Genomic DNA, 71364 nt, shown 5'->3' on the forward strand with positions numbered 1-71364 from the left:
TGTTCTTCACCTGCTTGCCATGTCGAGTGATTATAATCCCCTACTTCTTTACACCTCCCCTGCAGTCAAAAAAAGGTCAGAGAAAGTTCAAGTTCGAGAACTAGTGGACCACGCTAGAATCCTTTGTGCCATATTGTAAAGAAGCTTGGTCCTCTTCCTGCAACCCTGGCAGGTCTTTGGCACATCCAAGTTCATAAAGAAAATCAAGCACTGGTCCAAATCCCATGCTGGCAACCTCTGAGCCAGCATTAATACCTTGGAGAAGGAAATCTTGGATCTGCAATCTCAAACTAGCACTGAATCAAATTGGATTAGGGAGGCAGCTCTTAGATGTCAACATGAAAGGCTTCTCCTACAAGAAGAGATATACTGGCACCAAAGAAGTAGGGTTAAGTGGCTTTAGTGGGGAGATAAGAACACCAAGTTCTTCCACGCCACGGCTACGGCTATGAAGAGAAGAAATGGTATTTACCAGCTCAAAGTTTAAGAGGACGTCTAGACGCAAGACTCAAACTGCATTAGAGAGGCTTTTCATGAGCACTTTAAGCTTCTATTCACATCCTCAAACCCTCCCTCCATCCTGGACTGTGAGCAACTCAAACAAGTTTCCTTTCTGGTGATCCATTCCGAAACTGTCAGTGAGCTAATGAAGATTCCTTCGGATGAGGAGATTGGATCTATAATTAGGAGCCTTAATCCGGATCGTGCCCCTGGACCGGACTCGTGCTTCTACCACCTTCTCTGGCCAGACTTTAAGTCTATCGTTTGCGCTGAGGTTAGGGTTTTCTTCGCCACGGAGCAGCTGGATAAGGCTCTGAATAGATCCAATATAGTCCTTATTCTAAAGAAAAACTCTCCCTCAAATGTTTCGGACTATCGGCTGATAAGCGTCTGCAACACGAGCTACAAAATTATCTCTAAGCTCCTAGCTAGCAAAATCAAGCCAATATTGAACAAGCTCATCAACCAAGCCCAGAATGCTTTCATCCCCGGCAGGCAAATCTTGGACAATCAGATTCTTTCCCAGGAGATGATCAACCATCTAAAAACCTCCAAATCCAAACAGGGCGAATTCATGATCAAAGCATATCTTTCAAAAGCATTCGATCGCATGGAATGGTGCTTCCTTAGGGATTGCTTAAGAATATATGGTTTCCCAGATGATTTTTCAGATCAAGTGCTCACTTGCACAGCTACTACCTCTCTCACGATGGACATCAATGGACAGTCCGAAGGCTCCTTCCATCCCTCAAGAGGACTGCGTCAAGGATGCCCTCTAAGCCCATATCTTTTCATCTTAGGCTCCAACGTTCTCTCACTAATCTTGGAAGTTGAGCAAAGAACCAAAAGTCTAAAGGGGATCAGATTGGCCAGAAGAGCTCTGACCCTTACCCACCTTATGTTTGCAGATGACCTCCTACTATTCAGGGCGGCAACGAAACCAGAAGCTAAGAACCAAGCAATCAACTTTGAGAAATCAACAATCCACCATTATCAAAGATCTAAATAACCTGATGTGAGACTTCTGGTGGGGCTTCAACGATGGTAGAAGGCATCTCTACCTTAAGGCATGGGACCAATTATGCAAGCTGGCGCCAAATGGTGGTTTGGGGGTATGATGGCTACAGGATGCGAATAGAGATTTAATAACTAAGATTATTTAGAGACTGTTAAAGAACCCCAACAGTATTTGGGTTGTAGTTCTTAAAGCAAGATACTTCCCCAATAGTTCTGTATGGGTTGCTAGAGTGAAAGGAAATGCCACTTGGGTCTGAAATTCCATTATCAGAGTCAAGAACCTTGTTAGAAGCAACTTCTGCTAGCTCGTCGGGAAAGGAGACACCATTTATTTAGAGACTGTTAAAGAACCTCAACAGTATTTGGGTTGCAGTTCTTAAAGCAAGATACATCCCCAACAGTTCCGTATGGGCTGCTAGAGGGAAAGGAAATACCACTTGGGTCTGAAATTCCATTATTAGAGTCAGGAACCTTGTTAGAAGCAACTTCTACTATTTCGTCGGGAAAGGAGACACCATTTCAATTCTTGAGGACCCCTGAATACCGGGAATGGACCTGAGTGGTATGAGCTTGCTTGGTGGATTGGCTCGTGTTGAGGATCTCATGCATGGGCAGCCATGAAACGTCCAACTCATCCAAACCCTCTTTCCCTATATTATAGCTAATCGAATACTAAGAATGCATCTATGTAGCCTACCATCTCCACTGGAGGACAAGCTGGTTTGGTTAAGGGATGCTACTAGAGGTTTCAGCACAAAATCTGCATATAAGGTCCTCTCAAGTGGCTAAGGCATCACCTCCTCTTCTGACGGGGATCTCAAGTCCCTATGGAAGGCCATCTAGAAAGGCAACTCTATCCCTCGAGTGAAAACCTTCATGTGGCGAAGTGTCAACAAGTGTATTCTAGTGAACTATATCTTGCACAGAAGAATACCTATGCTAGAAAGTCTCTGCCTGATCTACAAGGAAGAGGAAGAAACTATGGAGCACTTACTGCTAAGGTGTAGGCATGCTAGGACAATTTAGTTTGCGAGTAGGCTAGGGCTCACGTTGTATGGGATTACTTCTTGTCTAGATGCATGGCTGCTATTAGTGAAGAAGAACCTATCCTCGGAATAATTGGGTTCTCTATCATGTGGATCATGTGGAAAGCCCGCAACAACTGGGTTTTCAAAAGAAAAGAGATTGCACCACTTGAAATTCTGGCGAACGCACAAAGAATATCATGTCATGAGCTTAAGCTTACTTCTACGGTGCAAGCCAACTCAGGCAAGGATTGCGAGCTGGATCTAGATGGGACGAATAGCAAGGAATGGGATGTTTCCTGCTGGGTGGATGCCTCATGGCAGGGAAGTCATGTAGGAGGTGCAGGAATCTTCATCAACGAGTATCCGAGCACCTTTATTCTAGGTAGAGCTGTGCCCTTGCAACAGTGCGAGAGCGCCTTGGTGGGTGAAGCACTTGCCCTCCTTGAAGGTTTGAAAGAGCTAAAATGCAGATACACAACAAGATGATGCTATATCTACAGTGATTCTCAGACTCTAGTCAGTACGATGAATTGAGGCAATTGCGCGCGTGGGCAGTGGAGCCCATTATTCATGATTGCAAGAATGTTCTCGCTAACCTCGACTTTGTTAAGATTTGTTTCACGAGTCGTTGCAACAACTCAATGGCCCACTCACTAGCTAGGCTTGCTGTAACTTTGGGTACAAACTACAAATGGACTGACCCAGCACTTATCCCTGAATGTTCCCATGACTATCAATGAAATTTGAGTCTATGAGCTCTTTTATAAATAAATAAAAACATATTTTAGCACGTCTAACATATTCAAAAATATTAATTTACTAATACAACCCACCTAATAAAAGAACTATGATGGTCAGTACTTGCTCCTGTAATATATTCAATTATCATATTATGTTTGTAATTTTTAACCCGTTTAACATACGAGTTGTATTTCTATCAGCTCGACTCGGTCCAAACTCGGACACGAGCCGGGCTGATCAGGCACAATCGAGCCACAAAATGGATAGATCTCAGCCCTTCATCGAACGCACAAATCTAATCGCAATTTGGACGGTGATAATTTCTATGCCTCGGAATATTCCTCATCACTCATTCCTGTGTACATTTTTAGGGCTTTCTTATAGCATCAACTATATATAGACTCTCTCTCCGAACGGCACCTCCTCTTTCCTCTGAGTTTTAGGGTTTTAAGCACCATTCTAATCTAATCCTCCTCCGATCCCGTTCCATCTTCTTCGGATCCAATGGCGGTCTCCTTCTCTGATCTCCACACTGAATCCGGTCTCAAAACCCTCGACGAATTCCTCTCTGGAAAGTCCTTCATCTCCGGGTAAATTCTCAAATCTTTTGTTTGATCAATCTCTTGACTTGAAATGTGATTTTTCTTCTTTTGATTGGGTTACGAGCTGCAAAGCTTATAACTTTCAGATCCATGAGCTCGTTAAAAAGTTCTGTTCAATTAAGTTTTGGAGATTTATGATGTGTTATTAGGATTCAATATTATAATTCAATCAAATTTGTATCCTTTCTGGATTGTTACGATGTTGATGGTCTGTTTAACAGAAAAGACCTGATCTTTCTCATTGGTTTTTTTATTTATTTTCAGAGATCTGATAAGCAAGGATGACGTCAAAGTCTTCGGTGCAGTTTCCTCGAAGCCTGCAGCAGGGTTTCCGAATGCATCCTCTTGGTATGAGAGCGTGTCTGCAGCTCTTGCTCCAAGGTTTGTGGATTGATGTAGTTGGTTTTCTACTAATGTTAAACTTAGCTGGCTTTAAAGCTTTGGACTGCAGCTCACTGCTTCAGTGTATTTCGACGATTTCTCTAGTTTATGCTGAATTTGGATGCTTTTTAGATCCTAAATCATATGGTATTGGTTCTTTGCATAAAATTTAGTTATCTCGACTCTGAAGACTCAAGACATGGTTAATTTGCACAATATTCCATTGGTAAATATCTGTTTCCTAAGTTTGGGTTACCCTCTTGAGAGTTACCATGTGTTTTAGTTTTTTCGTGTTTCCTGCTTATTGAGTATTGACTTGTTATTTCTTTCACTTTATCTTCTTTTTAATTCTGTTATTACTATACAACCTATTTCTATCTGTCCGCTTGATGAAAGAAATCTTTTAAATGTTACAGCTAATGTATTTGGCACTGTCACTCAGGTTCACTCTTCTCTTTCATATCAATGTTTTGTTATCTTGCTCACTTTTTTTGTTTTGCATACTAGAAGAATGTGATCAATTTAGCAATAACTATTATTTTTATTGAAAAAATGTAATCCAAGATAAGATCTATAAACTTTCATAACTCCTAAGTTAAACATTTCTGTGATCAAAATTAAAAGAATAGGTATCTCAAAGACTTATGGCATACGATAAATCACACTCTTTAAGTCTTTATGATTCAGTAGTTTTCAAGTTCAATGATCAGAAATATGAACCAGCGAGATATTGTTGAGAAAGTCTTGACATATGATGAAATTTAAGATCTTGATAATGGTATATGGTACCAGTAGAAAGAAATGTTTTACTATTTAATTTCTAGTTGGAATGCATCATAATGTGTGGAAAACCAGTAGCTTCTTTCATTTAAAATTTTAGCTGATGTTAACTACATCTTCGATAGGTACCTAACCTTTGTATTTGCATGAAACTTCTCATTGGTAATAAATTGTGGTCTCCTTTTATAGTTAATTTATAGGCTGATTTGATCTAAAATGCGAGAATGTTAGTCGCTCATTTCGCTAGTGATTTCAACATCCATATAGGTGTGTTGTCTTGTTTTCTTATAGTTAATTGTATTTATTTTCAGATTTCCTGGTAAAGCTCTTGGAGTCAAAATCGGAAGCCAAGCTGCAGCTGCAGCTCCTGCACCTGTTACAGAGGCTGCAAAGGTGATTTGTTTTATTCTTTATTTTTATTTATTTATTTATTATTTTTGTCAGTTTGCATTTTGGTGATGGTGAACATGGTGCATTGATCAAATACTGTTTCTTTATCCTTACTGTGATTATATGAGATTGTAGTATGTAATCTTACCATATATTGAATGCCCTTAAAAATTGTGGAGATTGTTTATCTTAGAATTTCTTGGTCTTAAGAGGGGAGAGACCTTTGATTCAGATATCTGAATTGACGTTAGTCTAGAATGCTTCATTTTTATTAGGATGTTTGCAACAAAAAATTCCTACATAGTCCAAGGTGATCATCAAAATGATAAGTTTACCATATATAGGAACCTTTATGATAGATTACATAGCAATGTACCTATTTCACATAAGAGGAAAAGTCAGTATTGAACGTTTCCCTCCATGTATACATCAGGGTACCTACCTACTTAGTGAAGCTTTTTTTTTAACCCTTCTAAATGCCCCGTTAACAACTGTGTGAGGAGGACTCCATATGATATTTTCTCAATCATACTCTTCCATTGTAATGAAAATAATTAATCATATATAAATGCAGATGGCTATTATTATTCATCTTCTCATGATACTTTAATATTTTATCAATGATTCTTTGGAAGATTTCCTTTTATTTTGGACATTAAAGCAATTCAAATAGGAATTGAGAATGGCTGCATATGCTCCCACCTTCATATGCACTATCAAAATTCCTTGACTGCCCACATCTATTTTGCCTGGATTTAAACACTGTTATTTATATATATTTATATATATATATATATAATGCATCTATATATATACACATACATATAAGCACTTATATACATAAACATATAGTTCAAATAAGTTAATGAACTTGAAATTTTGGGGCATTTAACATATTCCCTGTTTTTCATTCTTTAACTTACCAGTCATATTTCTTAATTTTCCTCCAGGAGGCTGCAGATGATGATGATGATTTGGATCTCTTTGGTGATGAGACAGAAGAGGAAAAGAAGGCAGCAGAGGTGCGAGAGGCAGCTGTTAAAGCTTCTTCAAAGAAGAAAGAAAGTAAGTTTTCATGTAATCAAAAGTTTTTAGTTTCACTCCTTCCAATGATATTGTTTCCTACTTCTAGAAATCAACTCCATATACTTTCAAGGCTAATATAAGTTTTATTCTTAGGTGGAAAGTCATCTGTCCTTCTGGACGTCAAGCCTTGGGATGATGAAACTGACATGAAAAAGTTGGAGGAGGCTGTTCGTAGTATCGAGATGCCAGGCCTTTTATGGGGAGCATGTGCGGAAACTATATCTTATGCCCTGTATAATTTATGTTCCTTTTTTCTCACAATTTGTTAACCGCTCATTCCATTTTGTATTTGCTCTGTTTCTCTTTGCAGCAAAGCTTGTGGCTGTGGGTTATGGTATTAAGAAGCTGCAGATCATGATGACCATTGTAGATGACCTTGTTTCAGTTGACGACCTTATTGAGGAGCGCCTCACTGTTGAGCCTTGTAATGAGTACATTCAGAGTTGTGACATCGTGGCCTTCAACAAAATCTAAGGATCAGAAGGTTAACTTGGTATCTAGAAGCATTTCGGTGGGTCACGGTTTCGGGGAATCCTAATAGTATCTTTTGGTTTTTTTTAACCCAACCTAGGCATATGCTTCAAGAATAACAAGATTGAGCTTCTTGTCCCAAGGGACTTTATTAAGTATATTTTGTGTTGAGTACTAAGAACTTGTAGTGTTTGTTTAACCAGATTCTAAGTGATTATTTTCCTGTGTTTGGAAACCATGAAGGGATTTTTTTTTTAATGCAACTATTGTTCATTATCCAAAATTCACTCTTTTGGCTATATGGAAAAGTATAGTTAATCTGATACCCGTCGCAGATATTTCATGGAGAGTTTGATGATTTTGTACTTTTCTTTTTCCCCCATAGCTGGTGATAAAGAAGGATGTGTTATTCTAAGCCTTTGGGAAACAATTAGCAACATTTTTCTAATTGAATTCCAGCGTGCCAAAGCACTCCTTAGTTATAATCTCTAATGAAATTTCATGGATGTAACGATTTGGCTATATGCCTGTATACTCTAATAGGAATTTTATCAGAGAATTTATTTTCATTAATAATCTGTTGCTTTGACAGTGATTTCATACTGATACTGTTTGAAAATTGCTATAACGGGAAAGAAGTCCATGTTGGTGATCTAGAGCTACGTTTGAAATCTACAAAATTCTTTGTAGATCAATTTTGTAATAACTTCAACTTAATGGTAAATCCTCTACAATTAAGATTGTCTGGGGTAACCAAATTGAGATTTTTTATCAATTTCATTTCAAAATCAAATCCAATCCTCGATCAAACTTGCTTTCCCAAGCTTCAAAAGGCTAAGACTTGACAAATTTAATTACGTTGGAAAAAATTATCACATAATAAATTTAATTACGTTGGAAAAAATTATCACATAATATGCATTTATTATCTATCGCTACATCTGCTAAAAAATAAGGCAACTTTGCTTCCTGATTCCTTTTCAATTACATATACCAGAATCTAATTCCAGAAGCATGCATCATTTGGAAAGCAACGAGGTCCTAACATTTGATAGAATATGCCACTCCATTTCGGCAATTCAAACAATTATACCCGTACAGCATAAATCGAGCTATTACAGTAAAGGTATCGTTGGATCATTTAAGATGGTTTAAAAGCTACCAATGTCGCGTAGCATCACAAAAGCAACATCAGCAGCTAACGATGACATGATGCAAAACAGCAAAGAAGACAACCTTACAGGCCTCAGTAGCACAGTAAGACCTTAAACAGCCAAAAATATTAAAATTCTCAACAAGTGGCATTAATTCAAAAATCTCAAACAGCATAATTATGAGCGAGATCAGTGATACAACATCACAGGTGGAACATAAAAGGTAGAAGAAATATATGAATTCATCTTTCACATAAAACATGAGAAAACTGATCAACAGAGAAAGACGAGCTCCAATTTCCAGAAATCAAAGAAAATTAATTTGTCAGCTCCATGATGGCAGTGACAATGTCACCTTCTGCAGCTTTAAGTGCCTTGACAGCCTTAGACCTGGAAACCCCAGCTTGAGTCATCACCAGTTCTATGTCCTTTGGCTCAACGCCTGTTTCATCAACCTCTTCATCATCCTGAGCCGCAGCAGACGTCTCAGGCTTTGAGATCACGTGGCTTGGATCAGGAGCCTTAAACTGCTCTGCAGCCTGCGTCTGCAGCTGAGAGCTAAGATCCTCAATCTTTGCCTCTCCAAAAATGACATAGGTGTCTGAATTTGGACTCTTAAAGACATCTGGTTTTGAAATGACAAACAATACCTGGAAGACAACAAAAACTAGTTATACAGGATTTCCATTGAACAAATTGGGTAATAAGGAAATAAAGAGCTCACGTTCTTGCTCTTCTTCACAGTAACACGACTGACACCAGTGATAGGTTTCATGCCAAGCTTCAGCATGGCCTTACGGCTCTTTTTCTCACTTCTACTTTGCTTTGATCTTCCACTAGCATCACCACCTTGTCCTGCAAATGTAGATTATTTGATTACTGAAACATTTGCGACTCCAAAATTTTATGATAAGAATGCACACGGCATATTATTGGCCTACGAGTCTTTATGAAAAGAAAGAGAAATCAAGTAGCAATATAGAAGAACATTATAGAAGCAGATTAATCTTGGCAAAAGGCAAAACTGCAGAAGGAGGTTTAACAATGAAAAGTGCAGCAATTAATCACAAAGCTGATTGAAGTAACATAGTTTCTCAAGCTGCACATATTGAAGATACAAGTGCACAAATAGAAAAAATGCACAGTGGTTTGTGTAGTGGTGGTAAGTGGGGTTGGTAGAGAAGTAAATTTGTCCTTTTCACTACACCCAATTGAGCAGCTCAGCTGGATATGTTTAAGACTTGTAAGAAAAAGCGCAGGATCCCTTTTGAGTGGCTAGGGAACATGCTGACTTACCCTCAACATCATCTTCTTCTTTCTCATCATCGTCGTCCTCATCGTCATCATCCTCCTCATCTTCAACAATAGGATCGTCAGGCTGCCAATATTTGAAACACAAGGTAAGTCAGCTGCTAATAGTTGCAAACTTGCAATACAAAGCTACAATTTCTCAAGTACAATATTATCCAAATATCAACACAAAAAGACAACTAGAAGATACAATTTTAAAGCTTAAGTTGACCAAATAAAAATTTAATGCAAGGAATATCCTTGTTAGTAGTACCAGTGTGCCACTATCATGCCTCTATTAAGTCAAACATAGAGGCTCACGAAGTTATGGCATAGGCGGGCTTTCGTGTTACTCCTTAATGTGATTCTAACTTCTAAGTCGTTAAGTAAAATAAAAGATCGCTGCAGATTATAAAGAAAGAAGCATAACTATTGTTTTATTGCAGAAAAAAGTGAAAACATCATTTTAGAACATTAAGGCATCAGTCGCTTTAGGAATAAAGACAATTCTAGAATTGGTAATCTTATTTATTATTCCCAAAATAAGGTATTTATTCTAGGAATAACTATTTATATGTATACTAGTATTCTAGAATAAAGATGTAATAATTAATTTTAATGTGATATAAAGTGAAGTAAAATATAGGAAAAAGATATTTTGTCTTTTATGAAATTACAATAAATACCCTATGATTTGATATAAAGTAGATTGATGAGATAAATATCAAAGGTAAATTAGTAATAGTTTATGTGGCATAGAATGTAATTTGATTAATAATATTTGTATTATAAAATAGACTTATTATGATATTTAGCTACTATTCTGGAATAAGATATTATATTCCAGAATAAGAAAAAAATTATTCTTGAAATGATTGGGGGGCTAAGAGAACTTAGAAAACTTTTGTGAGCTACATGATTAAAATACAAGCAAACAAATATTTGGTAAATGTTACTTGCTTAGAGATGACTAATTTTTCATTTTATCATCACTCACATGTTATGAAAAATGTCAAATCAAGAAGCAATAACTCAAAGATGAGCAAGTAGCTCATACTATTGAACATTACTCATATCACATTTGAACATCATATTAACTCCCAGATCGATAAAAGCCCAATGGAAGCTAGCATATACAATGATTTGTACCATGTAAATGCATATCTGCATTTTTAATTAGAATAACTGATTGGTCAAGTTATCCAAACCATTTCAATTCTAAGATGTACTTCCAATAAAAAGTTCCCTTCTAAAATGCATCCCACTAGCTAATTCTTGACCAAGTAAACTAAGATAAAAGCACACGTGCAGTCTTGCACACAAGACAAAAGAAAAAATAACCTTGCCATGCATTTGTTTATATATTTATATTATTATCATTTAAGAATTGGTTATATAAAATGCATGCAAGACCGGCTGCTTTTACTCAAACATTGACAATGTTCGTATCTACTTGGTACATATTCTTATGTCCCTATGATTAAAAAGAAGGAAACTAGAAAAACAAGGAGAACTAGTGGAAAAGGGAATATATGATGAAGAAACGATTAAAAGATAGTGAATGTAGATTAAGGGGCTAGTATTAAAATAGACGAGACATCTCAACTTTACAGATTGAGGATTTTTAACTCTCTATGCCACTTCTAAGAAATCTGGCAAATGAGATTAAATCACAGAGAATCTAAGAGATAATTCCATTAACCAACAGAATATTTATCATCAATTTACAAGGGATTCAAATCCTTAACTTGATAGTAATCAGCATTTGCAGTAATTTGATATGTTTATGGAGATGAATGCAGTCAGATATTTCAATTATTAAACAAAAAGGTAAGGCATGCCCAAGATAACGACTTCTCGGGATAAATAGACAAAACTGCCTGGTGCCTAGATTAATCTAATTCAATTTATGTAATGAATGTCCCTAACATTGACTTAACACCTTCCTCCTAGTTAAAGCCAATAAGAATCACCAAATTGTACAGAATTGAGATTTTACAATAAGTTCTGCTCGTATAAATGACTGCTGATCAAACATTGACTTCTGACAAACAGATATTCTTTTCTCATCATCTTATATGTGCCAATCAGGAGAGAGAACAAAACTATGAGAAAACAAGCAGCAATTTTGGCATGTGCTTTATTTTTCAGCTACCCATGCTAAATTTGATCCACCGTACATAAGCAAGCATGAAATCCACAGCTAATCTACAAATCACAAACACTGAGAAATAGAAAAATCAAACAAGTATTTCGCCAAAAAAATAGGTGAAAAAACCTAAAGCAACAGACCACATAATATTGGGTATTGACCTTGAGAAAAGGAGGAGATGTTTCCAAATAAGAAACTCTAGAGCAAAAACAAGAAGGCCCAATAACATTACTTCCAAATTTCCAACTGTCTAGTATAAGATCAATGCGAAGGAAACTCAGTAATCAGAGGCAAAGAGAGAACAGCAACTTTATCATTTATATTCTAAGAATTCCCCTCACATCTAGGCACAAGACATGTTTAATAGATACAAAACGTCGATGTTGAACTAAATTGTGGAGGTTTTATTTTAGTTGACCGAGAGGTTTGGTGGGATTCAATGGTGTAGTAACATGTGGGAATTCACCATCATCTTTAAAAGCTTAAGTTTTTATCAATGACAATTGTGCCTAAACTTGATTCTAAAACAAAGTAACCAAGTTTGCCTTTTTAACTTACTTGGCATCTAGCAATCTTCTCCACAGGAACTAATTTAGTACAACTACTAGTTCCCTATAAAGTGGACTTTTCTTTTGAGAGAGAAATAAATGTGGAGTTACCAATTCATTTTTTTTCCTCATTCCCAGAAGGAAAATATTAGGTATTCAGTGCCTGGGTTTTCATTTGCATAACAGAAGGAAACTAGAGTACCCTCTTGTGCTCACTCATGCTTTAAGGTGCCATCAATCCCTCATTCAAGCACATACCACTAACTATTACAAAAAAAGAGGTCCTTTAATTTGTCCATTTCTTATAAATGTAGTACCACCTGTTCTCCCAATTCAGAAATACCAGTCTTGCAAATTAAGAACGAAAGGATTAACTAGATAAAATATCATTTTTTCTTGAAATGTAGGCACGACCCTCACAGACTTTACTTCAAGATGATAACTTTCATAAGCATACGTACTTATGGCTAAAAACTAATTCAGATGAATTCTCGAATTGTAACAGCAACCGAAGAAAAAATTGAAAGAAGCAACACAGAAAAAGGTAAATTTTCTCATGAACACTAGGAAAAGAATGTTTCTTCAAGCAATTAAAACTACAAATTTTATATACTAATAGTATCGAGGGAAAGAAACAAAAGGAATAGGATCCAGAGAGCTCACGTCGATCTTTTGCTGCTCGAGATGCGCCGCGAGGAGCTCCTCCTGGGTCTGGGCCGTCATGGTGATGGATCCAAAGGAGATGCGTCGGTAGGCAGGAGGAGGAAAAAAGAAAACCCTAGAGAAACCCCGAAAGCACGAATGATGAGGAGAGAGAAGGGTTTATACGTCAATTTCTCTTTCTAGTCCGAAGTTACGAAAATGCCACTTGTTCTCTTATGCTTGTATGAGTCTCGACATGATTATCGGGCTGGTCGGGTCGGATTTGGGCCGGATTCGGACTGAGCTTTTCAGGCCAACCGGACTTAAGTATTTGTTCACGGCCTGACCCACCAATCACTCGGGTCGGGCCAGGCCGGGCTGGGTTCGAGCCGAGCTTTTCAGGCCAACCGAGCTTAAGTATTTATTCACGGCCCGACCCACCAATCACTCGGGTCGGGCCGGGTTTGAGCCGGGCTAGAAATCTAGCCTGTTACTGCCCGTCGACCCGTGAGAGATTGGGCTGGCCCGACCCACCAATCACTCAGCCCAACCCATATTTTAGCTATTTTTAGAATTTTTTTTACTATTAGCTTCTTCTTTTTTTAATTATTTCTATACCTCCATTTAAAAAATAATTAAAATAAATCAAAAAAATTTTAAGGTGTGCTTAAAATAATGCAAAACGGTACAATACCAAAAAATTTTACTATAGCAAAAGTAAAAATATTATAGCAAAATGGGCAAAGTACTGTAGCAGAACAGCCGGGCTACTTTAGCATAACAGATGGCTACTGTAGCAAAACGGGTGGGCCTAGTTGCGGGCCAAACGGACGGGCTTTCGGGCTGGGGTGGGCGGGCAAAAGGCTAGCCCGTGCCACCCATGGGTAGTTCGGGCTCGGTCTATCTTCCTAGAGGACATCGCCTCAACAATCCTCAATATCAAAGTAAATCCAGCAGCAACGTCTTACCCAAATAAGCTTATTTGAACGTACACCCTAATAGGAGTATTCTCAGCAAAATCCTTCTATAAGGTCCGCTGTGATGCAGACTTGGCGAGCTCATCAAACCAAAGTACCATGAAGAGATTGTGGAAGATCATCTGGCGCAAGAACAACTCAATACCACGCATTAGAACTTTCATTTAGCGTTGTGTGGCGGATGCCCTTCCAATACTATTAGTGCTGAATAAACACATCTCTACCATCTCCACAACCTGCACTACTTGCAAATCAGAGAACGAGACTATAGAGCACCTTTTGGTAGGGTGAAATATGGCTAGAGTTGTTTGGTTTGCCTCGAGTTTGAGTTGCAAGTTTGACAACTGCCCCTCGAGGTTGGACCTGTGGATCATGGAGCTAAGCGACTCCTTCTCAACCGAGCAGCTATCATTGGCTTTCTCAATTATGTGGGCCATCCGGAAAGCTAGAAATAGCTAGGTATTTAGGCAAGTGAAGTCTTGCTCTACTAAGATTCTAGAGGAAGCAAATATGAATGCAAACCAAAGCTCTGGCTACATCAGCCAACTGCTATTCCCAATACTAGGAAGGGAGGATGACGAGGTGGTTAACCCTCAATGGGGAGTACATCTTGTTGGGTAGATACCTCTTGAAGGGAAGTTGCCCCTGGGGGCATTGGTATTGCAATATGCGAATTGTCGAATACCTTTCGCTTGGGCAAATCTATATTCTTGAAACACTGTGCCGACGCAAAAATGGGGGAAGCAATTGCACTCTTGGAAGGTTTGAAAGAGATCCACAACATGAGAGTGACTTTTCAGTGCTGGCTTTTTAGTGACTCTCAAACGGTGGTTTAAAGCAGTCAATGCTATAGGCGATTTGGATATTAGCTGGGAGATCCTAAATGTGGTCAAAGAATGCAGATGATGAATACACAAGCTACAGGATATCAAGATACTCTTCACGAGTAGATGCAATAACACTCTTGCTCACTCTCTTGCCAGCCTAGCTGAGAAAAGAGATCCTCGTAAGATCTAGACCCACTCCCCTAAGGGTGAGGTTTGTACGTTTGGTATTTAAGGAATATATTAGTCCATGGACTTTCATTAAAAAAAAAAGTTTAGTGATCTTCTATTGCGAAATGTGAATTTTTTGAACCAATTGAATCAGCTTCCTCCAATTCCTTCATGATTCTTTGTTTCAACTTGCAAATAGTCCCACAGATTTTTTTTTTTAATTCTCTTATTGATTTGTTAGTTTTCTACCCAGATAGTTCACATTCTAGCATCTTTCATTTACATTGGAGAGATTTTAGAAGGATCTGCTATTATTTAGATAGAGTGAAGAGATTGAAATTGACATATTTGCTCATATTAAAAATTAAAATAGAAAATTTTAAAGTTTTAGATTCATCTATTCCCTCCCTCGTAGTAAAAAGACTGTCTTTCTGTATATCCTTAGTTCTTTCTCTATTAATTGATGATTTGAGAGGATGTACTTTTTCGAATAGCTTTATATTTTTTTTGTCTACCAATTAATTCCTTTGAATGATGTGAAAATGAATAATAGATGGTTATTTTACTCTTATAAAATTGAGGGATAAGTATTAAATTATTTGTTTTAAAAGAAAACAAAGGCGATTGCCTTGTTTGTTTCAGATTGATGTTTTCAATTACTTGTCCATCACGAGTTTAATAATTATGGATGATGAGATTTATATTTGAATTGGGGTTGGGGAGAGATACGAGGAGAATTCGAAGGTTTAATAATAATGGATGATGAAATTTATATTAGAGTTAGAATTTGAGAGGACAAAAGAAAATTGAGTAATAAGAGAGCAAGAGTTTGAAGAAGAGGGAGTTTGAAGAAGAGGGCATTTTGGTCAATAAAAAGGTCAGATGACAAACATATGGTAAATTTCTATTTGAAACTTTAATAGTAAATCGATGTAAATACCTATTTGATAATTCAAATTGTAATTAACCAAAGAAATGATAATTAAAAAGAGTATTTGATCAAAAATAGGTTTTGTTAGAAACTTAATATTCTAATTACATTTTTAAACATCTCAATTACTACTTTATCAGTATAAACAAAATGGAATTTTTTTTTGAAAGAAAGTCCGTAGGCTGATCATTTCATTCATTTCAATCAATCGATTACAACTTGATACAAATAATGAAAAGGGGAATAGGACAAAAACTCTAAGAACAAGCACTGTTACATTACAGACCGAACAACAGTTAACACAAGTATCAAAATATATACTCAAGCACTATATAAACATAGGAGATAGAGCAATGCTTTAGAAGCAAGCCTCTCATTGCCCAATCGACAGCACTATAGGTAGAACAGCATGAGCCTTGAGAAGCTAAGCACCCAATTAAGGAGCAAGCTTAGATAGGGATACAGGCACGCTAGTGACATAGTTTAGTGAATTTAACAAAACACTCGAAGACCTCATTTAAGTAGACCTATGAATCCAAATACAGAGCAAAGATTTGCCTATTACATCCACATAGATATTTGATTCTAAAAAAAAAGTTGGCCTAAAATAGGACAAGGCAGGACAGATCCTAAAGCCAATGGAGTTAAAAGCTAGGCAAGATGAGTCGAGGCGAGGTGTGGCGACGAAGGCCGAGGCGAGAGGTGACAACAGAGATAGCGAGTAGCGAGCGGGCTAAGACCGAAACCGACGACTGGTGCAAGCAAGTAGAGAATGAGACCAAGGAGATCCACAACCCTAGTCTCATACACCTTGGTGACATAGAAGCCGAGGAGAGGATCGGGTGAGTACCATGGTACTTAGCCCAGATAGCGACGACAGTCAACAACAGTGTGGATGAGGGAAAAAAATATGAGATGGGTAGTAACAGAGGAGAAAAGGGGACAAAAGAGAAAAAGAAAGAGGAAAGAGGACATATTGGAAGAAAGAAACGGAGGAGAGAAACAACATCCTCTAAGGGGAGAGAAAACCCCTCTCCCCTCCACCTAGCCAGCTAGAGTGGAGAGGAGGCGGGGAAAACTGCTGGGCCAGCAAGGAACATTAAGAGTTCAAAATGCAATTTACATGAGATGTAAAGCACAATTTTAACCCAAGAATAAAAAATTAGTAATTTTGTAATTACATAAAGTAGAGAGAGAGATACAATATTATAATCTGTAAACTAGTAGAGAAATACTATAATTAAATAAATTAGAGAAATATATCCTATTAGAATCTAATTTAATCAAGAAAGGTATTGCAATCTTCTCATCCTCGTCAGCCATTATTATTCTTATTAAGAAAGAAAATTTGTGTATGTAATTATCAAGTAAAATGCTAAGTGCTTTATATTCGACTGGCTTTCTTTTTAGGTAATGAGGTGGCAAGTGAGGTGTTTCGATGAAGTCTATTTGGGCATTATTTTTTAGAGTGGCTTATTCAAATGTTTAAGTTTTCAATAAAAAAATTGTCATTTATTTTGGTGGAGTCCAATAACTATTTTCTAAATGCTTGTCTTATAATAATTTTTTTTTTAATTTGAATGGAAAACTAACTTTTTTTATTAAGGTTTTTTTTTAATTTTAGAGCTTTACACATAATTGCTTCTGAAAAGTTTCAAAATATCATACTTGCCACTACATTGTTTAAAATATCATCATTGCTAGTCAAATTGTTTAACTATTTTAGAATTACCACTATGATTAGTTTTTAGTAAACTATTCCTCATAATTTATTATTAAAGTTAATAAACACATACAAATAAATAAAATACCTTTCTTTTTGGAAGTTTAGAGCGCAAAAGTTTATCAACAATTTTTATCATGCATAATTTTCTTTGTATTATAATATTGGATAAATTATTGGATAACTTTAAATTATTTTAAATAATTTATTTAAAATAATCTATGCAATAGAAACTAGTCTTTTAGAATTTTATTTTAATTTTAATCATAACTAGTTAGATTTAGTCGGCGTTAGTCAATCAAAATAACATTAGCATGTTAAATTAGAATTATAAGGGAAAAAGAGGGGGTTGGGTTATAAAATCCTCAAACACGATGTGTGAATCATAAAATATATAAAATATAAAGTGTAATTTATAAAAATTCATTTTTCCAAGGAGCACAATGATTTATGTGACAATTATGATATTTTAAAAGAATGCAATATCAATTATGATATTTTGAAAGCTTTCAAGGGTAATTACGTAAAATATGTTAATTTTAACTAAGAATACTATATGGTGCTAAGGTGGATGTAACCTAAATCAGATTCCTTCTGCCTCTAACCTTACTTCCAACTAATACCACTGCTCTTTAACTCAACTTTCATGAACTTAGTCTTATCCAATCAACCTACCTACCATTACTCCTTCCACCTTCTTCAAATCTCATTGGTTTTCTTCTTCTCTCTTGCTTTCTTTTGATGCAATTATTCTGATTGAGTTAAGAAACTTTGCTCATTGCTCACCAAATCTTTTAACTATTATAGGCTTCCTTGTCTCTTCAAGGAAAGACTTTTGACTTCCACCCTCACTTCCCACTCATCCTTGTTTATGGTTATTAAAAGAGGAGTTATCACATGCAATGCCTTTCTTATTGCCTTTTATTTGGGGAGTTATATTAATTGTTTGACCAAATTAAGAGTTTGAAGGCATGAATGCAAATTAATATTTGCCATCAATAATGCCTTTCCTCTTCTTTTTTTTTAAATTTTTTTTTAAATGGTATAAAGAGCAAACTGTATAATGGGACCATGAGGAATAAAACAATATTCTTGTCGAGTGGCATTGATTGGTGATCATAAAACCTCTCACTTAGGGCCAATTAATACAAATTGTAATTATTCTTGCCAAGTCTCTGTAGATATTTCTAGAAATGTCAACTGTGATAGTTTGACCTTTATATGTTCAGACTGGGATCCATCAATGATGTGTATCTGATGATCTATCTAATTGCATCTGCTCCAATTATATAGCTTAAGACTGATAGAGAAATGGTGTTTAATTCTTTTATATACTTTGACAATAATATCTGAACTCATATAAGTATTTATCTTTCTCATTTTTTTATGACCAAATTAATTTATATTTAATACAATAACTGTACAGGGCTTGAGCTCAGCTCTAAGTTTAGCTCGTTAATACTCAATCAAGCTCGATTAACTATTTTAAGCTTGATTTGTAAAATAGGCTCAAAATTAATTTCATAAGTAAGCTCAATCGAGTTCGACTCAATAAGACTCGAAGATTATAATATAATATTTAATATTTATGACTAGTATGACCCATAATATTACTAGGCTCCATTTAGGTTTGAATTAATTCAAATATGAAATTATTTATTGAATGACTCATTTAGGTCTTGAGATCAAAATTGGGCTCAAAATTAAATTTAATTCAAAGTTGATCCTCAATTATACCCCTATTTATAAATAGCAGACTAATTTATCTCCTTGTGCCGTTGGGAAATTTGTAAATAAGACCTAAATTTTATCAAATTGGTGATTCAACAACCATGCCCTACCACAATTTGCTCTAATTCAACTCCCCAAACATTTTTAGACAATCTCAAGAAAGCATCCAGATTGCCGTTACTTTCTCTAACAGTCCATAACTATTTAACTAATTACTATGCCAAAAGTGCATTACAAGTCAGTAGTAAATTAGTAATCAGTAACCAAGGGCTCCTTTTCCAATTATCAGAAAAGATAGAGGGCCCGATGCGAAAAATGTAGGGTGCTGTTAGTAAATTTCTCCCCTTTTGTTTTGCAGCTACGAGGCCGCGAGTGTGCGGATAAACACACCCTGCAGTTTTCACAATCCACACCTCCGCATGCTGAATCTTACTGAAATGTGGCGTGTCTCAGCGGAACCAAATGGCGTGTACTTAACATGTGCAGACCCCTCCGAGTCGTCGCCACTCCTGCGAACCGACACGGATTCTTAGCTGTCCCGTGCGGGACAGGTGTTCCGTCACGTCGGCGTACCGATCTCCAGCCATCCATTGTTCCTCCACTCAAAGCTGACTGCTGGATTTCGTCCACGTGTACTCCGAGGCGATTCCCTTTCGACCACGAGATGGATAGCGACCTCATGTCACGAGATCTCGCAGCGTGTACTCCTTCCTTCTAACTTACGCCGCCGTGGCGTTTGCCCCCGCCCCCTATCCTACGCACCCACTCTAATAAAAGAAGATTAAAATTTTGAATTGCCGAAAAAGTTCAAACGGATAAACCACCATTTTGTCTTAAGATCCCCCGTAAAAATTATTAGTTATTATATTTTTTTACAATTTAACCCCTATAATAATAAAGAAAAATGGAGTAAAAAGGAAGTCATAGTACCACCACCGCTCTCTATCCTCTGTTGTTTAACTCTCACTTTCTCTCACCTTCCTTCCCCTCTCTCTCTTCTTCTTGGCTTCTTCCAATCTCCTCTCTTCTCTTCCGCAGAAACCCTAATCTTAGCCCTAGTTCTCGATCCCGTTACTATCTTTGATCTGGATCTCGGCACACGGCAATGGCGGCATTTGGGGAGGAAGGTGGGGATGGGGACTGACGAGATCTGCGGCAATGGGCAAGGTCGATGAGGAGCAGCAGGCGGGGTCCGGCACGCCGGAGTCGGCGGATATAGCCGGAGGTAATGCCGACGGAGGTAGATGCTCAAGATGTGGGAGGATCGTGCGGCTGCGGTGCGTTGCGGCGCTCATCCTCGGCGCTGCCGTGCTTCTCTCAGCCGTGTTCTGGTTGCCACCGTTCGTCGGACGGCGAAGGGATGCGGATCCCGGACATGTGCATGGAGGTGAGGATGGGGGAATGCTGGGGATTATATTGGTTTCTTGGTTGGATTTGGGGCGCTTTTAGGATCTGGTGTTTCTAGATCTGATCTTTCTTGATGTTCTGGTAGATAGTATTAATGATTCTATATTTTTTAATGTGTTTGTTTGTAGGTTATTTTATCTGTGGTATTATGGACTTGCATTTGCTGATCTTAAGACAGGATTTGGGAGAAATTCGTGTTAATTTAATGTTATTTTATAATAATTAAGAGCTTATCTTGGTCATTTACCTGCTTTCTTCATATTTCTATAGATTCGTTTTCTAGAGAGTAGGCGAGTCATTGCATAATACCAGTAAAACTAAGCCATTATCAGAGTTTATTGAATTCTGAGTGACATATGGTTTTTACCTGATTTGGAGGAATTCTAAGTCTGAGGATATTGATAGGCATCTGACTGCCTTTGTTTTCTAGAGAGTAGGTGGGTCATTGCATAATACCAGTAAAACTAAGCCATTATCAGAGTTTATTGAATTATGAGTGACATATGGTTTTTACCTGATTTGGAGGAATTCTAAGTCTGAGGATATTGATAGGCATCTGACTGCCTTTGCTTATATAATTTCAGTGCAAATTGAGACCGGTGGAAAAAAAATGTTTGACTTGGGATCACTCTTTGATCTAATAGGGAAGTCAGATAAATTTTGTGATTTTGAGATCTGTTGAACTTGTTTATCTATATCGTTTGACATTGCGGTAGTAGGGTGATCACCTTAGTTGACAGTTGTCCCATCTAATGTTCTTTCAATCGTTGGAGCTGGAAAATCTACTTATCCAATTTCCGGTTGAGGTAATAAGCTGATATTCTTTGATGTGCATTAGTTAGAGTTCTAGTTGCTGCCAATAAATGTTTTTTAAATATTCATTTGTTGAAGTTGGCAAACCTAAATTTTTTTGGTTAAAGTTGAATGTTTGTCATAGGTATCTCAAATTTATAGGATATTTTTTGTGATTGTAACTGCTTGAAAAGAGGAATTTAAATACTGGCAACTGAGCTCTCAAAATCTGCCAAGTTAAATAGAGTTTCTCAAGGTTTATATGGGCTCTGACAATGCCTTAATCTTGGTCAATTCCTAGCTTTCTCAAGGTTAGAAATACCTATCGGAATCTGGTGCATGAACATGCTTTGGTGCTATTGCCTGATGCATAAGGTCAAAGCAAACAAAAGCAAGAAGAACTTAAAAGAGGACAATAAAGATGTAATAAGAAACCTAAAATCAATAATAAAAAACTGGGCAGTAAGAATTTGCATTTAATTTGGACATTTCAATCCACTAGGCTTTGGGCAACAAATTTTAAAAGGGCATCCAGTGCATAGAGCCCTGGTAATGCAAGGATGTTCTTTCAGCCAGATAAATTGAAAGCTAGCTTTCATAATTCTTCAATCTAAAACAATTTGTTGAGATGAAAGGGGCTGCTTGGGCCACCTTTTGAGAAAACATTTTGCGGTTCAATTTTTGAAGTGACTAAATGCTTTCACATATATGGATTTTCCAGAAGAAATTGCTCTTTTGTTAATATAAGCATAATGAGACCAAGATGACATGATCAGTAACCATGATCTGTGTATTTGGGAGCTCTTTCCTTTATGGAAAATGGTAAAGCTTCTTATAAAGCATAAATGTCAACCATATGCAACACATGCAGGCTGAGTCATCTAGATATGGGGATAGAAGCACCTTAAATGATAGATTTATCTCTCTACTCATGCATGCTTGAGTTGTCAATGCAATATGCCCTTGTTGTATGATATGCATTGTTATATGAGGTACTCAGGATTTGCCAAAGATTCCAGTATCAAATTTTGATGCTTGGAATCTAGGCATATGGATAACACAGTTGCATGTGAGCATAAATTGCACTAAAAGTTCATATTATTCATGACAAGCTTACTTGCCTTTTTACTATGTTTTATTTGTGCTGTGAGTATGTTTAATAATGGCAGTATATCATTACTCAACTGTATTTTTGAAAGTTGCAAGTATGAGGCAATGTCTATAGTAAAGACTAGTAGACATCCTAAGAAAGCACACCCTTCTGCAAGATGTCTTATATCCTTTTGAAAGTAAAGAATGACTATGAATGGTAGGAGGTAAGTAATGACAAAGGTGAATGATTGAAGACTGGTGTGCAAATTTGCTAGATGAGAGGGGAAAGAAAATTTAAATAGTTCTATCAAGTGAAGAACAATAGTTTATGGTGAAGGTTTCGAAAGTTTGAGAGTTAGTTGGAGGATAAGCAAATAAGATGTCATATGTAAGAATGCCACATTGACAAATGTTAGACGGAGGATAGAGTACTTGATCTGTCGTATGAAAATGTAAAAGGTTAAATTAAGAGCCTGAGATATGTATACTAGCTGGGAGATACTAGCAAAGTTCAATCTGAATACGTAAAGCTTGCCAAAAGGGGTATTGGTTGCAGAAGTTTATCTGAGATAGCTGCCAAATTGCTCATATAAGAGCTACTGTTGGTGTAGAAGGCATGAAGCTGTATGCCTGAAGCCTGTGGTCAAGAGCCTAGCATACCAACACATAGGTCTTGGGTGTGTGCCGAAAAATTGTCATGTTCTTTGTGGCCTGTACTGTGGTGAAAGTTGCCCTAGTTGTCAAACCAATAGCCTACAAGGCTCACCTTCAATAAAAAATAAAAAATAAAAAAAATGAAGGAAAAATGAAAAAAATAATCAAAAGAAGCTGAAGAATTTTGCTTGCTTTCTTACAGTTAAATACACTAAATAGAACAGTATGGTACACCTTATTGTATAACAACTCCTTGGTTCTTTTATAATGTGCATCTGGTCAATGTAATATTTTAAGTCCAGATAAGAAGTCTAGTTGTTGAAATACTTAATCTGACACGATATGCTTGGTCAACTAAAATTTATTGGATTGAAGTATTGCACTTCTTTTGGTGGTTCGTATCTCATGATGCTGATTGCATTCTTTAATAAATCATTAATACTCAAATAGTTATGCATAGAATTTGATAGGACAAGTTGTCAGAATTGTTGATTTTTGTTCGAACTATCTCCAACTAGAGTAGACATGTTTTGTTAATACTTTTGTACATGATTTTATAATTATCTTTTTGGCTGGCTAGACTTTAATGTTTACCTTACTGGTGATATAAGGTACTGAGAGTACACCAGATTTAGCTAATAAATGACTTAATTGATTTTACTGTAGATTCTAACCGGTGAACTCATTTTGCAGCTGATATAGTAGCAAGTTTCAGATTGCAGAGGTCGCTTTTTGAGCTCAAGAAAAACATGTCACAACTTGAATATGATATTTTCGAAGAAATTGGTGTTCCTAATTCTTCAGTATGTATTCTGTTCTACTACTTTTTCTACCTCTATCCATTGTGCTTTCATGTCCTTACTAATGCCTATTACATGATAGGTGGTTATAAGTTCTCTGGAACCAATATCTGGATCGAACTGGACAAATGTGGTTTTTGGCATCTGGCCTTATCCGAGAAACTTGACTATATCGCCAACAGGGTTGAGCATTCTCCGGTCCTATTTTATGTCCTTGGTTGTAGGGCAATCAACTCTTCACTTGACAACGTCCTTGTTTGGAAATTCATCCATTTTTGAGGTGCTAAAGTTCCCTGGAGGAATAACGATTATCCCTCAACAAAATGCCTTCCTTCTGCAGAAGCCTCATGCTGTATTCAATTTCTCTTTAAACTTCCCCATTGATGAAGTGAAGGACAAAGTCGATGAATTAAAGGAGCAGATGAAGTTGGGTTTACTTCTCAATGATTATGAGGTCTGTCTATCTGATTCTTGTAACTAAAGTCACATAACTGATCTCTATTCAGTCATATATCAACTTGCCAAAGATCCTTTAACATAATGAGTGCTCAGTCAAAATACAGAAATAAAGTTTTCTTCCAATATTTTGCACTTCTAAAGACATTGTGGTGATAGAAATTCACCATTTTAAAAGTAGTAGTAGCTTGACAATGAAATAGAATATGTTGCTCCTTTCGTTCACATGCATAGTAGTGGCTTAAGACATAAGACACATATCTGGAATGTATTAAGTTACAACTTCTTGAGAGTCTTTTACTTGTAGTTTCGGTTAAATATACTTTAATTTCATTAACTAATTTCTCTTTCTGTGAAATGCAGAATCTCTACGTCAAATTGACAAACCTAGAGGGTTCAACAACTGTTCCTCCAACAATTGTTCAGACCTCCATCATTCTTGCAGTTAGAAATAACCAACCAAGGTTGAAACAGTTGGCGCAGACGATCACTAATTCGTCTTCGGGAAACCTGGGTTTAAATCATACTGTGTTTGGCAGAGTAAAGCAGATCCATCTCTCCTCTTATCTTCAACGCTCGTTGAGTAGTGGAGGTAGTGCTAGTTCACCAAGTCCAGCTCCCCAACCACATGTTGGTCATCATCATTACCACCATCACCGCCACCATCACCACAATCATGGAGGTGATAAGCATTTCCCCCCTGCTCCTTCATCTTCTCCGAGACACAGTTACCAAACTCCAGCTCCATCTGGTTGCCGGTTTAGACATTCAGGAAAACCCAAGAACAATGCTCATCTTGTTCCATCTGTTGCACCTGATGTAGATCAACATCATTTTGCTCCTCCTTTGGCTTCCCCTCTGCATTCTGTTGCACCTGCAGGGATCTCATTTGCTCCCACTGCACATGAAGACCCGCCAGCTCCAGCTCCTCGACTTCCAGTATCTCCATTGCCTTCTGTGGTTTTCACTCATGAACGGCCTCCAAGTGGGAGTATACCAAGCAACAAGCCTTCTGGAGGAATGTTATCAATATCGCCTACACCTTTTACTTGTGAGTTTGCCCTGAAATTCTGGTTTTTGAGAGTAGTGTTATTTATTAGTTTAATTTCTAATTAATGCTAGTTTTATTTAAAAGGAAGTATATGAAACTATGAAATTTTGAAAATGGGAAAGATAAAGAATAAAGACAGGAAGGTAGCAAAATTTCAAATCAATGCCAAACCAACAATATTTCAGTAATATGAGGCTGTAGCTATGGCAACCATTCAGAGCCATTCCACAACCAAGAGTTTATTTTGCAGAATTTCATTTTCTATATTATTTGTAATACAGTAGTAGTCATCTGTTCTACTCCTACGTAGATCAAAGTATCAATCTTCGTACCTTTCTTAGGTATCTTACATTTTAGTTCTCATTTATATTTAGGATAGTACTTAAAGTTACATGCAGCATGATGGTTTATTTAAGCATTGTCTCTTATATCTCAATGTGCTTAGTTTATTTCTTGAATTCTTTGTATCAACTAGCATTGATGTTTCTACCAAAACTTATGGCCAGATATGCTGCTATTGTTCATAGTTGGCCACATGAATCCTACTGCACATCTGCATAGTTGCTTAAGTACTTAGGACTGCAATTTCCTTATTTTTCAAATGTATAAGGCTTTTTTCCTGCGCACCCTACTGGATTGATCCATCCCTTTCTGTGACAATTTTGGATGTTCTACAATAGGCTTATAGATAAATTTCTATTTGTATCACTGACTTAACAGATATTAAGGTCTTCCTTATATCCTTCATTATTTAATTTTCAAAAGAATCAATGTACATTTAAAACTACATGTAACAAGGATGGCTGTGCTGAAACCCAGTTGTTACAGCACTGAGCATGCCTCTAATATACATTTAGGGTCTTTACACATGTTTTTGGTTTGGATATACATATTAAAGCTAAGCTTTTATTCTTATGTAACGTTGTAAATAAACTATTTTATTAAAAATATAGCAATAGTAAAATAGAAACATAATTTGACACATAATATGATTGAATACATTAATTAATTGACAATAGCTCAATAATTAAAACTAAAACCTAATTGAACGTATCTAAGCCAACATGTTTGTATATCAATTTTGACCCAATTTGAATGAATTTGAAATATTAGTTTTGGATTTTTTAAAATTTAGGAAAAAATTGTGGGAAAAATCTAAGCATGTTGAAATTTTTTCTATAATTAATAATCTCATATACAACTTTTGACCCAATTTAAATAAATTTGACATTAATTTAGATTTTTGAAATTTGGAGGAAATGTTTTTGGGAAATCAAAATTTTCTTTTGATTTCTACTTTTAGAAGAGTACTTTTTATAGATCTAATACTTAAATCTATGTAAAATTAACCTTTAAAAATAATTTATCTAGCAAAGATGAGCTAGATCTATCATTTGTACATCCCAAATTAGTTTTAAAAGTGTAAAATAAAAAAACCTTTGTCGACCGACACAAGTTGACATAGGTTCGTGCCGATTTGGCACACCTATGTCGGCCAGCACAATTTGACACACCTTGGCACGAGGCTATGCCACTGGCACAACTCTTGCTGAGTGTAGATACCAAGGTTCCCAGTATTGGGATCGGGATTGGTATCGGCTGTCCAGAAAAACGATATGTATCGGCCGTATCGGTGGTATCGGCCGTATCTGCCGTTTGTATCGGATCGAACTATTTTTTAATTATATAAAATTTTAAATATTATTTAAAAATGCAGAAAAATTTAGAAAAAATGACAAAAAATAAGAAAACAGAAATTACTCACATATGAAGTCTAAAAACTTAAAAAATGTATTAACTTACTCAAAATTACCTATCACTTTGCTCACTGCTATCATTATCAATGTGTATAGGATTATGCATCAATTCTTCACGAACCATTGACTCTCTTTATTGTGCAGATTATTTATCCTTCTTTTTGCCAATTAAATGAGCCAATATCTGTTTTCTAACTTCCAAGGATATTTGAGTGCAAGCTGCTACATTTCCTTGTCTTCCAGCTAAATGTTCTTTGGCTGACACCACTACTTATTTCCTTTCCACACTAGTTGCATTTAACACGTCTTTTATCTTGTCCAATAGTATTGTAATGTTGCCACCTAATGTCGGTATTATATGACTTCTGTTTTGGAGCTATTGATATTTTAACTCTGCAACTAAAAAATATAAACAAAAATTAAAATAAAATATAAAATAATTTAAAATTTATGAGGCATAACTGCATAAGCAGCACCAGGTGTTGCCACCACTACTGGTGCTGATGCTGCAGCAGCACCTGCTGCAGGTGTAGTTATTGCACAATATAAAAAAATTTAAAAATTGAAAAAAAATTTACCCAAGGTTGCCGGAGATCGAGGTCATTGAATCTTCGTCGGAGAACGTCGCCGGAGGTCGAGGTTACTGGGTAACCGGAGATATACTCACTACTTAGTCGCCGGTGAGAAAGAGACTCGTGAGAAAGAGAGAAAGAAAGAAAAGAGAGAGAAAGGAAAGAGAGAAAGAGAGAAAAAAAGAAAAGAGAGAGAAAAGGGAGAGAGGCAGGTGGGGAGTGGGGACATCAATTATTGATGTCCCCCTGGGAAATCAAACTGGCTGGGATCAGGATCAGATGAAACTGGAAATCATGGTAGATACTCTATTGGCTTGACAGTGCTAGACGACTGGGGCATCCTTGCCATATAATACATATCATGTTAGGAAACTTCTCCTCCGATTCTTTTCTCATTTAGGTACAATGAATATTTCCATCTATATTACTAATAATTTATCATTTTATTGCACCAACCTTGTGAGGCATTTGTGGAACCTCATGCACAATGACACAAGCTATGCCATCTTATCTTGTTAAGTGAATTTTATATGACACAATTTGATGTGCTTTTAATGCTTTCTAGAATGAAGAGATATAGTTGTAAACAAATTATATAATGAAGCTTTTGAAGGTAAGACCATGTAAAGTGAATAGATCTTCATTTAACCTGTTCAAGACAAATATTAAACCTTGCGTTCAGTGCTATATTTCTCATTGGTCGAAACTATTTCCATGTCTATAGAATTTCCTAGATTGAACCTAAGCTGCAATTTAGAAGGTAGAGTAAAATTTGTGAGTTCTTTTAGAGCATTCTCATCTATCATCTTTGAATTATGCTCTATCTAACTATATATTGTTGGAAAAGACATGGATGAAAATCTAGAGAGGTAAATTTTTTAGTTTGTCATTTAGGAGTCTATGGTTTAATAGAAGGCTTGTAGAATGATGATTTGATTGTTAGATAAATGGTTGACCCAAAAACTTAAGTTGTTAGTTACGGACTAACAATGCATATCATGTGCCTTAAACACAATTTGTTGTGTGTGGTCTCTAATTTTGCATGTAGACATGATAGATAACAAGATCTACAGCTGACACCATCGCCATCGCACAACACCAGTATAAATATTAGAAAATAGGGAATAAAATGCAAATGATTATTCAACTTATGACCTATGTAAAAACTACCACCAGTTAGTCTCGAAAAGCTAAACTGTTAGATGACAATGTATATAATGCTTTACATTTAAAAAAAATCCGAAACAAAATATTGAAATGCCATAAAATTATAACTTAATAGACTGGAGTTATAGCTTGTTTAGCTGGCTTCAAATGTACCTTAACATCTGATTTGATTTTCCTATGGATAATCTAAACTCTATCTTAGTGTACAAGAGCAAATGTACCTTTTCTAATAGGTTCTTGATATAGGGCAGTCTATGGTGATTCTTTTGCATTTCACATGGCAGTACATCTTTGTTAACATGTTCGGTGCTTAGTACTGCTATTTACACAATCTTTATGTGAATGTATTTAGGCTATTATTGTCCTGGCCATCAACTCTTAATAGGTGAAATCACTGAAAACCATATTAAACAGAAATGATCAAGATGAAAAGAAGTGTACCCCATTGCTCCAATCAATGTAGGATTTGGAAGAGCAAGATGAATACCGGCTTACCCCATCTACGATAGTGAGTGTTTCCATGAGTCAAAAATCTTCCATGAAGATGATTGCAATCTTTATCATCATTGCTAGTGACATCTTCAAATGATCATAATAAGGCAACTGATTGCAACTTCACTATTTGGAAGTTGTTACTGTTAGGAAAACAGATGGGCCTAAGGGAAACATTACTTCATGATTTTGAGACTATGTTAGATTGGTTTTATCTCATTCTCACTTTCCATTTCTTGTGCTGCTTTCTTTTCTCTTGTCAAACCTTAGGAGGACCGAGGACCAGTTGCTTTCCATTGCTTGTTCCTCTTTGTCACCAATTTCTATGCAGTCAGCTATTTAATAATTGACGCAAAATCTTGACAATAATAAGAAAGACTAAATCTTATATATCTTGGCCGAGGAAAATGCATAATCATATAAAGACTAGCGATTAGGACCTAAATTAGCCACCAAATTAAATGCATTGATTATTTTTGCTAATAACTCTATGCATCAATAGATAATTGCAGTGCATAGGTAGTGTTTTCTGAGTTAACACTGGAATCTCTGTGTTGTGATTCTTCATCTCTTGATTTTGTTAGATCTCTCCATCTAGATTATCTTTCCTTATATAACATCTTTCCCATTATGTTTGCAGCTTCTGCTTCAGCACAGACTTCCTTCAGTTGGGCCATTACAACTCTCCTGTATTTGTTAACAACGAGTTTATTGTGAAGTATGGAGCATTTTGGTTTCTCTATCCAAATTACGAAGTCCGGTAGAAGCACGACACACAAGTTCTGGTGCTGTATCATAAGAGCTGAGAAAGTTTCCATGCGGGTGCAACAAATTTAAAAAGTTGGGGCACCTTGTTTCTCTTAAGTACTTCTATTGCATGTAAATATGGAGACCATGCAAGCGGGAACGTGTTTGCGGTCAAAGCCACAGAGGTGGCAGGCCCCTTATTAACACATTCCCTTGTTGGATATGTACTATATTCAGCGGAAGATTGAATAAGAGAAAATTGTGTTTTGCAACATGCCATTTTTCTCACCTTGGGCCTTCTTCTTTTTGTTGATCTTTTTGCATAAGTTATGCTCTATGGGATAGATAAATACTACCGCGTGGCACAATGATGACAAGCAATAGACAAATAAAATACGATGTTAGCAAAAAAAAATTGTGCTTTATATATTAGAAAGGAAGTTATAAGGAGTTGGAATATATCCTTAAGATTGCTAGATAGATGAGTTCATAATATTGGTATTAGAGCCAATCGAACTTTGAACACTATTAATGACAATAACAAGATCCATGGCCACAAGGAAGACAACCGAGGAGCATCCTCCCACCGGATTGGATCCAAGCATGGAAACTCTAACCGGATTGGATCCAAGCATGGAAACTCTAATTTGAAGAGTGGATGTCACCATGGCTAGCCTTAGTCTTATTGAAAATCTTTCTTCGGCATTGGAAAGTACTATGAATCAGCTGCTAATTATGGCGCAAAGAAACGCCAAAGTGCTGAAGTTAATCATAGCCCAATTAGCCAACCCGACTACATTGCAGCCGAGTTTGCCACTACTATTCTCTGCTATTCCTGCTCCACCACTAGTGGCCCAAGCATCTCCGGTCCCTCCACACTAAAACACGAAGCCCTTATTGCCCTATTCAAGTGTGGTCAAGGCAATACCCATGGGTCCTTATAGGCTGGCCGACGGCAGACGCAAGAACTAGGATAACTTCGATCATTTTGACAAAAATGGCGATTGGCCGGAGGAGTTAGACCTAGAACCACATCGAACAAACTTGGAGAGGAGAGATGACTATCACCAAAGGGAGCCACAACAACCTCAGTTCAGACTTGGCTTCCTAAAATTTAGCGATGGAGACCTTGTTGATTAGCTTTACCATGGAGAGCAATTATTCGCATTTCAAGGAACTCCATAGGATCAAAAAGTGCTGCTTGTGAGTTTTCATTTTGGAAGAATTGACCCTCCATTGATATTAAGCTGTCGTCGCACACCAAAACTTACATCAGTGGACAAATTTCAATGCTGATATCTCTGAGAGGTTTGGGATATCGACTTATGAAAACTTTGACGCTCTTCTCACTAAGTTAGTGCAATGAACCACCGTGCTCGCATACCAACGAGAGTTTGATTGGATTAGTACTTGCTGCCACCCTCCATGATTGGATTCCTATTTTGAAAAGCACCTTCATTTCGGAGTAGCAAAGTGAGATCCAAGCGGATGTTTAAGCACTACGTCTGAGGACTTGTCGGAGGCTTATAAGGATGCCATACTGATGGAGAAAAAGCATAGAGGCCTTAGGAACTAGAACAAGATACCTTGGCCCGATGAAACCCCCATTACCAAGCTCGGCCAAACTCAATGGCTAGAATTACTATAGCGGAACTGAGGTCGTTTATTGAAAATCAAGGGTCGAGAACTCCCCTAACACTCCGCTGATGTGAAAGGAGGCAATAGACCAGCTGTCCACACTTTCACACCTACATAAGTGTAGGAGTGAAGGGCAAAATATCTTTGTTTTAGATGTGATGAGCGCCTCATGCTGGGGTATTAATGTGCGAAAGAATCGGAGAGTGTGACGTTGATCTATGGACGAAATGACATAGAGGATATTATTGCGGAAGAGGTTGTTGAGGAACCTCTAGAGGAGTTCGGGGAAGAGTAGTACATAGAGGAGAATGTGCAAGCTGAGATATTGTTGCACGCATATTTTGAAACTACCACCCTGAAAACTCTTTGAATGGATGGCTTGATTAAGAAGCAATGAGTTTAAATCCTCATTGATTCGAGGAGTATGTATGACTTCTTGGACGAGTGGCTGGTTCATAAGATCGAGTTGGAACTGGAGCCAACCATAGGATTTGATGTAGCGATCGTCGCGACGACACCAAGCTATGGGTAGACAACATGTGCTTATAGGTAGGTGGTGATACGGGTGTAAGGCCATGAGCTAATGGTGGATTTGTACTCTCTTTCCCTAGAGGTGCTAATGTTGTCCTAGGCAGATAGTGGTTGCAGAGCTAGGTCTAATGATGTTTAATTTCAGCCATATGTGAATGACGTTCCAGCGAAATGGCAAGGTGGTGTAGTTTGACAGGAGTGAGATCGCAGACTAGCTTGACCTTTTATATGATGGTGGGGTTGTCTCAACCACCTTGGATAGGGGATGGCAACTAGAGATGCCTCGGCAATTAGCAGCTCCACCTGAGGCCACAATGGATGCAACATCACGATGGCCCGAGTTGATCTTACGGTAAATCGAATTGGTTAACTTGTCATATTTTCGAATTGAGTTTTTCCTTCTTTTTCAAAGCTGAAGGAAACCCATTTGGAGAGACCAAAGGTGGTTAAGCTCGAGTTTGAGAAGGAGATCAAGGTAGTGGAGACGATCCCACCAAATACATTTGAATTCGAGCTAGAGTTGATTAAATCCACCTTAGTGTGCCAATCGGATGTGGTTGAATTTGAGGCGTACTCGGCTCCCTCTTTTCATTTTCTCGATGAACTGAAGAGGCCTAATACAACTGACCTAGATTTTATGAGTTCGTTGCAGAAAGCTAAGAAGGTGTGTGTTGGACTCGAGTAAACTTATTAGGTAGCAAATCCAAATAAGGCATTGAAAGGAGAGCTAGCGGTTGGACTTGTGGTTGACATGGGTGCGACTCAACATAATGCTGATGCATTGAGAAAAGCAAAGAACTTGCTTACCAGGGAAGTATCTCAATGATATAAGGAGATTTTCTCCTTAGGGCTGAAGAACTTTTTAGTGACTTTTGCACTTTTTGTTGAATGTTTGTCCTAATTTAAATTAACCACTTTTCTCTTTTAAAAGCTGGTAACTCAACTCAAGTTGGGGCAAACATTCAGTCACCGGTACAGGAGATCAACGGGCGACATGAGATTTTGAGTTGGAGATTATGAATCGCTTTCCTGACTTCACACTTTGAGGACAATGTGAGGAAAGCATGATAGATTGATACGGTTCGGCTATAAAGGTGAATACAACCACATTGGGTTCAACACCTAGAGACAGGCTGGGAGCATTTAACATATATCCCCATGTCTATTTGTTTATTTGCTTTTTCTTTTTCTTTATTTATTAGTTTGCTTTCGTAGATTAGATTCTATGGCTGTATTTACTTTTTAGTCATTCACTTATATGTATTAGTCAAACTCGAGCTTGTTCGATCTGGCTAATCGAGACAAGACAAAGACACTTATAAAAAAAGTGGTGTACACCTGAGTTAACCATCTTTTAAAATATTGAAAACCCTGCCACCTTGTCTCTCTCTATCTCCTCTCTTGACGATTCAGCTTCTCCCTCATCCCTTCTTCCCTTCAACTGAGCAATCCCTACACCTACACCTCCATTGCAACCATCTCCGTACCACCAACTATCAAGGCCAACCACCACCACCATATAGGCCTCTATCACCCTTGATTTACCAACCCTCAAAATCTCTATTTGTTTAAACTACAGGATTATAAGAACTTCCCATCTCAAGGATCTGTGGTAAATTTCACCACGAATGTCGGAACTTAGATCCATAGGCATACTTAAACTCTCCTTGATTTTGGCGTCCGAAGATATCCTTAGATCATTAGACGGACAGGTACGTAACAATAACTTTATCAAATCAAAAAGGAAAAAAAAGAAAGAATAAAACAACAATTTCATCTGTTAATAAGAAACCAAAGCTATCTCCAGGCAGACCAAGTCAATATTTATTTCCAGGCTACCAACAATGAATACATTTTTTTTTTCTCTCGGAAAACAATGGATATATATACCTACACAGAGAGGTAACATGGAAATAACTCTACAAAAAAATGACTAAATCAACCTCTCGAATATTGATAAACTGCATGGTTGAGGTAAAAGTCATTAGCATTAAAATTTTGATGCCAACCAACATCAGGTACATTTGAACTCAGATATGGTCAATCTTCTCAGCAATGAAAAGGCTCAACCAACTTGTTTGCTAGTTAATATGCCTCATCTCTGTCAAGAATTGCAGAATTGGAATGAAATAAAACTGAAACACAACAGAATTTTTAATGAACATGCACGAGTGGTCAATCATAAGTGAGCACTCTGTAAGTATCTTCTTTCATAGAATCCAGTCACTTGGTCGGCAACAGCCCACATTATTGCTTGCCCAGGTGGAATCCTCATAAGCCTGGGAAGCAAACCCTTCCAGAGGGCAAGCAATCCTTCTTCAGCATAGATTGTTCGTATTGCGTGGACCATGCCCTTGTATTTGGTATTATCACCTGATTTGCCTTGCGCCATCAGCCTTGTCTTTACAACATCAAAGGGCCCTGTACAGATGGGCCCAGCTGTTCCTGCTAGGAAACCTGATATCATGGATTGCCATGGTTGAAGGGCCTTCCCATCCCCTTCATGTTTCTTCCAAAGAAGGATATCAAATGCATTCTTGGCAGTGAACATGGCAGCTTGGTTCGTCCCATTGCGCATAACTGTTGGTGCCGCTCCAGCCCAGAGCCCTAAAATGCCTTCTTCACGGATGATCATCTTTGCACAATGTATCGGTCCTTTGTATCTCAAAAGCTCAGGGCTCAGTCCTTTTTGTTGTTGCAACCTGATTTTAACCACCTGCACTAATACCACAAATTAAAACTATGTAACTGAGACTACAGTCAACTAACCAAAAAGAGTGGGAAACTTGAGTCACTTGATGAATACTTGCAAGTCTGTTTACAGAAAACTTGTATACTGCAGCCAATTAACGAGAAAGAGTGGACACCTTGTAGACTACAGCATCTAGCGATTTTACTTCGAAGAACACTCATACAAAAACCATGTCATTATCTTCTTTGTTCTGAAATTTCTCCCCTTAATATAACAAAAATAGGGTCAGCTCTTTTTCTCATCATCATCAAGTATGTTTATAATGAGATGGTTTATTTCATGAACTTTAAATGACAAAAAAGATCTCCTTTAGATATGTTACAAGATTCAGCTATGTCGCTAGAGTGCTGCTAGCAACATCAATACCCAGCAGACGGCAGCTAGAATATCAACAAAAGAAGCTCAGACATAGAAGGAATGCTCCTCACTTATATTTGAGATTTAGAGCCCAAGATTCATCGAATAATACTGTTAATCAAAAGGAACAATGCAATAGAAGGAAACAGATCAAAGAAGGCTAAAAGTTAGAAACTCATGGGTAAATAAGAAAGAAAAATAGTTGATCAAAAGTTTCAGCAATATTAGTTGTCTGCCAGCATTAGATTGTTGAACAATGTGAGTGAAAAGGCGGTGAAAACTTGAACCAACTTATTCATGATTATAGATACAGCCTAGTATCACAGGTTATTGACTTTATGATGCCTGAAATGCTCCAAGTCTGATATAAAGATGATCCTACCTGATGGATATGAAATTGGGTCTTATATGAAGAATTATGACAGATGATCTTTTTGTTCGCATCCAAAAACTGATAACGTGTAACATGACAAAAACTTCATAAAAGTAAAGAAGTTTCACTCAACCAAAGCAACTGCATGAATTCGACAAACTCAAGATAAGCAATGTTTAAAAAAAAAACACCATTCTGAGCAAAATAAACACTGCCATAAGAATTGCATGCATCAAATGAGAAGGAAAACAACTTAAGGAACTTGAAGTTTGGGAGAACAAACCAATCTTAAACAATAGGTGCAAAATAGTATTTAGAGGTTTAGAGGTTACATTTTAATCCCCTCAATTCTCGCTCTGTATCACTTTCCTCCCCTAAAAAAAAAGTGGACACATACACCTCATGAATTATCTAATTATATCACTAAACCCTCTCTATCAATATTTTATTAAAAATTTCGATAGAAATAATCTTAAAAACTTAATTAACTTAATAAATGGACAGAAAATATCCTTGTTTTTCTTCTATATCCTTCATCTTCTCCTTTAGCTGTTTCTATAGTAACTTCTTCAGATATTAAACTATAAACCGATCTTCTCTAATTACTTCAAAATCTATTCATAACAGGAGAGAGAAAAAGAAAGGATGTTCTTATCCATCTAATTAGTTAGCCAATTTTTTAACAATTTCTCTAACCGAATTTCTAATGAAGAGAACTTAGTGATACAATTAGATAATTCACAGGGTGTATATGTTCACTATTCTTCTTGAGGGGATGAAAGTGATATGTCACATCTAAAATGCTATACATGAGATGCACAGGGAGATTACTGTAAGAGCTATAAATTCAGAAATACAAGCAATAACTTCACCCAAGTGTGTACTATTGAGTATTGACTATATATGAACAGCTTAATGTGCAACTTGATTAAAACATAAAACAGGTATGTGTACTGTGTTAACCTAGAAGTTCCGTGGTTTCAAGTTGAAATATCAGCACATAAGTCAACCATATACATAGCAACATTCAAACTAAAAGTTATCTACATTAAGACCATCAAATTGGCAACGCTGGTCAGATCTGAATTATTTCTCAAAAAGCAATTGGCGTGCTGTTGTGGCACAAAGTTATGATGTAACCAAACAATCTCTATTCCAATTTTACATATTAAAGAGGCATCTGTGTGTAAATGCCTACCAATGAAATTTCTAGAGGGAACGATCATTGACTTTGTAAACGCACATACCTAATTCTGAATTCACTAAAGTTTTCTTAAGCAAAGTACATTATGTGATATCATTCCATTTTTTTTCATTCTTTCAACTAAAAGCCACGAAATCTAATATTAAATCCGATTGCAACCTTATTTCCACAATCTCCTGATGATATCTTATGTGCCAAAAATTCATAAGCAAGAACAGGGGGGAACTTATTCTTAGGATCATTTCCTCAAACATCACGAAGGCATCAAGCAAACTAACAGAGGCATTTCCTAAATCTAGCAAAGCAATGTCACCTCGAAGGGGGTAACGATGAGCAGCGCCTCGAGCACCCCGGCCCCGAATCCCGAGACGAGCCTAGCGCGGGTGGATAGGTGCCCGGTGTCGGGGTCCTTGAACCCGGACTGGAGAAGAGCGTTGGAGCCCATGCGAAGTGTGTACTTGAGGGTCAAGTGCGTGGCGAAAGGGGTCAAACCCTTCCACAGAGCTCGGACCCCTTCGGTCCTCGTCACCGTGGCGGCGCATTGCGCGATGCCGCGGTACGATCCACCGCGGTCGAGTTGTAACCGCGTCTTGATGACGTCAATGGGTTGGAGGCACAAAGCCTCCATGGTGCCGCCCAGGGATCCGGACACCGCCTTCATGTAAGGGGGAATCGTAGTGGAAGGAGGAGGAGGAGAAGGAGGAGGAGTCGATGGGTCTGGAGTGCGAGGGGAGCCATCGCCAACTCCGGTGGAGACGGCGGCGGCTGATGGCATCTGGGAAGTGGGGGGAGAGAGAGTGGATGGGCGTTAATTTTTATTATTATTATTTTTACTTCATTTCATTTTCCAATTATAAAGGAAACTTTAGTTATTCCACGTCAAATAAAGTTATTTTAGTTAATAAGTACTTGTCCTTTGTTAGCATTTCTTGGGGCCGTAAACGTCGGACTCCCTAATCTTAGACTCCATGAAGACTACAAAAAAATACAAAATTTAAATTATTTACAGAACTTAAACAAGTACCAGTGCTCGGCAAACATTGCCTTGTGCAGCAATTTTCTTTTATGGTACTAGTACTGGTACATTATTACTACTATTGTTGTTGGAATTAAGTCTACTGCAGCTAGAACTAAGACTGCTGCTGCTAGAAGTGAGGCTGCTGTTCCTAGACTTAAGGCTAGAACTGCTGATGACTGCTACTAATGAAGATGCTACTGCATTGGTTGGTTTTTCACATGTCCTTGTATTATGCATAAATTACTTGCATTTTATGATGCAGTATCTTTTAATATTTAGATTTTTATGTCCGCTACTTTTGTCCTCTTCTCTTCTTCTCAACATTTTAGGCTTGTCAAGTGGCTTTCATATTTTTTGTGGTAATATTTAGTCACAATTAGAATGTTTCCATATAGACTGATCTAGAACAAGGGTGATTACATGACTGTAAGTTCTAATAAATATATCTTTGTAATAGTAAGAACTAATATAATCTTCCGATTGACTTCTATAAAAAAAAATTAAAACCAATGCATAAGAACAAGGAATACTAGTTAAGTCCCAATTTTTATATGTGTGCAAGTGTCATTGTAAGTCAACAATATAACTCATAGAAATTGAACTATTTTTGACCTCAAATATCTTATTCCCAACATAAATCACATGATAATGTCTTGCAAGTGCTTCTCCAATTTTTTCTGAATTTTATCACACAATTTCTCCTTAAACTTTTTTCCAACTTTAAGAAGTTGTTGGAATCTTGACATAAGCTATCTTCATATCATCTCCATCATTGTGACAATTGGTTTATTCCTACCATTCTTAATATAAACATTGAATGATTCACTATAATTGTTCACAATTCTTGTGCACCTAACTATTGTGCTAAATTTGATCCTTGCCCAATATCATGGAGGCTCTTTTATTAGCCAATCCCATGGGTCATTGCTCTTATTTTTCAGCATCTTCATTTGACAATCAAACTCTTGGACTATGTAAACTAATGCTGCTCCCAACATTAGGTCTCTCTATTTCTTCCCTTTAAAATTTTTGCATCCATATAATGCATGCAATATCTATACTCCATTAGGCATGAGGTTCTCAAATATTTGAACCAAGCCCTATAAAGTAAATATATAAACATGTGGTTCATTAATACTAACAATAAGCATATAAATTATATATATAAATAGTAATAAAAGCTTCATGACTAATGTAAACATATAAACAGTAACTTAATCAGTAACATATAAAGTAAATATATAAATAGTAATCTAATTAGTAATAGTAACAGTGGTATAAACCTTCAACTCTAAACTTACATATAAACTTATAAATAAGTAATAAACTAAATCTTCAACTCTAAATTTTATGCCAAATATAAACATATAAATAGTAATCTAATTAATAACATATAAAGTAAATATATAAACATATAAACAGTAACAGTAACATAAACCTTCGACTCTAAACTTACATATAAATTTATAGATAAGCAGTAACCTAAACTATATACATGTAAAAACTAACATAAACTTAAACAAAAAATATAGCAAACTTGCAGACATTATACTCTTAAAGAATTACCCATAAGCAGTACAAATAGCTATATACATGTAAACGCTAACATAAACTTAAATAGAAAATAAAATTAGTAAACTTGTAACATTAAATAATGAATTTATACATTTTGTCTATTACTAATAAAATATCACTTCTTTTTAGGCCTCTCAATTAGTGATATCAAATTCTCTAAAAAATAAGTTCAATTATCTCTCTAAAAATTAAGTTCAACTATCTTTACACTCTAGCTCAACGACTGTAATTACAATAGGAAATATTTGATTATTTCTGTATCTACCAACTACATGAATAAGCTGACTACCATAAGATATTTTTAAATGACATGCATCAAGATCTATTATGGGCCTATAATCATCAATAAATCCACTTATTTGTGCACCATATGATACAAACAACCTCTGGAACATAGTGAGATTTTTCAAAATAGCCCTATCAACCTTCAACCTGGCATCACTTTCTGGATTCTTTGCTCTTGTCATTTCACAATGATCTCTCAATCTCATATATTGCGTAAAATAATCCCCTTCAATGACCTTAATAGCCTTTCTCTTAGCCTTATATACTTGTTTAGTATAAAACAATCAATCCCTCAAAACTGTCTTTTTAATGGACCCAAAGCTCAATTCCGGGTTATCCACTAATTTGTCCAAATATTTGTTTGAAAGCTAAATACTTGGACACTATTATTTTTGTACACTCTACCACAAGTATAATGACATCTCAAAATTTTAATTTGAAAACTACTTGTTTGCCTAAGAGGAGATACATGACATCGAAAAATATAACCCATCTTACATACCACTATAATTCTACTTATTTTATTTTTTATAAACTTAAACTTATAACTTTCCTTAATATGATACTCCCTTAGGAAGGTCCTAAAACTTGGTGGGTGTGGCAAATATTATCTCATTTTGAAGCTTGAGTTATTGTATCTCTTTCTCCTCTAAACTCTAAAAATCAGACTACCACATTCATCATTGGAACCATACAAACTACGCACGGCATGACTACTATCATCTTCTTCATTCACATCTAGTTCATTTAAAGCATCATCATTCAAAGCATCTTCATTCAAAGTATGTTCACTCAAAGCATCTCTATTATTCAAAGCATCCACAATTTTAATGGCTTAAGTTAATAATTTTTCTTTAGTAAAAGCAGCTAATGTTGTAGTAGTTTAACTTTAAAAAGCTCTTTTATGTTAACATTACTATCCACGAAGTACATATCAATACATTGTGAATCTGGATTTGTACCAAACATACCAAGAACATCTTTATCATGAATTATCTCCAATAAACCCTTATTCAATGATATCCCTGCATTGTTGCATTAGATAATATATTCTATAAGTAGGTGGGCAACCAAATTGAAGTATTATATCCATAAATTCAATAACTGACATCTTATCTAAGTCCACAAAAAAATAAAATATATTCTCAGGTTTTGTCTCCAATTAGCCATCTATCATACAAGGAATAACAAAATTAACTATCTAAATCACTTTACATTACATGGGACCACAAAACAAGTGGACTAGAATATCTAGTGGGCCAAAAAGAAGCCGAAATTAAAGCTATGATATACCATGGAACTCATTTCTATAATTATAAACAAATGATTTAAAAAGTTTTAAACACTTGACACTATAATTAAGGGCAGGGGGCCACAATGCTAAGGTTTGGGCAACGGATCCCTAACACCAATTTAGAATTACATACTTGCACACAGTTGGGTGCCATGACAAAAGATTCATGCCCTAGAAAAAATATAAAATAAATTAAGGATTTCGAGTGAGAAAACATCTTACCTGACACCCTTTGTCGTCTATTCTCTTTTATATCCCATACAAATAGTTGAGAGCAACTGTTTTGTGTCAGTGTGTACCTAAAAAAAATTTAGAGGGTCATTATGGAAATAACTAATAATTTAGGGGTCACAAGAGAATTATTTTATTGTAAAGTTGGATGGATTCAAGTTCATACATCGGCATTTGTTCTGATAAAGTGTATGGATATGTATTTTAGAGTTTGTTATGACATGTATACGCTTTGGATTTTATTATTGTACTATTTGTGAAAATGTTAGATATTTATTATTGTATATTGTGTAAAAATTTTGACCAACAAGTCATGGAGAAACTCCATGGATTTTACTCATGTGAAAGGGATGTTTCATAAGCTTTTCCATATCACAATGAGCAATACTTTTGATTATACTTAAATTTCTAGTTAAATTGACCTCCTAACAAACTTATTTACAGAACCTTTCAAATTTATAAAAAGTTAATTTAGTGTTTTATGTAAGAACATTATTATTTTATAAATATGAGAATATAAGGTGAAAATGAAGGGAGAGTGTGAAGACTTAGGTTTGTATTTATCTTTAACCAAATCTGAATCTAATATTTTTCTCTAGTTTTTCTAATTATAAACGTGACAAACTTCTGTAATTTATCTCCAATTCATCCAATTAATGGATAGATATAAATTATAGAATAATCTTTTTATCTCTACACTTAGATTTAATCGGAATAATTATATTATAGAATAATCTTCTTAGCTCTTTACTTAGATTTAATCCGAATAAGGCGCCAATGAGATCAGCATTTTATGTTTATTCTGAGTGCATTTTTCAGTGTTTTACAACTTATTTAAAAGGCTTATAAATTCAGGATTTTTTTTAATTAGGACTATGAGGAGGCAGTTGATATGCTCAAAGCCCTTGTGCTATTTGGATAAATAAATTTTTAAGGGGGCCCCATTTGGTCAAAAACTCATTATACTTCACATTTAAGAGCAATTGGGAGGAAACAATTTTAGCCATTGAATGCACCTCAGGATTCGCAATACGAGCACTTTTGCTCGTCCACCTCATTCCAAGCATTTAGAGCAAGAACACATCCTTCAAAAGTCTCTAATTTTTAAGCTGGAGTAACTAAAGAAAGTTTTATTTCAGTTGTGTGTTCCTTTATTATATGTACAAACTAAAGAACTGCAACAAGAAAAGGAAAATTATCAAAATTGGGTTATCAACATTTAAACCATATCTTTAGTACATATAGATTAATTAGAGAAAACGCAGGGAGAGAGATGTGAAGGCCTATGTAGTTGGACCTGTGTTTTGCCCCTTCCATCATCTTTCAAGTTAGTTGCTGTAGGTGCATGACATCCTTGAATATTTCTGAGAAAATAACAAGCAGAGCACCTCCCATGACACAGGACAATGTAAATCTTCCACCTGGAACCAGAGGAGGGAGCTTTGGAGACTCTGAAGCATTTGAATATCTCTCTGACCAAGACATTGCCGCAGGAAGCACTCCAAATAGTACTAAAACTGGAAAAATGGATTGCTGAAATTAATGTCTCTATAGGGGGAACTGAATTTTGTTTAAAAAGGTTAATGCTGAAGATGTCGTTATAGAGCTAATATTTAACAAAAGAAGACTGTGCATTTTCCTGATCATACTCTATAGCAAACTTGAAGGATTAAGCATCATGAGCTTTGTATGTTTCAAATTCAGTAATGAAAGTTTGTTATAGAAGGCACTACCTCCATAAGTTCCTGCAAAATCCAAGGCTTTGAAAAATATCTCTGGATCAAGCAATGATAACACCAGCGGAGGAACTAAAGTTAGAAGGAATGGTTGTGGTTTGCTCTGGCCGCTTGGCAGTTTAAGCACTGCAATATTTATCAAAGAGAAAGGAAAAAAGGATGAGATATGGGAAGGCAGCAGAACAGTTCTTTCTATATTGTTATTTGAAAGTCCAATAATTTCTATTTAACCTATGTGGAGCAAGTTGATAAGTCACTTAATTGCTATATTCTATTAAAAACAAGTCCAGAAAACAGTAATAATACACAAAAATAACATGAATGGAAGAAACTACTTACAGTCGGCAACGAAGTCTGATAGTCCTAGAACAAATCCAATATATGATGTAGCTATTGCAAGAAATGAGAATGTCTCAACGATTGGCTGCAAAACATGATGTGAAGTTTACATTTATCATTCATAGTACATTCTCTGATGGAGCACGATCATACTGTAACTTACTCCAATGGTTCCATTATTAGATCGTAATAGCTCTAATGGGTCAGTAATGTGAGAGTCGCTTGCTTCTAGATATGGAATGGTACCAAGAATTACAGCATCCCAACTAAGAAATAAAATAAGAGGAATAGCTGTACCACATACAATGGCAGTCCTGCAACATTAGATCAAGAAGATTTAATCTCTGGATATCACTGAAATAAGACTCAGGGATACAAAATCAGGTGGTTCTCTATTCTGAACCAGGTTTCTTGAGGTAATGCAAAATGATTATATGGTATACATATTAAAATTACATTCATCACGATATTTCAATTCATATATCTCGTTTTAAGTGTCGCATATTTGTTTGTCAATTTAAAAAAGCAGTACGAACCAGAAATGTTGCTTCCTAGTTGGAAGATGAAATTAATTAAAGAAATAACATTTTGTTCCTTTTGACGAAGAAATCAATCCATTACATAAGTATATAATCCTCACCATATGTATTAACATGATACAAATGGAGTTCTCAAATCTCAATGGTGTTTGGGTGACCAAGACTATTTTTCTTTGTTTTCAAAAAAGAGAAAATTTAAGTCCAGAAAATAGAGAAGTTCAATTATTAACATCTGGCTGCTGTCTTCCCTAATATAGTCAAGGGGTGCATTCTTATTTCATCAGAACATGTTTTAAAATAATCATTAAGATATTGATAGAGCTAGTCCATGTAGAATGACAAACTCTATGCATTTTATTGTAGTAAGCTGCACCACGCAATTCCAATAAGCCTTTAGTGAAGTAAAACATTTTTAATCTGTTGGGTGATAGATGTGTATGAAATTGGTTACGTGCAATGTGGTTTGCTTGTTAAGGGATGAGGTAAATTAGATTCAAATATAACAGAATGTTTAATCATACATTCAGCTCTATCTTTCAGCAATAGTGGAATAGCTGATACTTTTGTGGATCTGAATATTATTTCCTGCCTTTTAATCCTTAAAATTATTAACTAACTGTCAAGGAGAATACCTAATGCAGGGGGGGTGTCACTCATAAAATTTGACATTCTTTCATGCATGAAGAAAGATAAAATCATGAAGATAATTCTTACCTTACTTTTGACAGGTTTCCCTCAAGATTTGTACAAAGAACTGGTACTACATTCTGCAAGATGGGTAAAATTAATCCTAAAAGGTAAACTAGAAATACACATGCTAGGTGGGACTTACTTGGTAAACAAATGAAAGCGCAATAATTGGTATACTTTGTGGTATGGCCTCAATATTAGCTTGAAAAAGAGAATTCCATTGCAGGTTACCACTTGCCACCCCCTGTGAGAATAACCTGACCTTGTTATTTCTGATCATAAACATCATCTAGGAACTCTTAGCTGCTATATTAGAAAATGGCCACATGAGAAGGTAATACATTACAATATCAAGAAAGAAAAGCTAATTGAGGCACTAAATTTTGACCATATTTCCGTGATAATGGAAAGAAATGAAAGATTTGAGAGAACAGTAAATAACAAATGCACATCGGAAACAAAAGGCCCATTGGTTCATTCATGTCCAACCATAGAATCAAAACCTGGCCCGAGTTTGCTTTGGGCCAGGCCCGACCTGACTTAGAAGCTCTTGGACTGGCTTGGGGCAGAGGAATCTAAAGCCCAACCGGCCCGAGCCTGTAGCTCTTGGCCTGGTCCATTAGAGCCCGACTTGAGTATTTTGGCCCATCCACCCACAGCAGGGAAGCACACAACTGTTTGAAGCTTTAAATTTCTAAAGGTTTATATAGATAGAAGATGTCAACACATGAAAATAAAGCAAGTATTAGGAAATTATATGATCTGAAATTCTAATCTTTATTAGATAATCTGACCTCTTAATTTATATACTTTTTTGGTAAAAAGCTATTTATCGACTAAGATAGCAGAACTCCCAGAAATTACTTTGAGGCGTTGATCATAAGGCCCTAAAAGATTTTAATAAAAACATGGATATGGACTGGAACAAATCAGGTTGTTTGAACCTGGCTCAAAACTATTTCCAGACTTAACTGATCTAGGCCTTGTCCAGGCTCGGGTTTTTTCTTTTTCTTTTTTTTTTTTGCCGGGTTAACCCCAGCTCAGTCCATGAGCACCACTACTTGCATATGTATCTAAAACAGTCTAACACTATTTATATATCTAATGAAATGCTTATTGTCTATTGTCAAGCAATAGTTAACATTTCCTACTCTTGACAAGCTCAGGCCCTCCTATGTTGACTTGTGCTAGTAATCCACGTAATTCTATGTCTTCCAAGCCGGCAGAGTGCAGAATATAGGTACTGATCATGAAATGCATGCCTTCCATGAACAAAAGTAAGTTTAAATAAAGAGTGATGCATGTAGAACTTCACAATATGTCACAAGGATGTCAAAGTTAGACGGAATATATATATATACACGTATTCCAAGGTAACAAACAATTACCAAAAGAGATGTGAAAGAGACGAGGATGCTGAATACCAAAAATCCATTGACCACACCGATAAATCTCTGGCTGCAGTATTACATTGATTGGCATCGTCAGTTCTTATTAGATTTAAAAGCTAAAGAATGCATAAAGAATATGTATGATTATACCAGCATACAAAAAGAATGCATTATGACAATCATTGGAGAACAAAAAACTGAATCCTTTAGAAAATTAACCAGTCTTAAACCTAAGATCATTGATGTCAATCAATCTCAATACTTCATCTTCAAAGTAAATAATTACACCTAGCCTACCTGACTTCTTGTCCATCTTCATGTAGATCCTCTTATTTATTTTTCATGGCACATTGATCCCCTCAACTATGTAAAAGCCCTATGTTAGTTGTTTGTTTGATTTCCACCAAAAAAACATTAAATAGATACATGTGATCAAATTTAGGCAATCTGAGGACTATTTACCCTTATTTTCGAGGAAATAAAGAAAAAGATTGAGAATAAGATAGTTATTTGATTGTTTTCCATTGACACTGATAGGAGTGGGAGATATTAAATAGTTTAGGGGGTCTATATGAAAATTTGGTAAAGTTTATGAGGTTTAGGTGTACTCAACCCCTTCATAAAGTCATAGCTTGAATATTAGATATTGTATATTCATGTGAGGGTCCCATGATTGTTAGTCCATAAAGTATATTGATGTGAGATTCCCATGACTGCTTAGTCAATAAAGTGACAAGTTAGATAATAAAACTAGTAAGGCATAGCCCACTTATTCAAAGTTTTCTTAAACAAATTAATGATGAGATACATTTGTAAATCTTGCATATGTTCCTAGAAAGAAAATAACTAACCTTCCAAAGTAGCATATGCCTCCCAAAACCAATGAAAATAGGGTAGCACTCTCCCATCTGCATTAGTAATGCAATACTTCCACATTAGCTGTATAATGCCCTCCAAATATTCTTGTCACAAATAAAATGCAGATGTATTACAAATGAATAGGTTAGTTCAAACATATTAAACTACAAGGGAGAAAGAACAGACTATAGAACCCAACATGAACATCGATCACTTTCTGCCTAGTGCCTACAGATATGCAGATGGCTGCATTATGTGCACATATTGCAAAAGTTAAGTCCTAATGTAATACAATAATAGTTAATACTTTCTTCTAGCTTGAATCTGAAGTTGAACCCTACAAAGTGTTAATAACCCTTTGCATATAGATGTGCAGATATGTAGTTGTATAATCTGCAGGTATAATTTAACTCATAGTTGAGATGGAGATAGAAGTTAATTCTAGTTTGTATCTGGAGCTGACTCAGAATGGATATCGGAGATAATCAAGTTCAAAAGAAAAGCGACAAGGTTTTGTACCAAGCAAGTGAATCAAAGAACATGTTGTGGCAAAAATTGGAAGCTTATATGTTTAAAAACTATTCAGATGAATGGTTGCTTGATTGTTTTCTATTTGAGAACTGCCCTACTGTAAACATGTGTAAGAATTGAAAAAAACAAGAGAGAAAAGAGGGTGCACGTGCAACTCCCTCTCTCTCTCTCCCCTGTCACGTGATAGGAGAAGTGGCCGCAGGATTTCCGGCCACTCCAAATCAAATCCAGATTCCTATTAGGATTTAAAAACCTAACCTATATCCGTAAGAGATATAGAGACTGGTTCAATTTGTTTGGCTTTATTTCTTATTTGATTTTGGTTAGTTTAGAAATCTTTATTTTATTTTCTATAAATATGGCTTGTATCTTAGGCATGTATTGAATTATTGAATAGTCTCTATATCTATCTCTCTATATCTCTTAGCTCTAGTTGTTTCTTTTATCTCTAACTTCTCCTTTTTCGTCTTTCTTTATCTTAGCCGTCTCTACTTCTTATATGATCTTGTCATTGTCCTTGCTACAGCCTACAGCCATAGGTCAACCATAGCATTCACAAATCTATTGCATCTATATGCTACCACCACCATCTTTTGCCGACCACCTCCACTACCATACTTGACCATCCTACCACCTCCAGCTCCACCCCTTAGCCAGCTTCCATCTCTAGTCGCATCACATCTTTAGTATTAGCCATTTTCCACCATCATTCGCATTGGCGTTAGTTACCCATCTACCATATCTAAACCCTAGATCTTTATACCACCTAACTAAGCACTTCCACAGCCCTACATTTGGTCCAACCACCACCAATCGACTTCCCTCAATTTCTAGACGCACCACCTAAAGCTCCATCCGCACACTAAAAGAACCCATCCGTGCAAGTTAGCCCATGTTGGTGCTCACTGCCTCCAGGAATCCGAGAGGAACTCGAGTGCCTGCTAGGCTCTGTGCGCACCCCTTTGGAAACAAAGTCTAATAGCTTTCAATCGAGTTCACGAGGCCCAGTGCACACTACATCCAGACAACAACCAAGCGAAATCCTTTGTGCTGTCTAAGGCCAACTTGGTTGCATCATTAGTGGTACCAGAGCTATTTAGCTAGGGCAACTAAAGAGATAATGAAAGAATCTTAAAGAATCAAGATATCATTAAAGGTATGACAAGATATGAAGATCAAATGGGAAGGGAATAAAATGGAACAACACAGCTCCATAAGGATTTGTTCTTTTGCATCTATTCTATGTTATTTGTTTCTCTTCTTTTATGTATGATGCAATGACGGTCGTATCGGTCAGCACTTGCCATGCCAATGGTGGCACGACACCTGGCACGGGGTTTGCCAGTAGTAAACTCTCTTGTCAACACATGCTAACTCATGACGACCGGCATGAATGCATGCTGAACCTGCACGAGTCGCATGAGATTCAAAACTAAATTTTATTGATCCAAAATGGATCCATTTGAGTGGTAACCCAAAATATTCTATAAAGCATTTTTTATCATGTGACAAACATGATATGTCGTGTGAAACCCAATTTAAACTTTTTTTCTATTTTAATCATATTATGAAATACTCAATCATATTATCGGGTGTCTAATCATTAATATTAGTTTTAATAAATGCATTCAATTGTATTATATATTGAGTAATATTTCTAGTTGATTATTGCTATGTCTGTAATCAAATAGGTTATTTATAAAAATGATCTAAGTAATGACTCTAATATAGGCTTTAATACATATATTCAAATAAAAAACTAATGATTGACATGCTGAAAACCCAATAACATTTTTAAATACTCTAAATATTATATTAAAAATATGTCAAAGGCATACTAGTGGCATGCAAGGACATGCGGCTAGGGATCAGCATAGCACATGCCTTCAGTACATCCATCATTAGTATGTTGTGCTATAGAAAAAGAGAAAATTAATCAAATTCACTACCTCAATTTCCACCTATGAGTTTGATTTAAGGTTTTCTTCCCTCCGAAGGTCAACTCGAAGAATTTTTAATCTTTTACTAAGTCTAAGTTGCTTCTCTTCTGCTCAGATCCCTCTTTCCATAATCTCCATCAACCTTTTCAACAATTCACTGTACAAACTTAAAAGATGGAAAGTCGAACGTATTGCAAAGCAAGTAAACATGATCTATCAGTGCACAAATTATCCCAGTGGCCCAACTAATAAATATGTCAAACATGATTCCAAATTGTTCAACAAACTAATAAGATGTAAACAAATACAATAATGTCACTTATTATTAATTTTACATGGTCAAACTGCTAGAATAAATTTTATACTCATCTATGAAACTATGTGACATCCTAACCTGTGGTGTTGTTATGTGCGCAAGCAAAGCTATTTGCTGTGTGCCAGTTTTTAATTAATAGCTACAGACAAGATAATAAACATCTAACCAAACTGCCAGAATACGTTGAACTTATGAAATACAGATACTGTATTGCATTGCAATTAAACATATGTTCCTCTCTTGTATGACTGATTGGGAAAAGATATAAATTAACATCATACAATGGAATGCCAAAGGAATTTGTCAAAATCTCTGAAGAGCGAGCCACGTAAGCAACAAGAAGGGCATAATGTATAAATATATATGACCAGCTGCAGAAAAATAAGTAAATAAGTCAAATCATGTGCAAATGAGGACACAAATCATAAGATTAAATATATGAAAACAAAAAGGCAATGATGATGCAGTAACTTCATTGTTTCGAATTGTAGGATAATGAAATTAGGGTACAAGTGTTCACATCAAATGATTACCATGTATCATCACTATCACCATTATCCTAGCCTCTCACCAATAATATCAGGTCGGGTATAGGACAGAAGTTGATGTTGGAGAAAGTTGCCAAAGTAAGTTGGCCAATAGGGCTATCAAAATAGCTCGCTGGCTTGCAAGGCTTGTGAGCTCCGCTCAATTTAGATCGATATATATTTTTTAATATAAGATTATATAACATACATATTCTGTTTTATAATAGAATAATGTATCCGTAGCATAGTTGGTTATGTGATTCAACTTCAGAAAAAAAAAGACCTGGATTCTAGTCCCATATTTTACAATGTAAAAAATCATGGATTGAAAAATCAGCCAATCCCGATCTAGATCAGCCAATCCGATCGTAGCGACCGAATCATATCATTTTTTTCGTTGTCCGATCTTGATCCCAATCCCGAGTAACAGAACTTTGAAAAACTTTTTTTTTTTTTTACATTAGTTGGGTCACATTTAGTCCCATACTGAAAACTTGTAGCAAAGAAATCTATATTATAGAGATTTTTTTTAAAACCAGGTCAATACACGAGCTGAGCTCAAGCCTACATTAGCTGGTTTGTCTCGAGTGCAAGCTGAGCTAGACGTTTGACAATTTCAGCCGAGTCGAGCGAATCTCAGCTAGCTCAAGCTCAGCTCATTTACACCCCTATTGGCCAACTGAACAATATGTGGAATCCTCAAATCTGGAGATTAAGTTCTATGTACAAAGGGTATCAGAGCATTAAATTTGCCTTGATAATTTCCTATTATTCCACTCTGATCAGCTCAGAATCAGTCGCAAGTTATATATGACCATCGCATTCCCATGGGAATTATAAATGCTCATGTAGTTCTTCCACACACCAGCAGAAAAGGAAATATGCAACATTGTTGAGCTAATAGCACCACTTATTCATAAGAGATCCTCATAATAGACGCTAGTTGCAGCATAGTCATACACAGATAGAAGCAAACAAATAGAAGAATAATGTAGGATTCAATAGTGCAAACATATTTAATTGTCTTTTGATCCACATACTTTTATATAGGGATTTTCATATAATTGCCAATAAAAATTTTCAAAAAATCATAATTGCACATACATCTTTAAAATGTGATATTTACCCTTATTAACATTGATTCTTTCATAAATGCTGATAAGTCGTGAAATGTAATGTTTACCCTGATATTCTTTAAAACATCATTTAAAATTTTTTATCATCAAATTCTTAGCTAGTCTATAGAAAATGCCGCCTTAAGGATAAACTATATCACATTTACCTTGCAAATGTCACCACCTACATCTTATCCTTATTCATACAGATGTGATTCGACATCATTCATTAGATGTATCTCTAAATAGACTAAATCCAATTAATTCTTATTAATATTCTTTATAATTTTACTTTTTAATAGAATGCCCTTCTTCCTCTTTATTATCCAATCTTTACAAAAAATATCATCTGAAGAACAGTTTTAAAACAAATATTTATTCGGAATATTCCTTACAAAAGATTGGAATCCTTTTTTGGCAAATATACTTGAAAACAAGGAGTTCAATGTCAAACATGTCCACAAAAGAAAGTTTTTCAAGATAAGGCTAAAAGTTGAATAAATGTGCAAAAGATATTATAATATGGTGGAAGGATAATGTAGTATTTTCTGTCTTTATAGTTGCTTTTTCTAAACTACCTAATAATTTAATGGTCAAAATGATACTTTGAAGAATAAGAAGTAATATAAATTTCATAACTTTTCATGGCACTCAGAGAGTCCCTATAATTTTTTGGGCAATATGATACTTCAAAGATTGTAGAGTAATTAATATATTTTGAAAGTTTTGAAATTTCAAGTATATAAAAAAAATCCAAACTAGATATCAAAGCAATAAGTTAAGCAATAAGTTAAGCAAGACTGTAATAATCAAAATAAAAAAGAAATGGTCACGTACATTGCATGTGCATTCCCTTCCCTCCCTCTCGCCCTGTTATGCGATGAGGAAGTTGCTACGATTTTCTCAGCCAAGTCATTGGCTTTCTTAAAAGCAAAACCTAGAAAATTCCTAACTATAAAATTCAAACTCCACTCCTCTTCTCCCCATGCCATCACTCCCTCTTCTTCTTATTCTTATTCTTATTCTTCTCTTGTCGGAGTGCATGTTGTCGGATCGGATTACCAGAGCTTCATCAAAGCAAGCAAAGACCCTCTCCTGACTGACCTATGAGTCATCTACCTTCCAGACAATTACTTTCAATTTAATACAGTAGAATGTTGTGTGCCTTACTTATGTATTTTCGGCTTCGTTGGTGAAATTCGTTAGCTGACGGCTTCAAATAGGTCGCCTTTGCTCCAGCGTGGGAAGCTTCACCCCGTTACCATCCTGTCGATGGTACCTTCAATGGGTCCCAAAGCGTTCAAGACTATGCCATGTAACCTCCCTCTATCGGCTTCTTGGCTTGCGTCAAATTGCCACCATTGATGCTAGTCACGTCTGATCTCCTAGTCTAGTCTCTCTTCTCATGAGGAGTCCTTTGGCATCCTTTGTGGTTGCCTTGGTAATCTTGTTGGTTAGATAGCTAACCACCATGATTGACGGCCATGGATGGCGCTTATCATTGTTGTTCGACTAAGCTAACCTCCTCCTACCTCGAGTGGGTGGTGTTGGCGGCGAGGAACCTTTTTGATGCGACCGGTGTGACTACCAACAGCTTTCTCCTCTGCTTGTGCCTAGCTTCCTCTCCATCAAAAGAGAAGGTGAGGTACTGCTCAGATGGTTTCACCCAAGCCATCAAATTTGGCTGAGCTTGGTATTGGGCCCTTCCCTGGCCTAACCTATTGGTCAACTTTGAGCTTTAGCCTAGCACAAGCTATATATGGGTGGGTTGTGGGCCCATGGCCTTGGATTCATATTTTGCCAAATCTAATTAGATATTAATTCAGAAATTCTATTTATTTGTTTAGTAGATATATATTTGTTTATTATTAAAGGTGGCAATATTTCTTCGCACTGGATTAGAGTTTTGAGTATTAAATTTGGACCTCAATGAGTGTATCCAGTTGTGTTTTTATTCACCTTGTATTTTGTGTTTTTACATTATTATGTTATCTTTGTGCAAATATATATAGTGTTTTTACATTATTATGTTATCTTTGTGCAAATATATATATTTTATGTTTCTTCGTGCAAATATCTATGATGTTATCTTCATGCAATATCATTACATTGTTTGTGTACAATACATATCATGTTATCTTTGTGCATTGATATTCTTTGTGCAAATAACAAAAATATTGATCAAGAGTAGCAAAGAACTTAAGTTGTCACTAGTATAACTTAGAGAACAGTCTCGGTATAGGTTGCTCAAGGACTTCTCATGGTGACTCAAGTTTACCTAGAAGCCTAGGGAATAGACCTAATTTAGATCACTACAGTGATCTTCTTAGGTGACTCTAGTAGGATTAAGAAACAGTCTTAAGCTAGATCGAAAGATGTTTTGCGGTGACTATAATTTCTCTAAACTATTAGTGGAAGAGACCGGATGCAATTATTACATAATGACATCTCTCAGTAACCCTTTGAGAAAAAAAATAGTTAATTTATCACATAATGGCACTTCCTGATAATCCTTATTGGATCAGCTACGAGAAAAGATCTAAACGTCATCTCGAGGTGACTTCTAAATGATGTGGATACACAAGCTCAAATCCATATGAAAAATATGATGTTTATTAAGAGTGAGAAGTTCCACATAATGAAATCTTAAGCACATTATCAACTTATTATTCATATTAGTGTTACTTGTGTCTTATCTTTATGGTTATGAGCATGCTTAGTGCTATATATTCATTATAAATTGTTGAGCCTTGCATTTCTAAAATCATGATTTTGGATTATGGATTTTATTGGCTTTTTGGGTGGATTTGCTTGAGTTATAATTGTTGGCATGGCTACTGAGACCGGTGCACTGGGACTCTACCTCCACTTGGGATTTGATCTTGTGCTTTCAGTTGTATCAATTATTTTTATTCCCATTTGAACACTATTTGTTGCCTTGGTTTTATTTGGATAAACATTGGTTATTAAATTTGGATTTTGTTATTACTCTTTTAGAGTTTTGTGGCTTGGAATTAGTAGTTCATATTAAATCCTTTTATATTGTGGATTGGGAAAGTTTATTTGTTAAGGCTTCGTGTATTGCAAGTCTATTAGGTTACATGGCCGATCATGATTCTGAAATAGGGTCGTGACAATGACAATTTGTTGCTTTTGACAATGCCGGATGGGATGATATTATGGACCTTTTTACCCAATAAAAGTTGGATGACGATGAAGAAGATGAACAAAGACAAAAAGATAATGTGCCAGACAAGCTTAGAAATGGAAATCATCATATGGCATGAGGTTACTCCTCTACTACAATAATCAGATAAAGGCAAACCAATATAATACTCACTCTTTTTTATTTGCAATACCTCTTGGAGGGGATAGTTTTCAGCATTTATAAAGCAGCCTATGTCATGATCAGCATTAATAAATGGTCATAACTACCTAAACCCAGAATGTGTTAAGTCAAAGGCCATGATATCGTATGCATCCCTTCTTAGATCATTCTCCTCAGACAGTATCTTTTCAACAGAAAATTAATATTATCATCTAAAGTTGGGCGATTTTCATGTATCTTACAACTGAAACAGATCTGCCAAAAAATTTGCTTTACATTTTTTGGAAATGGATTACACCCACACAATGAATACTGCATCCTGCTCAGCGAGCGAAAGCATTAAAATGTGTTGATGAATCTTCTAGGAATGACATACTTTCTTTTTCAGATTACAAGAAGTACCCTTGTTGCAATTATCATTGCATCAAACTTATGAGCTTTGAGAGAGAATAATTGTACAAATGCTAAGAATAGAGAAATGATTTTATCTGAAAACAATTTTATTTCATATCAAATGAACTACAGAAGATATCCACTAATTCGGATGATTGTTGGAGACGTATAGGAAAACAAAGAGAGAGACTGGCATGTAATTTCTATTGATTTACATTAAATTTAAACTTTACAATTGTTTCCTAGAGAATTGATGTGGTGAGTTTTAAGGAGAAAATGAGTGTTAGATAACTAATTAGATATATTGATGCAATTGAGGATTTGTAGAACAGATCTAAAACTCGTCTGCAGCAACTAGTGGAAGGAGTAACAAATTTCCAGAAATAATAGGGGTTCCACAAAAGTTCAGTAATTAGTCTATACTTTTGTGCACTGGTTATAGATAAATTATTTGAGATATTCAGCATAAGATTTTATGGTATCTAATTATCTATTACCTATTGATGACATTTGTTTATTAGAGAACAATTGTTTTTATCTTTATATCCTAACACTCCCCTGTCCAAATATTTGGGCTTGAAACATTTTTGACATACCCAAGAGGTGGACTTTATTTAAATGGGCAGAAGTTTCTAATTAATTAACAAGGTAGTCCTGATGGTATTTGAACTCTGAAGTCCGAACCTCCTGCTCCGATACTATATTAACTCAACAACTAATCAAAAGGCTTAAGCTTCCATTTTCTAACAACATCATTTTCATTGATAGACCAACAACAGATTTACAACAGTAAAATAAATATAGAGAAGATTTACAGAATCTTATAGATCCAAAATAAGTAGGTGTGAGATTGAGCGGATAAAATTCAAGATTAGAAAGATATACTGTTGATGAACCACACGAGAACCAATTGAGATGGCTTGGAATCTCATAGATGCTCAACGGAAATCGTATAATGCACCATTATAGAAGAGCAACTTTGCTTAATTAGAAGGTGTCTTGAGAGGGAGGGGAAGAAAAGCACCAAGACAGGAGGAACCACGAGAGTGATAAGAAAGATAATGGAACTTGGTTTGGCAGAGAATCTTACCCAAAGCAAAGCTGATTGAGGAATATGATCCACACAGCCAATTCCAGATAGATTAAAGGCTTGGTTGTATTGCAACAATAAATATTTGTTCTACACTTCTACTTATACGGTGCATGCATTACTAGTCCAAATTTGCTGTTAGTGTCAACTGTCATGAAATAGGATCGGTTTTTAAACATTCATATTTGGAAAAGAAAAATAGTTTCAATGAAATCAAATTAAAGGATAAGTTATGAGTAAGCTTATTCTTCAACCTTTAATTTATGAACATACCAAGCAGCTTGTACACCAAATCTTCCAATAGTTCGCATGGCCATTGATACCTGAATGCAAATTCAAAGGAGCAACATATGACTACAACAGAAAAGGCTTCTACTACAGCATTCAGCTGCTTAAAACCATAAATTAAAAAATCATAATTCTTACATGGAATTCATAAATTTCCATTAGATACCACATCCATCAATCGATTTTTTTCTCTATGGTTAATAATTTAGAAGCATCATAGACAATGACTGTCCTTCAAGCGGAAATTTGTCATTTAATAGGCAGCTTTTTTCTATATAAAGAGAAACATGTAAAGATTCTCGTTAGATTGGTTTTTAACATAAGGCCTAGAATGATGTATTAGGTTTCATTTCATTGTTGTGTCAAGTTGGTTTTCTTTTAGATTTGATTTAGGTTTAGTTTGAGTATATTAGTGTTGTATTAGATTTAATTCTGATTTATTTGTAATAAGACGTATAAGTCAAGGGTAAACTAGTCACAATGGGAATTAAATTATCCATTTAAGGAAATAAACCCTACTTGTACTAAAATATTATTATTGATCTCAAAATAAAGAAGAGTCAATAGAAGTTTTCTCCAATTTCTTCGGGTGAAAGGTGGAAAAGGGGTGTGAAACCCTTTGGAACAAATCTGAGTTATCTCTTTTCCTATTCTTTTTTCTCTTTGCTGTTCTTTGAGGCTTGGTACTGTAGCACCATACCATCAGGTGTAAATCTCAAGATACCTAGAACCTATCAAGTGTTCGATGTGAGGATTTGAAACAGGTCTTAAGGAATCAATCAGAAATCGATAGTGATTACACAATGGTAACTATTTTGACTTCTATGGAAAATTATTACTTATTCCACGACTATCTTATTTCTTGTTGCTGAATTTTTATTTTCCTCTATCTCTACATCATATAATTTGCATCTCATATAATTTAGGACCTTTAGGTTATTCCCTCTGCATATCACAATTTCATTGCTTATTGTGTATGCATTTGATTCATAGTCCTCAGCAAATGAGAAAACTTCCTCTGGAAGAGAGGACAGAGGGAGGGAGGTAGGGGGAGGAGGTATTCTTAGCACTTTCAAAAGAAATATAAACTAGCTATTGGCTCCTTAATTTGTTATAATCATGTCCTTCTTTAGTACAAAAGAATTAAAGTACATGCAGCTTTATATTTGATTAAGTGATTTTATACTAATTGTAGAAACTCACAAAAAAATTAGCAAATGACAGAAAACTATGAAAAGCAAGATAGTAATTACCAGCGAGACACCTCCAGAACCTAGCTCACACATTGTATTAACATTTACTTCTGCAATCAGCAATCCTGTCACAACCTAGAATTTAAAAGGTGTTATGAGCACTGAGTAAATTATGTCAATTAAGTATACAAGAAAATTACTGAACCTACCAATGATAAGGTGACAATAGAAGAAAAAGGAACTTAGAAGCGAGATTAGGATCAATTAAGAACTATGGACTCATGTAAAAGGATACAAATTTAAAAAGGTTATTTGATGGCAAGAGTGTTAATTTGATAATTTTGTTATATGCAATTACCATATATATCCAGCAAAGAATGCACGTGAGTGCTGAGGCCAAAAATCCAGCTTCTTGGGTGACTGCTGGAATAGCAAGGATACCTGCACCAACCTACAATATATCCAGCATTTGGATAGATATTACAAAGGAGCATCTGGATAGATATTACACAGGAAATAAACAGATGATCTATAAATTGACAGAAATAAAAGCATTAATGAGTAGTGTGCTTCTGTTCTCTGCTTTCATAAACTAGAAAAACTATAACTAGTGACGCTGTAAGCACAATATTCTACAGCAACTTGGAGAGGAGAAAATATTAACTATTAACTATTAACTATTAAATCTAATCAATGGGCAACAAAAGACAAAGTTTTGGCACATACAAAAGTATAAATGGCTTTTAAGTAATTGGAGTTACAAAAAGTTCTCAAAAACATATGCAATATAATGCATGCATAGAAAAGATTCTCCTCTTCCCCAAGTATTCTTCTTCCCATTTTAGTTTAATTGGGCAATCTTGCAAAATTGCGACAACTCAATTTCTTCAAGAGGTTGTAATATTCAAAATATTGTTCCGAAGCGAGTGTACTTAATTTTATAGTACTATCAAAAATATCCATTTATTTTTTTCCCCCCTTTCTTCGCCTAACTGAACAAAGTTTCACACTCTTCCATTGAGCAGTTTGCTTCCATCAAATAGATACAATGCCACCATTTACCAAGCATCCACAATAAAGATTCCAACTTTGAAAGTAAACTACAATAGTCAAGATTCAGTACACAAAGAGAATTTACCGTGGTGCCCGCAACAAGAAAGATTCCGCTGGTAACGCTACCTGAAACCCAAAAAATCCCCAGAAAGAGAACGGAAAACATTAGGATCGAGATATCTTTTCAGTATTCAAAACTCTGGGGACGCACCGGGCTCGTGCTTCATAGTGGCCTGATTCAGATTCGAGAAGAGCTGCTCGAATTTTTCGGCGGATTGCTTCTCAGCGAAGCATCTTAGGGTTCTTGGAGCGAATCGGAGTGGGGGACGAGATGGGAATCGGAGGAGTTTTATGGGATTCGAGGTAATGGGAGTGATTCTAGGAGAAGTTCTTGGATTTGGAGGGAATAGAAGCAATGGAGGGGAGATTGATGCCATTTTCGTTGGCCTTCTTCCTCCTCGTTTGGTGAATAGTAGTAGACAACTATTAGTGTGGCGCTAACGCTCAACTGTCATCTCAATTGGTAGCCTCTGTAACGCCCACGTCACCATTTGTTCCTTATTATATTTCGAACTTTTTACATAATTGCCACTGAATACTTTCAAAATATCATAGCTGCAACTACATTTTTAAAAATATCAAAATTACCCCAGAAATTATTAAGTTAATTTTTAAACTTTCAAAAAATTTTACAACTTAGATTCAAAAAAATACTATTTTAAAAATTAACTATAATAGCAATTCTAAATCTAAAAGAGAAAAAGGTTTTAGTGACAATTCTGACTTTTAAAAGAATGTAATGGCAATTATTATATTTTAAAAGTTTTTAAGTGGGAATTATGTTATATATTTTATAGGTATTTTTAATGAGCGTGGGTGATTTGTATTAAAAACACAATATATTAAAAACTCATTTTGGTGTGAGATTTCTTTTCTCTTTTTCCTTTCAAATTTGCATTTATGCCCCCATTTTGATCACCCTTAAGTGCTAGACGTTGTAAGGAGATCGACATTGTTATCTTTCTTTTGCTTCTTCTTCTTCTTCTTCTTTCATCTCTTACTTTTTTTTTCATTCTCACTCGATACAATTCTATACAAATATCTCATATGCTGGCTAAGAATAATTCATGTATGCTTTTTTTCTAGTATTCATACATTGGTGTTCGCCTTGAGTGAAGTGAGAAGTAGGAAGTCAATGTCAATATATAAGCTAGATGTTTGTATATAGCAATATTAAGTAGGAATTCAAACTTATGAAAAAGAATGTATGTCATTCCTTAGTAGACACAAGCCTAAATTGTATTTTGTTCAATATATCTCCCCCATTATTATGTGTCTCAGACATTTTATAAAACTCTACAATGCATTTCTCTACTTTCTTTCCAATTTCTTTTTATTGCTAATGTTCATATATCCAATTGAATACGAAATATTTAATTTAAGTATGAAATATGTAATTTAAGCATATAATTCATAATTTAAGTGCAAAATACGTAATTTAAATATGAAATACATTCTAAGTAAAATAATGTTCATATGTTCAATTGGAATATATTACGTAGTTTAAATGTAAAGTACATTATTTAAGTACAAATTAGTGTTCATATGTCCAATTAGAACATATAGCATATGTCCAATTGGAACGTGTTACATAATTAAAATACGTAATTTAAGTACTTGATATGTTGTAATTTAACTAATATCTATATGTTCAATTGATGGCTTGCTCTAATATTATTCTACTTTTCTGTCTCAAATAATTGTATATCTTAACAGATTAATGGTGAAAAATTATACATCATTGAACACCACTATGATTGATGATATTAACAAATATATCGTAATTTTTAAAATGTCTTAAATGCATAACCACGAAGAGATGTATTGAACAAAATATAACTCAGCATGCATCTACTGAAGAATGACATATTTTTTCTCATAAGTTTGAAATTCCTACTAAGTCTTGCAAATATGTAACTACCTAATACATATACTGAGTTTTGGTTTCTACGTCCTTCTATGCATGACAAACACTAGTGTTTGAATATGAGAAAGAAGTATACATGAATTGTCCAAGCAAGCATGCATATAAGGGGTTTATATAAAAATATTTTGAGTGGAAGAAGTAAAAAGAGTAAGAGGAAAAGGAAGCAAAATAATAGTACAGTAATGTTTTCCCTGAACATTTGATGATGCACCCAAGTAGTAGAAGAGCAAACTTTTGGAGAAAACTAGGGAAGAAGCTTGACTAGCAGGAAAATTAAAATAGGTCTGACTAATAAAAATTAAAATTTAAGATGTCTTTCACGTAAATCACCCTTTGTTTTTTCTTCTTCAGAAAAGTAGGTTCTATCTTTCAAACAAACATATTGGATAAATAGAAAAATTTTCAAACTTTTCAAAGAGATAGGTAGAACTGTTGTGGTTTAAATAGTAGACATAAAACTATTTATATTTAAGTAGGCAAGAGTGAGAGGTTTAGTATGAAATACTTATTCAATATGAAAAAAAATTCATGCTGTGCTTACAGATGATGATAAGCCAATCGAGGCAATGTTCATTCCAAGGCAAGAGAAAAGTATTATGGTTGAAATATATATATAGAGAGGCAACACTCAAAGTTTTTTAAACTCAATACAAGCACTCTATCCAATGCATTAATTCCTTATCCATTAATTACCCTTATCCAAATATCAATATGTCACAATATTAATATGCAGCAAGACCTAGTAGCATTAGGATGATATGGATGATGATTTTCAGCAATAGGGTGACTGTGAGACAGTTAAGGTCAAAATTGTCCAACTAGTATAAGCTAGAGAAAATGATTATGTTCTAAATAAAACAATGATGGATGATGATTTTATTGATGAGTCAAACAAAAATAATATTGATGCCAATATTAAAGGCGAATTATATGACGATAATGATAGTAATATTATCCGGCCAGAGATGATTTTTCAATTTGCCCTATAGTTATGCGTAATGAGATCATTAGTTTGTCAATGATTCAAAATTTGCTCGGGGAGTTTGTAAAGATATATTATTTATAAATAGAAAGAGTATGCATTATTACATAAAAAGGAATGTATTTTTCTCTCACTATCCTTATAAAATAATCCGGTAAGATTATATGTCTTTAGAGACTTCAAGCATGATAATAAGATAGTCGAAACAATGCCCATTCGAACATGAGAGCCATGTACTATACTGAAATATATATATATATAAGCAACAAAAAAATATCAATTTGGACCTAATGAAAGCACTTTACCTAATAAATTCATGGCCATTATCCTTCACCAAATGCCAATATGTCACAACATTAATATGCAGTAGGATCAAGTTGCCTTTGAATTTCGAGGATATAGATGATGATTATTAGCAACGGGATGATTGTGAAGTTGAAATTGTCCAACTAGTAAAAGCCGAAGAAAATGACAATGTTATAAATGAAACAATAATAAAATAATGACTATTGATAAGTCAAATGAGTCAGATGGGGATAATAATATGCCCCATATGTATTATTGAAGTGTTAACAAAATGATGTACGCTTATAGAGACTTTAAGCATGATATTGCCATGAACATAGAAAACATTTGATGTAAGAGATTGTTCCTAATATTGGACTACACTCATATCTAAATGCGTCACTAAATAAGGATCATGGATAGTTAGATAGTAAACTCATCGCCCTTAAGGTTAAAAGGATAGTAGAAAGCAACTGGCATTGAGGTTTGTTTCCTATAATAAGATATTGTAAAAAAAATATCATAATAAATTTTTTTATCAGTAAGTATGGAGGGTTAAACAAAAAATAATTGCTTCTTTGCATGGTAATTGATCGGAGTCGTACAATAATTTACCAATTTTTATGGCTGAATTATAGAGGACAATTGAAAGATTCTAGTGGTTTAGAAGAAGACTTAGTTATCTTACTCAACACGAAAGTTTTTAAACATGTGTTTTGATCATTTAACTCTGCTATTGGAGGGTAGAAACACTGTCAACATGTTATAAATATAGATGGGACATATTTATATGACAAATATACAATTATAACTGACGTGATATGTAGAGCTCATATAAATTGGACTAGATGGCACACACGACAAATTGTTCTTTAGAACAGTTGCCATGAGCACATTATCGAAGGTCACTTATATATTTTTAACCTATGCATCATCATTATCGATATATAATATTGTCCAGAGCCTTACAAATGAAAGTTTGTAAACTTATTTTTACATTTGAGTTAGTAGACATCTATAAATTTGAGTTTGTAGAATTTGATTTACTAAACTATTGTTTGTGATTATTTCGGATGCTTAAGTTGTTTGTACACTTTTGTGTGAAGTTTGTAGACTTGGAGAATATTAGACTTGTTTGTAAATTTGAGTAGACTTACATGTAAATTTGACTTTGTAGACATGTTTGTACATTAATTAGTAGAGTTGTTTGCAAATTTAATTTTATAGACTTTGAGATTATTAGACTTTTGTTTAAAATGCTTGAGTTTGTAGAATTTTGTTCGACGTTTTAACGTTCTATTTAATTAAGTTACATCCTATATAGAGGTTTCATTTGAGATGCTTAACTGAACAATCTAGTTTTATTATTTTTAGGAGATGCATATTTTACATTAAAGCTAAGCATGTGTGAGCTCTTTTGATGTCCATATGGTGACCTCCTTGTAGAGATGGACATCGGGTTGCTACGGTGACCTCCATCTGCAAATAGACCTCTGATTTTTATAATTAACGGACAAGAGAGATGAACGTAGTTTTAGATAATATAAGTTCTTACGGTGCTCAACGTTAATTTCCACTCAAGCTAAGTTGTACGAAATATCTTTCAAATGATACCTATTGTCCTTGAAACTGACTCACAACATAATGACCATTTGTTTTTCCTTGGCCTAGTTTTTTGATAGAGAATCGACATGGCAGAAAGATTAAAAAGAAAGGAGAAGATATTTTATTTATGATGATCACATTTTTGTGCATATCTAATTTTTGAGAGGCACCGACCCTAACAGTGCTCTGCTAGGGTTTGGGGAAAATAGTTTGGAGCATTTTCCTCCCTTGCAAGAGGGGTTTCCTCCCATTATCATCGGTTTGCCTTCACTCCCCTCCACCTAGCCTACGAGGGGAGAGGTTATCTCGCATCACTTTTGGGTTGGCTTCTTACTCTCTCCCCCTCTTATTTTATTTCCCTTCTACGGTCCCTCATTTCCTTACAATCGTCCGCCCCTCAACTCCACTCTTGTTGGCGCCTCCATCGCGGCCATCCATCCCTTCTCTCTCTCTCTTTCCCCCTCGCCCTCTTCTCGGCCAGTTGTGCTTGCATCGTCTACTTTGGACCTTGTCCCGATCTTCAGCCTTGCTTCTGTCATTTGCTCTAAGGGTGGCAGGCCTCGCCTTGGTCCTCTACCCATCCTTCCACGTCGCCGCTGCTTGCACTACTGCCGTGGACCTCATCTACCCTGATCCTAGCCCACCAGTGCTTTCTGCCTTCCTATAACACCCTAAAAATTAAAAAAAGGGGGGCGGGGAACCGTACACGCACCGAGCGTGTGCGTGCGTCCCAGCACCCCTGCCACCCCCTCTCCGTTTGGCCCGTCCTCCTCCTCCTCCTCTTCTTCTTCTCTTGCCGTGCATGCCACCCAGCCCTCCCCTATCTCTTCTCCACCCTGCTATCTCTCTCCCTTTTCTCTCTCTCGGGTTACCGACGCCGAAGCCGACGAAGCCAAGCGCATAAACCCTCGGTAAGCCCCTAAACTCCTGTAAATTTAGTAAATTAACCCTTCCCCCTCACCATCATCGGAGTCCCCGATAGTCGACGACTTCGCATCTAGCCGTCGATCCGAGAGCTCCGGTGGAAGGGAGGGGCTCTCTAGTTATGGGAGGAGGGACCTTCATGGCTGCTAGCCATGGAGCGCGCCTCGTCGCCCCATCGGCCACCCCGACCGCGGGGCGAGTTGCTCCCACTCCCCTATAGTCGGGGAGGATGGGTGACGATCCATTACGTCTCGGGTTACATCCCGCCGTCGTTGAGCCGAGCCCTCCTCCTCTTCTTTCCCTCCCCTTCCCTCTGGCTAGCCACCCACCCCGGGTGAGGGTCGCAGGCCGCCGACCTCAAGGGCAGGCTGCCAGCGACGTGGGCCACCGACAGCGCCGGACACTTTCTCTCTCCCCTCTGTCTCCTTTCTTTGGAAGGGAATGGTGAATGAGGGTGGGGGTTGTTAAACCCCCACCGACGCCTTTGTTGGGTTGCGACTTAGACCACAACCCATGAAGCCGTAGAGGTTGTTGGGCTGGGACCACAGCCCATGGAGCCCGTGGGCTGCAATTTGGACCGTAGCCCACGAGTTATTTTCTCGCTTGCCTTTTTAGATTGGGCTTGGGCCCAACCCAACACCCCAGCCTAGGCCCATTTGGGGTCATTTGGACCCTATAGCCTCATCTCTCTATTTCACTTGATTAATTAGCTTAGCTACTCCCGTAAAGATAAATTATTATCACCTAAATAGTGTGAATTTTAAGATAACACTCACCCTAAAGGACCCTTAACTCATGTATATGCATAAACCTAAATTTTCTAAAAAGATAATTAATTCTATTAATTCACTAACTTTATTTATGGCTTTACTTGCGTGTGTGTGAGGGATTTCGGAGGAGCCGGCTAGCTGAGGAAAACTAGAGTAGTATGGAGACCTCCTAGGTGAGTAGAGTTTACACAAGTCTAGAATAATGTAGTTGCAGCTATTATACCTTTCATGACACTGTGAGAAATATTAGTATTAATACATGCATCTAGTATATCATAATATATCTTGACATATGTAGTTATTGATAGTTTACTCATTATGATGTTATGAGAATGTTAATATTAACACATGTATTAGTGTAACGATGATCTACATGTATCCTATATGACAAACCCTTGCATAAATATCTGTTGTGAATATAGAATGTAAAGATCATGATGACTATGACATGACTTATACACTCACAGACACTGCACCACTTCCACCTATCATTAGTAGTAGGGTTCTGATTAGGCAGTGCCCTTACTCACTCAGCCCGGAATTAAGGGTAGAGTGCATCTTATATGACTATACTATTAGCGGCCTACACCTGAGGTCGGGAGCTTGGCATTCAGGTAATTATATTGCATAGTCAGATCTAGATTATGATGATAGAAGAACATAATTGTGAGGCAAGGATATATCTCTAGCGGTACCTGACGACACAGGGTTAGGGCGTCCGTTAATGAGCCGAGGGCTCCCGATTCTCCCGTTGAAGGCGGTGATGATTTAAAGAGAGCGAGATATGGGCTCACGATCGGAGTTCTTAGTCTGATGGCCATAGACAACCGGTCACATACAGTGTCGCCATGCCTGTTTGGGTGACATTACCGCTAGATGTGGATATATCTCTCCTCGATGTATGAGATGATGAATGGTTATGTGATGGATGATTTTTTAGAGAATATCTACATTATGTGGTGAATGGCTCGATGAGCTATGATAAAACATGATTAATGCCTTGGTGAACATGTAATGACTAAACCTCTCTGACTAGCGTGAATGCGAGAAAAATTACTCTTTTACTTCTAAGCATAACATGTAAATACTATGATTGAGATTTGTATGAGTAAAAGATTGTATCAAACTTTATACCTGTATAGACTTTTTCTGATATGATTAGGAGTTGGCATGTTCTAAGATAGTGATGTGTAGTCTTTATTGATTACATTAATTTAGTAACTCATGCTAAGTAATTTAAATAAAAGTATTTTATTGCTAGCAACTATAGGCATATATTGGATATGTACCTATGATTTCATTATTATAGATTGTATGAATTCTACTCGCTGGGATGTGTGCTCATCACCTCTTAGTGGCATCATTTAAGAGCTAGGGGAAGCATGTGTGGGTACCGAGGAGTGGCTGCCTTTTATTTCAGTTATGACTATTTTTATTAGTTGTATTGAGCCCCTACGAGGGTGTTATGATTGATATTGTATTTTATATGTGTATCTTGAAGGCTTATTGTGGCCTGTGGAATTTGTATCCGGACTCATAATTGCTTGAGATTATTTATGGTATGAACCTATATTTCTATGTGCCTTGTGAAAACCTATTACTGACAGGTCATGTGGTGCACTGCGTGAAGGGATTTACTCACGTCGTATGCACGTATATTTAGAGGTTTGGGTGTTTCACTTCCTCTGTCAAGAGCTAGATCACTGGTACCTCCTACTAATTTGCTAATCTAGATTTCTAGATTCTCTAGTCATGGATGTTATCGGCAGATCTACCCTCTTTTTGTTGTTCCCATTTATTTTCTTGTTGGTTTATTTGTTCTTGGTTTGATAGGTTACTTAAAGGGAGCTTTCAAGCAATTGTAGTATAATCGATGGACTCTGTTTTCTAATGTTCCTATATTCTTTTAGCATGCTGAATGTTTAGTCTTTCAAGACTCATATTTATTTTAACTGTTGCATAACTTGGCCAAGTGGAGACTTGATTCTAGAGCTTCACTCTATCTCCTCATTCTCTTATTGAATAGGAGCTTGTTCTTGATATGTCGTTTTAATTATTGTTCGATCTGTAATACGGCCAAGTATGTGACTTGTTATTTAGATTCTTACCATATTTCCCCTATTCTTCTATATATCAAATTTGTAACTGGTTGATGATATTAAGTCTGATGATTGATTTTTCAAAAGAAAAATGATCACTTCTTTTGAATAAAATCCAATTGGAAATTGAGAACTTGTTGGATAACTTCTTTTCATCAGAGCACTTCATCATAGTAAAGAGTTTTCTTCAATTTGGAGCTACCAAATGTTTCAATATCTCAAAAGACGTCGAAGCTTTAGGTGCCTATGATACCAGATCTGTAATTTTACTTTAACGGCCTAGCATTGGGGATGCTGAAAATATCAGCATCACTTAGCTGAACATTCTTTCTCATATGTAGAGATAGGGAATCAACTGTAAATAATTTAAATATGCTAATAAAAACTATTTTTTATAAAAATAATATAGATAAATATTTTATAATCTTTAGTTGCTATTGTTATGTTATAATTAAACCTATAAAATCACTGAACTTTCAAGAAAAATAGGTAAAATATGTATCTCTAACCTATATGTCATATGATTTACCCACCCAATACCGACTCATGAAGATATTTTAAATTAATTATACCTAGACCAATTGAAATATGTTCTTGCGTCAATATTACAATTATATTTCCAAAAGAAGTTCGAAAGCTCAATGTATAAATATAAGTGCATATATTTTATATAACAGGTGTATATTTTGTTATAATAGAATACACAAAATTTATATATATCAGAGTCTTTTACTATAAATAATAAAAAAATTAAATATAATTAAATTGTAAAAGTCCCATTCCAAACTGAACAAAAAAAAAAGAAAAGAAATTTCACCTTTAAATCCATACGTTTTGCCAAGATAATAAATATCATAGCATCTTAAAAATGGCCATGATTCATAAAGTTAAGGGACTTGGAGGATTTTTGGCCAAAAAGAATGGGATATTTCGAAAATATCTTCCTCAAACGACAAGAACAAATAAACATATCATGATGCCAACTTCCAGATGATGAGTTGCTCCAAGATAAGCTTATGCCATGATATGAAAAACGATACTCTTACTTTCAATCTAAACAGGGCTTAAAAGTGGATGATTAGAGAGAATGCTACAATATTTGGTTAAGAAATGAAAAAAATAAAATAAACTGAAGGATGCTTTGGTTTATGGTTTACAACTTGTCTTTTAACTACTACTAATTAGATCCTTATGTTTTTATTAAGTTACCAAGAAAAATAAATGCCATTAGATTTCAAGAGACAGTGAGAAAATAAGGCGTAAACCGAAATAAATACACACCTATCTTGTGAAATGAAAAAATACATAAAAAATCACAGGATAAAGTGTAAGTAGGGCAATGCTTGTTATAATATCTTATTCATCGTGACTCCTCCGTGTATTTTTCTTATATACAAATTTTTCCAACAAGAGATACCACTAGATGTATTATTCTAAGTGTATTCCATTCATCCACTATGAAGAATATTTTGGTTAATTAAAAATATCTCCCAAACCCACTTCTAATTTTATCTTATAAGATCACTAATTATGTCAAACCAATATTAATATTAATAATAATAATACCACTAATCCAATTAGAATCAAACGCCCAATTTTTGTAAATCCATTTAAATAACTATATTCAAAGTTAAAGAAACAAGAATATATTAACCGAGATTGGAGCTAACCTATAACCAAAAGCCACATAAATCCTTGAGTTCTGCGGACATAATATCATAGGATCTTAAAGGCGATCATAAAGTTTTGGGATTAGAGGAATTTTTTAGCCAAAAGATAGGGTTATTCCGAAAATATCTTCCTAAAACGACAAGAACAAATGAACACGTGCTCTAAAATGTGCAGGCAAAATAAGTAAGAGAGTAGCTCCAAATAAGCATGTCTTGTGTGCGGAACTAAAATCTTGCTTTCAATCTAAAACGGGGCTTAAAAGTGGATGATTAGAGAGAATATTACAATATTTGGCCAAAGAAAAAGAAAAGAAAAAAGAAAAGGGATGTTTCGATTTCACACCCCATATTACGCACTTATTATGATTTATGTCCCTGTCTATATCTTTCTAAATTTCATATTACATTTACATTTCAAAACTCGTGCATGGATACTGTTCTAGATATTTTTCGATCGGTATAAATTAAAAGCGTATCGATTTAATATATAATAATACATTTTTATCGTTCGTTAGTAGATCTGAAGGGTTGTTTCGGGGAAAAGGAAAAAGTGGAATCCATGTGTCCCGGAGGATTCACCGTTCACGGGATTCGGCCGATCCAAAAAGATGCCGACTCTTTCCAGTCCCAAACGTCACGCTCTCACTTCTCCACTCTAATCTCTGACTCCATTTTGCGGAGAGAAATAAATAGAAGCGTACCCAATTCCCACTCTATTCGCCACTCCTATCTCAGCTCCCACCTTCTGGGTTTGCTTCTTCTCGATCGAGAAAAGAAAGGTCTGATTTTTATTTTTTATTTTTTTGTACTCCTCCTCGTGCTCGGTTTCTTGATTTGGCTCGGTTGGCTTCCTGTGATTACTACACCTTTGTCGGTTTTCGAGATGAAGGAGGAAGTGAAACTTACTTTGGTGCCAATTTTTGCGGAAAAGTAATAGTCATATTGGGAGAGTTGAATGCTCTTGTTGGGACGTCGGATGCATTGCAGTTTATTGTTGGTAGATTTTTAGATGGATGTGTGGATATGGGAAGTTCGTCGTAGAAATTCATAATCCCGATTTCCCAGTTTTCCATTTTCTTAGAGTTATGATGTAAAGAATGACCAAGGAGAAGTTTTCTCGAGTAGATTCTTTTTTCTTTGTTAAATTAATTCTTCAACAAAAAGAGAACGTCTTGTTCTTTTATGTAGTTTTCAAGATGTGTTGTGTGCACTAGACTGAAGCATGGAATACTACCAAGAAGATCATGCGTTCCCCTTGGAGTTTCACTATATCTTTGGCTAAATTCAACTATTTTAGATAATCTTGGTGTTCCGAGAAGCATTTCGTTTCTGTATAAACTGTGATACAAGTTATGCTATATGCCTTCAAAATACTTGCTTTAACTTTTACATTTCAAAATTTGTTATCTTTTAGGTTGTTTGGCTGAGAAAGAATGGTGAAGTTGGGCTCATTATCTGGAAAGAAGTCCTTGAGTTCAGTGACTTTGAACTTCAAATTACCATACTATACCCAGTGGGGCCAAAGCCTGGTCCTCTCTGGCTCAGAACCAGTGCTCGGATCTTGGAATGTGAAGCAGGGCATAGCTTTGAGTCCAGTTCATCAAGGAGATGAGCTCATCTGGTGTGGAAGAGTTGCTGTCTCACTTGGTTTTGAATGTGAGTATAGTTACTATTTGGTGGATGATCATAGAAATATTTTGAGATGGGAAACAGTGAAGAAACGAAAGCTAGTACTACCTGAAGGAATTCAGGAAGGCGACGTAGTGGAAATACATGACTTGTGGCAGGTGTTAATTACTTGCAGATTACCTGTTTATTTACTTTTTATTCTAGCATTTAGAAGTTTTTTTTTTTCAATTTTCCTGCTTCAACAATTTGCATCTAAATGTTGTTAATAGAATTTGAATTTTATAATCTAATTATGTCTCCAGTGGTACTTGTCTCTACGTTTTCTCTTTTTTGACTATATGGTAACAGTGTCAAAGTATCATGTAGAACAAATGGTGAACAATATTTGTTTCAAGTACTTGGAAGTAACTTCTAATAGAAGGATGACAACAGCTAAAATGAAAATCTAAGACTTTAATTTGATGTTCAATCACAAATCAATGACCTCATCCTTGCAGAATTTGGAGTGAAACAAATAAAGTAGGAGACATGCTAAAGGAATCCTGGAGCAAAATTTCATGATGGTTAAACTTTCATTAAAATGGAACTTATATATTTAAGTATCTTAGATGTTGAAGGAGCGCACTAAATTTACATTATATTGTTATTTGAGTTTGACATTCTCTTATGATAACCAGACAAGATGTTGTATGTAGTATGTA

The 71364-nt window shown here is 35.9% G+C and overlaps 7 protein-coding genes across 7 annotated transcripts in view; 4 read left to right on the plus strand and 3 right to left on the minus strand.

Moving 5' to 3' along the window:
• The first annotated feature begins 2597 nt into the window (after positions 1 to 2597).
• Positions 2598 to 3286, plus strand: LOC140791163 (uncharacterized). Its single transcript, XM_073141576.1, has 2 exons — positions 2598 to 2994; positions 3057 to 3286. Exons 1-2 carry the CDS (start codon positions 2598 to 2600, stop codon positions 3284 to 3286), a joined length of 627 nt encoding a protein of 208 aa, XP_072997677.1.
• Positions 3287 to 3638: 352 nt separating this feature from the next.
• Positions 3639 to 7280, plus strand: LOC140790043 (elongation factor 1-beta 2). Its single transcript, XM_073139950.1, has 6 exons — positions 3639 to 3877; positions 4154 to 4270; positions 5362 to 5443; positions 6391 to 6505; positions 6620 to 6733; positions 6837 to 7280. The coding sequence occupies exons 1-6, from the start codon at positions 3792 to 3794 to the stop codon at positions 6998 to 7000; spliced, it is 678 nt and encodes a 225-aa protein (XP_072996051.1). The 5' UTR covers positions 3639 to 3791; the 3' UTR covers positions 7001 to 7280.
• A 997-nt stretch (positions 7281 to 8277) lies between these two features.
• LOC140790861 (nascent polypeptide-associated complex subunit alpha-like protein 1) lies at positions 8278 to 12996 on the minus strand. The gene is made up of 4 exons (XM_073141159.1): positions 12805 to 12996; positions 9448 to 9529; positions 8876 to 9006; positions 8278 to 8801 (listed from the first exon to the last, which is right to left on the minus strand). The coding sequence occupies exons 1-4, from the start codon at positions 12862 to 12864 to the stop codon at positions 8469 to 8471; spliced, it is 606 nt and encodes a 201-aa protein (XP_072997260.1). The 5' UTR covers positions 12865 to 12996; the 3' UTR covers positions 8278 to 8468.
• Positions 12997 to 20068: 7072 nt separating this feature from the next.
• Positions 20069 to 30401, plus strand: LOC140791246 (uncharacterized). Its single transcript, XM_073141706.1, has 5 exons — positions 20069 to 20527; positions 23779 to 23888; positions 23968 to 24339; positions 24705 to 25392; positions 30021 to 30401. Exons 1-5 carry the CDS (start codon positions 20299 to 20301, stop codon positions 30095 to 30097), a joined length of 1476 nt encoding a protein of 491 aa, XP_072997807.1. The 5' UTR covers positions 20069 to 20298; the 3' UTR covers positions 30098 to 30401.
• Positions 30402 to 34265: 3864 nt separating this feature from the next.
• LOC140791561 (mitochondrial succinate-fumarate transporter 1) lies at positions 34266 to 37824 on the minus strand. Its single transcript, XM_073142202.1, has 2 exons — positions 37296 to 37824; positions 34266 to 35012 (listed from the first exon to the last, which is right to left on the minus strand). The coding sequence occupies exons 1-2, from the start codon at positions 37755 to 37757 to the stop codon at positions 34476 to 34478; spliced, it is 999 nt and encodes a 332-aa protein (XP_072998303.1). The 5' UTR covers positions 37758 to 37824; the 3' UTR covers positions 34266 to 34475.
• A 4662-nt stretch (positions 37825 to 42486) lies between these two features.
• LOC140791331 (uncharacterized) lies at positions 42487 to 59228 on the minus strand. The gene is made up of 14 exons (XM_073141858.1): positions 58924 to 59228; positions 58798 to 58838; positions 58018 to 58110; positions 57720 to 57794; positions 56452 to 56501; positions 50007 to 50096; positions 46932 to 46988; positions 46078 to 46147; positions 44832 to 44933; positions 44714 to 44766; positions 43624 to 43774; positions 43461 to 43545; positions 43119 to 43247; positions 42487 to 42902 (listed from the first exon to the last, which is right to left on the minus strand). Exons 1-14 carry the CDS (start codon positions 59147 to 59149, stop codon positions 42709 to 42711), a joined length of 1416 nt encoding a protein of 471 aa, XP_072997959.1. The 5' UTR covers positions 59150 to 59228; the 3' UTR covers positions 42487 to 42708.
• A 10295-nt stretch (positions 59229 to 69523) lies between these two features.
• Positions 69524 to 71364, plus strand: part of LOC140790272 (4-alpha-glucanotransferase DPE2) — a 13386-nt gene continuing 11545 nt past the window's right edge. Inside the window, exons 1-2 of the mRNA XM_073140266.1 lie at positions 69524 to 69813; positions 70449 to 70821. Of these exons, the coding sequence (XP_072996367.1) occupies positions 70468 to 70821 (354 nt within the window). The 5' untranslated portion in view covers positions 69524 to 69813; positions 70449 to 70467. The remainder of the gene's footprint in view (positions 69814 to 70448; positions 70822 to 71364) is intronic.

The sequence above is a fragment of the Typha latifolia genome, chromosome 6 (assembly GCF_019914945.1).
Source record: "Typha latifolia isolate L0001 chromosome 6, TyphaL0001v2, whole genome shotgun sequence".
NCBI classification, from domain to species: domain Eukaryota; kingdom Viridiplantae; phylum Streptophyta; class Magnoliopsida; order Poales; family Typhaceae; genus Typha; species Typha latifolia.

What these genes read in the sequence shown, in the direction of transcription:
- LOC140791246 (XM_073141706.1), top strand. Translation starts at nt 20,299, where the DNA reads ATGGGCAAGGTCGATGAGGAGCAGCAGGCGGGGTCCGGCACGCCGGAG. An exon ending in TCCCGGACATGTGCATGGAG is followed by an intron (nt 20,528 to 23,778) that starts GTGAGGATGGGG and finishes CTCATTTTGCAG; the next exon opens with CTGATATAGTAGCAAGTTTC. An exon ending in ATCGCCTACACCTTTTACTT is followed by an intron (nt 25,393 to 30,020) that starts GTGAGTTTGCCC and finishes TTATGTTTGCAG; the next exon opens with CTTCTGCTTCAGCACAGACT.
- LOC140790861 (XM_073141159.1), bottom strand. Translation starts at nt 12,864, where the DNA reads ATGACGGCCCAGACCCAGGAGGAGCTCCTCGCGGCGCATCTCGAGCAG. An exon ending in TCGAGCAGCAAAAGATCGAC is followed by an intron (nt 9,530 to 12,804) that starts GTGAGCTCTCTG and finishes AAATATTGGCAG; the next exon opens with CCTGACGATCCTATTGTTGA. An exon ending in CTGTGAAGAAGAGCAAGAAC is followed by an intron (nt 8,802 to 8,875) that starts GTGAGCTCTTTA and finishes GTTGTCTTCCAG; the next exon opens with GTATTGTTTGTCATTTCAAA.
- LOC140791163 (XM_073141576.1), top strand. Translation starts at nt 2,598, where the DNA reads ATGGCTGCTATTAGTGAAGAAGAACCTATCCTCGGAATAATTGGGTTC. An exon ending in AGCACTTGCCCTCCTTGAAG is followed by an intron (nt 2,995 to 3,056) that starts GTTTGAAAGAGC and finishes AGTGATTCTCAG; the next exon opens with ACTCTAGTCAGTACGATGAA.
- LOC140791561 (XM_073142202.1), bottom strand. Translation starts at nt 37,757, where the DNA reads ATGCCATCAGCCGCCGCCGTCTCCACCGGAGTTGGCGATGGCTCCCCT. An exon ending in TCATCGTTACCCCCTTCGAG is followed by an intron (nt 35,013 to 37,295) that starts GTGACATTGCTT and finishes GTATTAGTGCAG; the next exon opens with GTGGTTAAAATCAGGTTGCA.
- LOC140790043 (XM_073139950.1), top strand. Translation starts at nt 3,792, where the DNA reads ATGGCGGTCTCCTTCTCTGATCTCCACACTGAATCCGGTCTCAAAACC. An exon ending in GGAAAGTCCTTCATCTCCGG is followed by an intron (nt 3,878 to 4,153) that starts GTAAATTCTCAA and finishes ATTTATTTTCAG; the next exon opens with AGATCTGATAAGCAAGGATG. An exon ending in TCTGCAGCTCTTGCTCCAAG is followed by an intron (nt 4,271 to 5,361) that starts GTTTGTGGATTG and finishes ATTTATTTTCAG; the next exon opens with ATTTCCTGGTAAAGCTCTTG.
- LOC140791331 (XM_073141858.1), bottom strand. Translation starts at nt 59,149, where the DNA reads ATGGCATCAATCTCCCCTCCATTGCTTCTATTCCCTCCAAATCCAAGA. An exon ending in TTCTTGTTGCGGGCACCACG is followed by an intron (nt 58,111 to 58,797) that starts GTAAATTCTCTT and finishes GATATATTGTAG; the next exon opens with GTTGGTGCAGGTATCCTTGC. An exon ending in GTTCTGGAGGTGTCTCGCTG is followed by an intron (nt 56,502 to 57,719) that starts GTAATTACTATC and finishes ATTTGCATTCAG; the next exon opens with GTATCAATGGCCATGCGAAC.